General features: G+C 42.9%; 2 protein-coding genes and 2 pseudogenes across 2 annotated transcripts; 2 read left to right on the top strand and 2 right to left on the bottom strand.

Annotated features, from left to right (window-relative positions):
* Positions 1-20360: 20360 nt before the first annotated feature.
* LOC149985535 (uncharacterized) lies at positions 20361-21882 on the bottom strand (annotated as a pseudogene).
* An 18411-nt stretch (positions 21883-40293) lies between these two features.
* Positions 40294-55213, top strand: LOC149985533 (uncharacterized). Its single transcript, XM_090184404.1, has 3 exons — positions 40294-40459; positions 54214-55082; positions 55187-55213. The coding sequence occupies exons 1-3, from the start codon at positions 40321-40323 to the stop codon at positions 55211-55213; spliced, it is 1035 nt and encodes a 344-aa protein (XP_090040530.1). The 5' UTR covers positions 40294-40320.
* LOC149985534 (uncharacterized) lies at positions 42797-44761 on the bottom strand. Its single transcript, XM_090182046.1, has one exon. It carries the CDS (start codon positions 44651-44653, stop codon positions 43139-43141), a length of 1515 nt encoding a protein of 504 aa, XP_090038172.1. The 5' UTR covers positions 44654-44761; the 3' UTR covers positions 42797-43138.
* A 2793-nt stretch (positions 55214-58006) lies between the features above and the next one.
* On the top strand, positions 58007-59537 carry LOC149985532 (uncharacterized; annotated as a pseudogene).
* The last annotated feature ends 12552 nt before the right edge of the window (positions 59538-72089 follow it).

The following is a 72089-nucleotide window of genomic DNA, read 5'->3' as shown; positions in this document are numbered from 1 at the left end:
ATAAACGATAAACTATCAAAATAAAGAAAGTCGCTCACTCCGTATATAAACTCCCAGTAATTTATTGGGTATTTGCCCACGTTTCTGCATCACTGTGCCTTCTGCAGGGAAAGTTTCTAAAACCATCCTATGGAAGAGATACATAGATGATGTATTTGTGCTCTGGGAAGGAAGTCAGCAGGAACTAAATGAATTCCAAACTCTACTAAACGAGAGCTCTGAATACCTTAAAATCCCCATGCAGACTGATGAGAGAAAAATACACTACCTGGACTTATGGATCATCAAGTATAATGATGCAGTACACACAGACTTATATACAAAGCCCACAGACCGCAATGCCTTGCTATGTGTGAATAGTATGCACCCCCTTCCCCTCAAGAATGGTCAACCAGTTATGTAGGATTATACAAATCTGTGGCCACCAGAAAGATTTTGACAACAATGCTAAAAAAAATGACAGATCAATTGAAAATGAGAGGCTACAAGGGCAAAACTCTTGATGCTGCAATGATGAAAATATCTCAAAAACCAACAGAGGAATTACTTAAAACTCAACCAAAGAAGAAAAACAACGCAACCATCTTTTGCACTAAATACACCAAGGGTTCAGAGAAAATGAAAGCAATCCTGAAAAAGGACTGGCATATTCTGCAATCAGACAAAAAAAATAATTGCACACCTCTTCAAGGAATCCCCGCTGGTGGTCTATAAGCGTGGTCACAATATTGGAGATAGCTTGGTGAGATCTGACATGCCCCCTGAGCTCACTCAGACACTCTTGACACCTATCCCAAATGGGTACTACAAATGTGGATCATGCGCACAGTGCAATAGCATTATAAAAACATCCTTCTTCAGACACCCACATGCAGGTCGAAACATCCCTGTTAGGGGTAATCATCTCATGCAAGACCCCGGGAGTAATCTATCTCATCATCTGTTCGTGTGGAAAAGCCGACAAAGGGAGCCTTACAGGATATCCTCTCTAAAAACATTGACCCCTAGTGGTCTGAATATTGACTTTGATCTCAGGCCCTTCTTATGAACAATTCCTTCTTTTATGAACAAGTCTTATAAATGTATATAATCTTTCTACAGCTTATTAGTGTACACCTAATATGTTCCCCCTGTTGATGATGCTCATTATGGATTAAGGTTGAACCAAAAGATTACATGTAACAAATATGAAATGAAATACGAAACAATTAAATATGTGAAATTGAATTAAACAATAATGTATGTGGATGCTAATATGATGTACTATATTCAATGATGTTTCTATACGATAACAATAGCCTAATATATTTAATATGCCATAAACAATTGTTTTTTTTTAAATCATTAATTAAATCTAATTAACTTAATCATTATGGCACTAATTGCACTATTTGTCTACATAACCTGGTTCAAGTTTTCATGACCCATTACCCTGAAGAAGGCACAGTGATGCTAAAACATTGGTAAATACCCAATACATTACTGGGAGTTTATATATGGAGTGTGCAACTTTCTTTATTTTGATAAAAACAAGTATTTAAGTAAAAATACTTTAAAGTACTGTATCTGTACTTTATTATTTATGTTTTTGACATATTTTACTTTTACTTAACATTTCTAAAGAATATGATGTACTTTTTACTCCATATATTTTCCCTGACACCCAAAAGTACTCATTACATTTTGAATGCTTAGCAGGACCGAAAATGGTCCAATTCCCACACTTATCAAGAGAACATCCCTGGTCATCCCTACTGCCTCTGATCTGGCGGACTCACAAATCACTAAACACAAATTCTTTGTTTTTAAATGATGTCTGGGTGTGACTCTGGCTATCTGATTTGCTTAATTTAAGGAATTTTAAATTCATACTTTAACTTTTGATACTTAAGTATATTTTAGCAACTACATTTACTTTTGATACTGAAGTATGTTTAAAACCAAATACTTTTAGACTTTTACTCAGGTAGTATTTTATTGGCTGACTTACACTTTTATTTGAGTCATTTTCTACAAAGGTAACTACTTTTACTCAAGTATGACAATTGAGTACTTTTTCCATCACTGGTTATTTACATTTTAGTCATTTAGCATACGGTCACACTGGTCACCCGTGGGAATCGCACCCACAACTCTGGCGACTAAACCACACTGCTTCATCAAATAGCAAAACCAAATTACTTGGTTTGAAGTTGAGAATACATTAAAAGTACATGGTCCAAGTAATCAATGTCGTTCGAGAATCTACTTAGACAACATCAATTGTGAATATCTAAACAGATCCGCCACAACCTACAATAGGCATGCTGTCTTGAACATGCACGCTTTATATGATGAACATTACATACGAATAAATGTATAGTTACAGTAGCCTCAAAATGTGGCCATGGATCTGTTACTTATTTTAAGGTTGAATAAATACTGTTACATTAGTGGTTAAGATGGCTATTTACTGTATTACAAAATTAATATTGAATTGTGTTTAGTTGACAACGCTTCCAAATTTCAACATTTAAAGGATATATTTACTGCTTGGATAGTTCAATCTAAGACACTGGCTTAATTCCATTATTTCACTTTCATTTTTGGTTGAGTTGGAGACGTGAAGCCAACATATAATTTATGAACTTGTTTTGTCGACAAATTAACAGGCTATTTATTGTATTTCAAAAGTGAAATTGAAATGTGTTTGGTCGACAACATCAATTTAGGCATCAGGCATGTCACTTCCCCCATTGGCTGACAGTGCTAATACCGAATGGGACCAACATATTGCGGGATTAGCGTTGACTCAAAACGAATGCACAACAAGAAAACACACACAACTACTACTATTATAGTATAGAAGTTAAAATACCTGTAGCTATGTTCCTACTTGGACATAATCAAACACATTGACACCACAGTGATTCTCATTCTAAGAGGATGCTATAATAAATAGATAATTGCGATTTTCAGATTTATTTGAGTACTGGGAATTTATTTGTTGTGCATATATGCTGATAAATTGAATATGAAACTAAAATCGTGAATTTTGGTGTCTGTGTGGCGTCAGCTGCGAACTTTCCACACAGGTGTTCAATGAGCGATCAAGTTCTACTAAACTCACTAGGCCTACTCTCATTTTAATTAATTCAAAACCACTACTGTAAAGAAAATAAAAGCCAATAAACTGAATAATTACTGTCAAAGTATTGTTTTTATTCAATTGTTGAATTAGGCCTATTGTATTTAATTGGACATTTCATGCCTATTCAAGTGGTTTTAACAAACTTTTATGGACGGCTGCTATGTCATAATGTACATGATGTCATAATGAAGCTTTCTTTTGTTAAAATACGACATTTCATAGACAGGTCACTGATGCTCTTCCATATCTGAGGTAGGACCTATAATTTAATGAAATAATCTCAAATACACTACTTTTATCTTATGACAACATCATTTGATCAATAACTGTAAGAAAAACGGTTATGTTTTGTGATTTGTGACAAAAAAATAATAATTTTAAACTAGGTATTGTGGTCTTGTGTTTCTGTTTTCAAGAATATATTGTTGAAACTGTATAGTCAAATCCTACGTGTGCAAATTATCTGGAAATCCAAATTGAAGGTAGGTCTTAGTCTGTGAATCTTTCATTTTTATGAATTTGTGAACATTTTGGCAGGAATTGGAATGTCCTTTGAAAGTGGAAAAACACTAGTTCATAAAAACAACTTTGATCAAATTCTATTGTAATATATGTAATTTATTCTATATTCGTATTCTCAAACATGTTGTTTGCTCTTCCACTGTGACTCTCACAGCAATGAAAGACAGAGGGAAGTCCAGGACTAGGACACAAGAGACCAGTCAGAACAGTTCTGAGAACAGCCTGACAGACATCCTCAGTGTCCAGTGTGCCAGTGATATTGTCCTACAGCCAATGCCGCCAGGGAGAAAGAATAGCCGATCCCACTTCCACAACATGGATGTGATTAAAGAGAGGGCTGACATGGGAAGGCTTCCAATGGCCACTTCACCCATCAGGCTCCCAATGCTCACTGTGACCTCTCTCAATGCCCAAAGTAACAAAAACACCCTCAAGGTGCCTCGCACGCCTCGTCTGCAGCTGGAGAGACAGATGGGTAGCAAGCGTCTGGGTCCGGTTAAAAATAAAACCAGAGGGAGCACATTTACCTCCAGCCACAAGAAGGAGCCAGATGTTAAATCCAGCAGACCACAGACATCAGGAAGCATCCCTAGGAGCCCCAAAATATGCTCCACTGCAGCCAAGGCAGTAGCTCCTTTATCTGAGACTCCATGCAGCCAGTCTGAGGTCAGGATCCAGGCCAATCCTCTCCAGAGGTCTAACATCCACGACCAAAGGCCCCGCTCTCCTCCTGCTCAGGCCAGACGGTCTCTGTCCGACGGCAGCCTCTTGCAGCCGCTATGTTTTCCTGTGGATGTCCTCCAGCCGGAGGTCCAGGCCAGCAGAAGCCTGGCTCGACCCAAGACCGGGATAGCTAAGATAACAAGACATACTGATGGCAGCACTCTGAGGTTCCCTAACCAGACCTTAGATCTTATAAACTCCACGGATGGGAGGGAGAGCACCAATTCCTTCCATGTGCTGCCAACCATTGCAGTGTCAGCCTCCCCTGCCCAGATGGCCATCCCATTGCCTACCCCAATGGTCAGCTATGTACCTGACCTTCTGGTGCCTACTCCATCTGCTTCACCTTTTCCTTCCAGCCGAGTGCCTGCCCCACCTGCCTCCCCAGTGCCAGCCCGGCCTGCCAACGCCAGATCACGGCGTGTGTCGAAGAGGATCCAGCTCTTACAGATCCGGTCTGCTATGCTGGACCAGCAGCTACCAGAACAACTGGGTGACAAACAAATCATATTACCCTCTGAGCCCCTGTCCTTCAGTAGCACTGAGAGGTTGTTCCTCTGTGGTCCACCTTTAGTCTACCACCCAGCCAACGTAGGCAGAGATGATGGCTGTCACGCCCTTTCCAGACCTACGCACAGCCACACAGGTCGCACCGACCACTCCCCATTATTGACCAGTAGGAGAGCCGTGCAGGCGGGTGAGAAGTGCCCCGTTGAAATCCTCTTGACCCCCTTGGTCCCACTGGCAGAACAGCCTCCTATCAAGCAGGGGCACATGCCCGCCTCCTGTGCCAAGACCGAGCGGGAATGGGAGAATAGCAAACGAGGGCGCAGGAAGAGAGTGAAGCCCATTCACTGGGACGTTAACTTTAAGTCTGGGCCTTTCTTCCCAGTGTGTGTCTCTCCATCACTGCCCTCGATCTTGGAGGTGGATGAAGAGTCTCTTTCTGAAGAGATGGAGTAAAGACAGTTTTAAGGGGTCGCACACACACACACACTCACTCACACACGTACACATATCCTCATTTTATTTTTTTGACCTTTATTTAAATTGTGAAGTTAGTTAAGAACAAATTCTTATTTACAATGACAACCTACCCCGGCCAAACCCTGACGACACTGGGCCAATTGTGAACCGCCCTATGGGACCAGTGCCTTATACCGCTGCGCCAATCAGGAGCCCTATTGAGACCTCATGGTCTTCCATGGACCAGAGAGGATCAACCAGCATCATCCCAGCATCTGCCCTGCCTGTCATCCTAGTACCTCCACTTCCCTTTCAACCCCAAACCACAAAGGGCAGGTGACAGAAATGAACCAGCGCCCACCGATCCAGCCTGTTCTGCATGAGCAGCAGCAGCTACTGTCGGAAGTACTGTTGGAACAGACTTTTCCTATGAGACCCAACAGGAGCCACAAGCTGTCAAAGTACTTTCATCTCTGGGGTGTGGAGCTTCTCGAACAGTGTTCTCTTCCTGAAGATGGACTGCTTCAACCCCTTAGGAGTATCCAGAGTATCTAGTACGCTGGTGTGATGATAGAATATGTCCCTCAGTATCAACTAGAGATTAATATTAATCAACTTGTTATTCTAGTTGGGCAAATGTTAATTTATTCCAAAGAATTCTGTTTCTATAAAGTTTTATTGCAGTTGAAAATGATGTGTGGTGTGTGTTGTTGGTTTCTTGTGAGCTATGAAGTATACCCTTTTAGTAGAATGTTTATTTCTTCATTGGACTTGTTGATTTGTTGACCAAGGAGAAGAGGTAAGTGCTGAGCGGACTAATATAAATGAAGTTCCGATTCAAATTTTTATTAATCCGAAGGTGGCACATCTGACTCACAATTTAATGTCATAATTCTTCACGTTTTCAATGTATAGCAACACTGACAAATTCTAAGGTGGAACTATTTGTACTACAGCATTTGAAATGAGGATATATCCAAACACAGTGGTTATGAATTGCGAGAATGCTGAACAACATTTTCTGACCAATAGGCTTGTTTGTCGTAATATTTGGCCAAAGGTTTCTTTGCTTGAGTCAAGAGGCCCTGTCTCAACTTGCACATGTAAGGGAAGCAGACAGCTGCAGATTTAATATAACTGCTGGGTTACACGATAACCAGGTCTCTCTTGACAAAATAACCCACTTTTGCAAGAAAGACCTGATAGTGCCACATAACACAATGCTTATATAATTCTTCCTTTTAAAATTAGCCCTTTAACTGGAATAGATGTAGTGTTGCCTTACATTTTCTGAAATGTGAATGACATTTGCTTAGCCTTCAAACTGTGCTTTGTTTAAAATACCGTTGGTTGGACTGCGACGCAGTGACTATATCGTTTTTCTTTTGATCTGAAGCCTGACACTGTACGACACGTCGTGTCTCATCCTCCGTCATTTGAATAAAACTTCCTCGGCATGATTTTATTCTCACATTACCCATGGTTTTTTTCAACCCTCACAAACAAATGTTGATCCCCATGAAATGACACGTGATATTCCACAGGGGGGCACTAAAGGTCTGTAAGAAAGGAGGTTGAACACTTTGTACCTTGACACCATCTGAATTTACACACAGCCTCAACTATTTAAATGACAGAAAATGTCATATCTGCTCTCACACCGTACATTAATAGATGATGATCCCTGGGGTTTTTCACAGTCCATCATAATAAGTACTTTTTGGCAACTTATGTGTTGTTGTCTAAGGATCATTCCGAAAAGCATTCTCTCCACCAAAGCCCAAAGTTTACTAGCATTATAAAGATATCCATCAAGTTTAAGAGGTGTTACCACATTTTTGTAGATATGTATCTGCGGGCCAGTGCAAAGACTCACATTGCATTGTAAGATTAGTCATGCATCGTACCCAGTTCCTCTCTAGAAACATGCATGAGAAGCTATGACTAAGCAGAGCAGTATGGCTGTATCAATTGTTCTAGAACTGGTTCAAGAAAGAAGGTTAGGTTAGTTAGGCTACATGTGATCGTGCGTCACCATAACTGAAACATGGCCTTTCTTTCACTGTTTCACGTCATGGTGCAAGTATTTCCATGAACTGGGAAACATTTGCATACATTTCAATTTCTCTGGCCGGCAGTGAAGGGGTTAGTCAGCTGTGTGCTCTCAGTATACGCTCACTAGCAGAATCTGTCTGCCACAGCTGCTGCGACCAGCTTCAAACCAAACCATGTACGCACACATACACACACAGATCTAGGAGGAGTTGACCTCCACAGAATGTGAACATTAGCCACTAATATCTGACATCAGTATAGTTTATAAAAGTGTTTATGTTTGTCTGTCTTTCAGTTTCTGTTTAGACTACATCAAAGATAGAGAAGCTGTGCAGCCACACCATGTTCAATCATGTTACCTAATTAGCTAGCTAGCTAGCTGACAATCTGGTTGACCTGTAGCATATAGACATTTGTTGGCACAGAAAGAAAGGGGATTTAAAAATGATTGATTGAAATTCCCCCCGCCACATTCTGACTGGGTTAATAACTTAATATTAAGTTAATATGGACCCATTGTCTTAGACTTGAAATCTTGGACTGGGATTCAAACACAGGGACTTGTGACTCGACTCAAACATTGACGACTTTGACTCAATTCAGAGTTAGCTATGGCTAACTGTGTTGTGAATAAACTCGGACTTATGCTTTAGTGACTCGACTACAACACTGCTGCCATGACATGGCTACTACTACTGCTACAACTAACAATTCTAGCAAGGGGTACCCCAGCTTGGATACACTTTTCTTCTGCTCCCTCTAAAGCATTAAGCAGACATTTTTATTATATCTCCCAACTCATAACTCCCTGTTGGGGTGAGTCTATCTACAAATAAACTCAGCAAGAAGATAACAGCTAACACAGGAAGCTGAAATCCTGGGGTCCGCCTTATGTTCCCTCAGTTCTACCCCATTTTGAACAGATGCTTTCATCCATGACCAGGCCATGTTTTGGCAGTTTTGCTGCACGACATTCTCCAATCCGACAAAAAAAATAGGCCTATAGTGTAGAGTGTCGGCCTATAATGTCATTTTATAACTAGGCCTAACGTAAGATAGCCTACCATTTTTAAAACATGCAGTTGCGTTGGATTTATTAACCTAGTCCTGATTCCTGACAAAAGCTTATAGGGACTTGTCCTTTAAGGTATGAACATCAGTTATCCATCAGCTACCCAAGTTTATTACAAGTTTTCTTGAGGCTTTTTGCAAAGAGATCAATAGTGATGTAACGGCCTACGTCTTCACAGCAGTACAAAGCTGAAATCACTTATCAGTACATTTTATTCCACCTTGTGAAACCAGGGGTCTAGTGGAGGGTAAATGTGAATAGGATTTAAAAAAGGCCTGTTATGAGAGAGAAAGAGAGATGGTGAGAGTAGCTGAGTGCCTATAGTAAGAGATGGCTGTTAATATCACTAGGCTGTTTGGTCTGTGTGCAGGTAGTGAACCTGATTGCTGAGAGGTTAGGTTGCAAGTAAGAATCTTAACCTGCCATAAACTGCTTTTGTGTCAGCAAGTCTACAGACCATTCAAGTAACTGCACTGAACACCTCACTGATACTGACGGTGTGAGCTACAAACCCAAATTGTCTACGGAAATGTAGGTGACTGTCACGGTTTTCTTCCTCTTCTTCTGAGGAGGAGTAGGAAGGATCGGACCAATACGCAGCGTGGTAAGTGTTCGTCATATTTTTTATAAAAACTGAACCCTACACAGATTGAAACCGAAATAGTTCTGTGTGGAAAAAACTGAAAACAATCACCCACAACCAAAATGGGGAAAACAGGCTACCTAAGTATGATTCTCAATCAGAGACAACGATCGACAGCTGCCTCTGATTGAGAACCATACCAGGCCAAACACAGAAATACAACATAGAAAAAAGAACATAGACTACCCACCCCAACTCACGCCCTGACCAAACTAACACAAAGACATAATAAAGGAACTAAGGTCTGAATTTGACAGTGACAGTAATAATATTGCACACATATTCAGAAATCTGCAAGTTTTTATACTACTTCTATATTGCACCGTTACCAACATGATCTTTTTTTTTAAATCCATTAATTTCCCTGTAATCTGCTAAGATTGTGATAGTTTTCAGGCTTTGAAGGGAGTTTTCACTGGATTTACTAGAAATGTGAAATTGACCTGGCAAGCCTGTCTCTGCCTGAGCATGATCACAACAAAAGTAGCTGTGCAGCACGGTTTTTAAGGAAGAGGAGGATGGTTGCAGACGTTCGCATTTATGCAAGAAGGTAAATTATTAACTAAACTGTTAACCAATATGTTAACTAAAATTGTATGTGGTGTATTGGCAAGCAATGCATGTTCCCATTGTCTTTATTTGTAATTAATGTTAGCTCATGTATGTCTTTCGGTGGAATTCAACATGCATTGACAATGTCCGAAAGCCGCATTGTATCAGATATACTTCATCATGAGATTGAAATTGGTAGGCTCATCCAAACAATTCATTAATATGCAATTGTTACTTTGCATGTTTTTACCTTATATTTATTTACTGCTTGCTAATGATTAGCGTGCTAGCTAGCGGTTAGCGTGCTAGCTAACGGTTAGCGTGCTAGTTTAGCATAATTGGTCAAAATGTCTTTGATTCAGAATACATGTTTGTGGTTAACCCAATGTTACATGATTTGGAAAATAATATTGCCAATGTAACTTGAATTGGTTTACAAGCTAGCCAGAATGCCAGTTCCTTTTCATCTGTTTTGTCAAGTCATAAGCATGCATGTGTGCTGAAATATTTAAATAAATCCCCTCATTTAATTATTTTATTTAAGTTTGGGCAGTTTTTTTTTATCACCCTTTCTTACCCAAAGAGAAATAGGTTGCTAGTTATTTTGGCTTTGCAGTAAAAGAGTAAAACACCACAACAGGAATTATGATTGTGTAAAGTGTCAAATTTGGTAGGACTGCCAATTCACATGCCTTCCTTTAGCCATATCACTCTTACTGTTACTGGTTTAGACCATCCATAAAAGCAGATGTGCTTTAGTTGCATCCAGGAACTTGCATAATGTGCTTATACTTGCTTTTTTTTTACCTTGAAAGTCGTCTTAAAAAAGGAAATTGTAATAGATGTTTGTAGGACCTCATTCAGTCAATGATAACAGTCATTGGTGTCCCCCAGCCCATCCCCTTTGTTGTGTGCCAAGCAATCTTGTCATTCTTTTAGAAACTTGTCTTTCTTTATGAAGGCACTGCAGAGGCTAAGAAGACGTATGGAAACTCTAAAAGAAACATAATTGTAGGCCAGATTTGAAAAGGAAATAATAAATCCTGAAGCTCAGGTTTGTCAGTTGTTTAGAATGAGGATACTGGGGATTGTGTAATCATATTCAATTGCCTAAGTGGCACATGACTAATTTAATATTATTGTATCCTTAGATGTCAGACACCGAGGCTGCCAGTACCGTATACGTAAGTTAGTGTCATTCAACACCAGCACATACTGTAAGTTCTTGTGAATCTGCTTTGTAAATCAAAGACAGGCAAGTCTGCACTTTCATCCCAAATTCTTTGTATTATAACAAAATGTAAAGTAGAGGAGCACAGAGCCATAACTAATCAAAATGTCCAAATACTTTGTGTTATCTCTCCAGTTATCTAAGATGCTTTTTTCTGCAATACAGTTGACCAAAGCTATGCTTGGATACAAGACTGATGACTCAATAACTATTATGGACAAATGTGAAGATGTTATGTCCCAGGGTCATCAGAGGAAGGCAATTTCTATGAAGAAAATCTGACCGGTATGCCTATCTATACCATACATACACATGGACCTATTCTTATCTGATACAGTGCCTTGGGAAAGTATTCGGCCCCCTTGAACTTTGCGACCTTTTGCCACATTTCAGGCTTCAAACATAAAAATATAAAACTGTATTTTTTTTGTGAAGAATCAACAACAAGTGGGACACAATCATTAAGTGGAACGACATTTATTGGATATTTCAAACTTTTTTAACAAATCAAAAACTGAAAAATTGGGCGTGCAAAATTATTCAGCCCCCTTAATACTTTGTAGCGCCACCTTTTCCTGCGATTACAGCTGTAAGTTGCTTGGGGTATGTCTCTATCAGTTTTGCACATCGAGAAACTGCATTTTTTTCCCATTCCTCCTTGCAAAACAGCTCGAGCTCAGTGAGATTGGATGGAGAGCATTTGTGAACAGCAGTTTTCAGTTCTTTCAACAGATTCTCGATTGGATTCAGGTCTGGACTTTGACTTGGCCATTCTAACACCTGGATATGTTTATTTTTGAACCATTGCATTGTAGATTTTGCTTTATGTTTTGGATCATTGTCTTGTTGGAAGACAAATCTCCGTCCCAGTCTCAGGTCTTTTGCAGACTCCATCAGGTTCTTCCAGAATGGTCCTGTATTTGGCTCCATCCATCTTCCCATCAATTTTAACCATCTTCCCTGTCCCTGCTGAAGAAAAGCAGGCCCAAACCATGATGCTGCCACCACCATGTTTGACAGTGGGGATGGTGTGTTCAGGGTGAATAGCTGTGTTGCTTTTACGCCAAACATAACGTCTTGCATTGTTGCCAAAAAGTTCAATTTTGGTTTCATCTGACCAGAGCACCTTCTTCCACATGTTTGGTGTGTCTCCCAGGTGGCTTGTGGCAAACTTTAAACAATACTTTTTATGGATATCTTTAAGAAATGGCTTTCTTCTTGCCACTCATAGATCACTGCACCTGTACATAGCCCTCCTGTAATCAGTCCATCCAACTACGTCATCGCCATACTGTTATCTATTTTATTTATTTTGCTCCTTTGCACCCCAGTATCTCTACTTGTACATTCATCTTCTGCACATCTATCACTCCAGTGTTTAATTGCTATATTGTAACTATTTCGCCACTATGGCCTATTTATTGCCTTACCGCCGTTATCCTTCCTCATTTGCACACATTATATAGACGTTTTCTATTGTATTATTGACTGTATGTTTGTTTATTCCATGTGTAACTCTGTGTTGTTGTTGTTTGTGTTGCACTGCTTGGCTTTATCTTGGCCAGGTCGCAGTTGTAATTGAGAACTTGTTCTCAGCTAGCCCACCTTGTTAAATAAAGGTGAAATAAAATAAATAAAAATACACACAAGTGTAAAGGAATGAATATGTACATGTAAGTATATGGATGAGGGAGATACAGAACATGGTATAGAGTACAGTATATACATATGAGATGAGTAATGTAGGGTATGTAAACAGTTTAGAAAGTAGCATTGTTAAAAGTGACATTTATTAAAAAATGTAATTATTAAAGTGCCTAGAGATTTTGAGTCAGTATGTAAGCAGCAGCCACTCAATGTTAGTGATTGCTGTTTAACAGTCTGATGGCCTTGAGATAGAAGCTGTTTTTTCAGTCTCTCGGTCCCAGCTTTGATGCACCTGTACTGACCTCACCTTCTGGATGATAGCCTGGGTGAACAGGCAGTGGCTCGCTCGGGTGGTTGTTGTCCTTGAGGATCTTTTTGGCCTTCCTGTGACATCGGATGGTGTAGTTGTCCTGGAGGGCAGGTAGTTTGCCCCCGGTGATGCGTTGTGCAGACCTCACTACCCTCTGAAGAGCCTTACGGTTGTGGGCGGAGAAGTTGCCGTACCAGGCGGTGATACAGCCCGACAGGATGCTCTCGATTGTGCATCTGTAAAGGTTTGTGAGTGTTTTTGGTGACGAGACAAATTTCTTCAGCCTCCTGAGGTTGAAGAGGCGCTGTTGCGCCTTCTTCACCATACTGTGTGTGGGTGGACCATTTCAGTTTGTGTACGCCGAGGAACTTAAAACTTTCCACCTTCTCCACTACTGTCCCGTTGAAGTGGATAGGGGGGTGCTCCCTCTGTTGTTTCCTGAATTCCACGATCATCTCCTTTGTTTAGTTGACGTTGAGTGTGAGGTTATTTTCCTGACACCACACTCCGAGGGCCCTCACCTCCTCCCTGTAGGCTGTGTTGTCATTGTTGGTAATCAAGCCTACCACTGTAGTGTCGTCTGCAAACTTGATGATTGAGTTGGAGGCGTGCATGGCCACGCAGTCATGGGTGAACAGGGAGCACAGGAGAGGGCTGAGAATGCACCCTTGTGGGACCGCAGAGTTGAGGATCAGCGGGATGGAGATGTTGTTTTCTTCCCTCACCACCTGGAGGTGGCCCGTCAGAAAGTCCAGGATCCAGTTGCACAGGGCGGGGTCAAGACCCAGGGTCTCGAGCTAAATGACAGGTTTGGAGGGTACTATGGTGTTAAATGCTGAGCTGTAATCGATGAACATGATTCTTACATAGGTATTCCTCTTGCCCAGATGGGTTAGGGCAGTGTGATTGCGATTGCGTCGTCTGTGGACCTATTGGGGCGGTAAGCAAATTGGAGTGGGTCTAGGGTGGAGGTGATATGATCCTTGACTCGTCTCTCAAAGCATTTCATGATGACGGAAGTGAGTACTACGGGGCGATAGTCGTTTATCTCAGTTACATTAGCTTTCTTGGGAACAGGAACAATGTTGGCACTCTTGAAGCATGTGGGTACAGCAGACTGGGATAGGGATTGATTGAATATGTCCGTAAACACACCAGCCAGCTGGTCTGCGCATGCTCTGAGGACACGGCTAGGGATGCCGTCTGGGCCGTCAGCCTTGCGAGTTTTAAGACATTTAAATGTTTTACTCACGTTGGCTGCGGTGAAAAAGAGCCCGCAGGTTTTGGTAGTGGGCCGTGTCAGTGGCACTGTATTGTCCTCAAAGCGAGCAAAGAAGTTGTTTAGTTTGTCTGGGAGCAAGACTTCAGTGTCCACGACGGGGCTGGTTTTCGTTTTATAATCCGTGATTAGCTACACTGTTTGTATTCGGTCATGTTTCCGGTTGCCTTGCCATGATTAAAAGCAGTGGTTAGCGTTTTCAGTTTTGTGTGAATACTGCCATCAATCCATGGTTTCTGGTTGGGGAAGGTTTTAATAGTCACCGTGGGTAACTTGCACTTGCTAATAAACTCGCTCACCGAATCAGCGTATACATCAATGTGGTTGTCTAAGGCTATCTGGAACATATCCCAGTCCACGTGATCGTAGCAATCTTGAAGTGTGGAATCAGATTGGTCGGACCAGCATTGAACAGACCTGAGCACGGACGTTTCCTGTTTTAGTTTCTGTCTATAGGCTGGGAGCAAGAAAATCGAGTCGTGGTCAGATTTGCGACTCTTTAATCATAAGACATACACCCCCGCCCTTCTTCTTACCAGAGAGATGTTTGTTTCTGTCGGCGCGATGTGTGAAGAAACCGGGTGGCTGTACCGAGTCTGATAACGTAACGAAACAGAGAATGTTACAATCTCTGATGTCTCTCTGGAAGGCAACCCTTGCTCGAATTTCGTCTACCTTGTGGTCAAGAGACTGGACATTGGCGAGTACTATATTCGGAAGCGGTGAGCGAAGGGCCCGTCTACGGAGCCTGACCAGAAGACCGCTCCGTCTTCCCCTTCTGGGACGCCATTGTTTTTGGTCGCCTTCTGGAATCCGATCCATTGTCCTGGGTGGTGGTCCAAACAGAGGATCCACTTTGGGAAAGCCATATTCCTGGTCGTAATGTTGGTAAGTTGACGTTGCTCTTATATCCAATAGTTCTTCCCGGCTGTATGTAATTAGACTTCAGATTTCCTGGGGAACAGTGTAAGAAATAGACATTAAAAAACAAAATACTGCCTCCCGGGTGGCGCAGTGGTTAAGGGCCCTGTACTGCAGCGCCAGCTGTGCCACCAGAGACTCTGGGTTCGCGCCCAGGCTCTGTCGTAACCGGCCGCGACGGGGAGGTCCGTGGGGAGACGCACAGTTGGCCTAGCGTCGTTCGGGTTAGGGAGGGTTTGGCCGGTAGGGAAATCCTTGTCTCAACGCGCAAAAGCGACTCCTGTGGCGGGCCGGGCGCAGTGCACGCTAACCAAGGTTGCCAGGTGCACCGTGTTTCCTCCGACACATTGGTGCGGCTGGCTTCCGGGTTGGATGCGCGCTGTGTTAAGAAGCAGTGTGGCTTGGTTGGGTTGTGTATCGGAGGACGCATGACTTTCAACCTTCGTCTCTCCCGAGCCCGTACGGGAGTTGTAGCGATGAGACAAGATACTACGAAATTGGGGAGGAAAAGGGGTAAAATTCCCCCCCACCCCCCCCCAAAAAAAACCAAAAATACTGCATAGTTTCCTAAGAACGCGAAGCGAGGCGACCATCTCTGTCAGTTAGTGTATTTCCAACCATGCCAGCACAGAACGGTTCCGTTTGGATTGTACAGTGGTGTGAAAAAGGTTAGGATCCACCCTGATGGAGTCTGCCTTCATTTCAGCATGGTATTGCGCGTTCCCCTCTCACTACATGGCTGTATCTGTAGGGTTTGTGTGGCTGTAGCCATCCCTCTCATACCATATTCAATAGGCTTGAATGGCACAGCTGTTATAAACCTGCATTTTGAGTTGCTCCAACAGTTATCGCTTATGGATTGGTTCATAGGTTGGATTGGGTGAAACTAAAATGAATCCCACTGATGTTTTCCAGGAGAGATGGTGGCGATTCGGGCCAATGACCAAGGGAAAGCTGGGACAAAAGAGAGGTTCACACGGTAAACATTTTTACTACTGTCTTCAGTCAGTGCATTTTCAAAAATGCTGACTAATTTGTTGTGCATTTATTTAACTTGCTGCAATTAGATTTTGTTTTTATTGTCTTTTACAAACTATTATGTCTGAAGAAATGGATGCTGCGGCCACTGATTGCGCATCAGAGAATGACTCTGAGAAAGAGGAGTTATCTGACCGGTATGCCTATACCTTACACATGGACCTATTCTTAATTACAATGTCCTTTTCAACATGTCTTCCAGGAGAGATGTCAGCGATTCGGGCCAAACAACCAATGACCAAGGGAAGACTGGGACAAAAGAGAGGCTCACACGGTAAGCATGTTTCCTACTGCCTTCAGGCAGTGCATTTTCACTCTGTAGTGTCAACTTATGGCCGTACTGTGCTGGTCCAGATCAATCCTGTCTTTATCAGTTAGTGTATTTCCAACCATGCCAGCACAGAATGGTTCAGTTTGGATTGGACACAAGTCAAGACGTTAGATCTGGAACTAGTGTGTCAGGATAGATGATAACACAGAAGGATTACCACGCTTTACATTGTTTTTCTTGAGGGAGGGAACTTGATTTAATAGGTATTGCTTTTATTAGAAGGTTTACGTTGCAAACAGATTGTTGGGCTTAGATTCCATACAGATTGAGTCTGCTTTGATGTCAGCATTGCACATTCTCCTCTCACATCCTTATCTATGTAGTTATTTAGTTGGGATTATTAGTTTAATTTCAACACACTCTCTGCAGATACAGCTGTAACCTTGTAGAGTTAATACAGAGAGATGTTCAAGTACTGTATTGTAGTCAACCTTTATTTAATGTAGTCATTCATAATGCCATCTCTTTACAAAGGTGACAAAGGAACAAAAAGGTATTGGTCGACAATAGAGGTGGATGCAGTTGAAGATTCCTTGATGAACTTTATCCGAATGGGGAAAAATGCCTGGAAAACAAGACTGTGAGAAATGCATTGCTGCTTCTCCCCAAGCGCTAGTAAACAGGGACTGGAGAGCAGTACAGTTCTATAGACACAACAGAATAGTTGCAGATCAGATAAAATAAGTGTATGAGATGCTTCTGGCTATCTCATAGGCAGATGACAAATGTCCTCTATCTCACTGTTCAGGGAAGTTTGTCCTGGTGGATGGTTCACTTTTGGAGTGACTAAGGTCTCAAGAATACAAAGCCTGCTGACTTGAAATGTTACAGAAAAATTAAGAAAAGTCTAAACTATTAATCTGTTACTTGGATATATTGAATCCATTACTAAAATGTTTTTTCCAGTTTAAATACTTTAATGAAGAACTACACTACAGCCGTTGAGTTGCCATCCGTGTTGCTTCCTTTAGGTACAACTTAGGCAGTTGGATAGCTTTTATAGATTTCATAGGAGGCATTCTCTCGATGGCTGATGGCAATGCATTGCAATGCATTGGGTGGCTGCTGCCAACATACAGACTCAATCTCTAGCCACTTTAATAATGAATAATTTGATGTAATAAATGTATCACTAGTCACTTAAACAATGCCACTTTATATAATGTTTACATACCCTACATTACTCATCTCATATGTATATACTGTACTCTATACCGTCTACTGCATCTTGCCTATGCCGTTCGGCCATCGCTCATCCTTATATTTATATGTACGTATTCTTAAATATTCCTTTACACATTTGTGTATAAGGTAGTTGTCGTGAAATTGTTAGATTACTTGTTAGATATTTCTGCACAGTTGGAACTAGAATCGTACAAGCATTTCGCTACACTCGCATAAACATCTGCTAACCATGTGTATGAGACTGATTTGATTTGCAATGTATGGTCTCAAGTAGTTGTTAAAATTTCAAGTTAACTTTTTTCAAGGAGTCAGCAACTTTACGTGATTTCCTCATAATTGATTTTTTTTCTAACTCATGAGTGTAATTTCTGTGCTTCTATGATGTCTGGAAAGCATGGTCCTCAAAAGGTATGTATTTGTGAGGAATCCTAAATTGGTTACAAATACAAGACTGTGTGTGTGTGTGTGGGGGGGGGCGGGGGTTAGGTTTGAAGCTTCTGTAACCTGCTCTGTTGTTGGCCTTTGGAAACACCTCTGGTTGTCAGTCCTCTCTGTGATAGAATAGTCACCTTAACGCAGCATCTGTGGCAGACGTATTCTGCTAGTGAGCGTAAACTAAGAGCACACAGCTGATTAACCCCTTTAGTGCCGGCCAGGGAAATTGAAATGTATGCAAATGTTTCCTAGTTTATGGAAAATACTGAAAGAAAGAAGGCTGTGTTTCAGTTATGGTGACGCACAATCACATGTAGCCTAACTTACCTAACCTTCCTGAGAGTATGATGGAAAGTGTTCATATGTTACCCAACATCCTTCTATGCTTTGTCTCTATCTCTCGCTCTTCTTTCTTGAACAATTGATTAAGACATACTTCTCTGCTGAGTCATAGCTTTCTCATGCATGTTTCTGGAGAGAGACTGGGTACGATGCATGACTGATCTTACAGTGCAATGTGAGTCTTTGCGCTGGCCCCCATATAAATATCTACAAAAATGTGGTAACACCTCTTAAACTTGAGTGATATCTTTATAATGCTAGTAGGCTTTGGTGGAGAGAATGCGTTTCGGAATGAACCTTAGACAACAATACATACGTTGCCAAAAAGTATTTATTATGATGGACTGTGAAAAACCAAAGGGATCATCATCTATTAATGTACTGTGTGAGAGCAGATATGACATTTTCTGTCATTTAAATAGTTGAGGCTGTGTGTAAGTTTAGATGGTGTTCAAGGTCCAAAGTCTTCAACCTCCTTTCGTTACAGACCTTTAGTGCCCCCCTGTGGAATAACACGTGTCGTTACATGGGGATCAACATTTGTTTTTGAGGGTTGAAAAAAAAAAACATGGATAATGTTAGAATAAAATCATGCTGAGGAAGCTTTATTCAAATGACGGAGGATGAGACACAAAGTGTCGTACAGTGTCAGGCCTCAGATCAAAAGAAAAACGATACAGTCACTGCCTTGCAGTCCAATCAACAGTATTTTAAACTAAGCACAGTTTGAAGGCTAAGTAAATGTTATCTATTCCAGATAAAGGGGTCATTTTTATTCGTATTAAAGGAATAATTTATATAAGCGTCGTCTTATGTGGCACTATCCAGGTATTTTTCTTTTGGCAAAAGAGACCTGGTTATCGCAGCAGTTATATTTCATCTGCGGCTGTCTGCTTCCCTTACATGTGCAAGTTGAGACAGGGCCTCTTGACTCAAGCGAAGAGAACTTTGGCCAAATATTACGACAAACAAGCCTATTGGTCAGAAAATGATGTTCAGCATTCTCGCATTTCATAAACACTGTGTTTGGATAGATCCTCATTTCCAATGCTGTAGTACAAATAGTTCCACCTTAGAATTTGTCAGTGTTGCTATACATTGAAAACGTGAAGAATTATGACACTAAGGTGTGAGTCAGATGTGCCACCTTCGGATTAATACAAATTTGAATCACTTCACTTATATTAGTCTGGTCAGCACTTACCTCTTCTCTTTGGTCAACAAATCAACAAATCCAATGAAGAAATAAACATTCTACTAAAAGGGTATACTTCATAGCTCACAAGAAACCAACAACACACACCACAGATCATTTTCAACAGCAATAAAACTTTATAGACACAGAATTCTTTGGAACATGGTGATGATAAATTAACATTTGCCTTATTAGAATAACAAGTGGATTAATATTAATCTCTAGTTGATACTGAGGGACATATTCCACCATCACACCAGCGTACTAGATACTGGATACTCCTAAGGAGTTGAAGCAGTCCATCTTCAGGAAGAGAACACTGTTCGAGAAGCTCCACACCCCAGGGATGAAAGTACTTTGACATCTTGTGGCTCCTGTTGGGTCTCATAGGAAAAGTCTGTTCCAACAGTACTTCCGACAGTAGCTGCTGCTGCTCATGCAGAACAGCCTGGATCGGTGGGCGCTGGATAATTTCTGTCACCTGCCCTTTGTGGTTTGGGGTTGAAAGGGCAGTGGAGGTACTAGGATGGCAGGCAGGGCAGATGCTAGCTGATCCTCTCTGGTCCATGGGAGGCCATGAGGTCTCAATAGGGCTCCTGATTGGCGCAGCGGTATAAGGCACTGGTCCCATAGGGCGGCTCACAATTGGCCCAGTGTCGTCCGGGTCAGGGTTTAGCCGGGGTAGGTCATCATTGTAAATAAGAATTTGTTCTTAACTAACTTCACAATTTAAAAAAAGGTAAAAAATAAATAAAATGAAGGTGTGCGTGTGTGTGCGACCCCTTACAACTGGCTTTGCTGCATCTCTTCAGACAGACTCTTCATCCACCTCCAAGATCGAGGGCAGTGATGGAGAGACACACACTGGGAAGAAAGGCCCAGACTTAAAGTTAACGTCCCAGTGAATGGGCCCCACTCTCTTCCTGCGCCCTCGTTGGCTATTCTCCCATTCCCGCTCGGCCTTGGCACGGGAGGCGGGCATGTGCCCCCGCTTGATAGGAGGCTGTTCTGCCAGTGGGACCAAGGGGGTCAAGAGGGTATCAAAGGGGCACTTCTCACCCACCTGCACGACTCTCCTACTGGTCAATAAAGGGGAGTGGTCGGTGCGACCTGTGTGGCTGGGCGAAGTTCTGGTCAGGGGGTGACAGCCATCATCTCCGCAGACTAAGGGTGGACCACAGAGGAACAATCTCTCAGTGCTACTGAAGGACAGGGGCTCAGAGGGTAATATGATTTGTTTGTCACCCAGTTGTTCTGGTCGCTGCTGTTCCAGCATAGCAGACCGGATCTGTAATAGCTGGATCTTCTTCGACACACGCCGTGATCTGGCGTTGGCAGGCCGGGCTGGCACTGGGGAGGCAGGTGGGGCAGGCACTCGGCTGGAAGGAACCGGAGATGCAGATGGAGTAGGCACCAGAAGGTCAGGCACATGGCTGACCATTGGGGTAGGCAATGGGATGGCCATCAGGGGAGGTGAGGCTGACACTGCAATGGTTGGCAGCACAGGGAAAGAATTGGTGCTCTCCCTCCTACCCATGGAGTTTATAATCTCTAAGGTCTGGTTAGGGAACCTCAGAGTGCTGCCATCTGTATGTCTTGTTATCCTAGCTATCCCGGTCTTGGGTCGAGCCAGGCTTCTGCTGGCCTGGACCTCCGGCTGGAGGATATCCACAGGAGAACATGGCGGCTGCAAGAGGCTGCCGTCGGACAGAGACCGTCTGGCCTGAGCAGGAGGAGAGCGGGGCCTTTGGTCCTGGATGTTAGACCTCTTGAGAGGATTGGCCTGGATCCTCACCTCAGACTGGCTGCATGGAGTCCCAGATAAAGGAGCTACTGCCTTGGCTGCAGTGTAGCATAAATTGGGCCTCCTAGGGATGCTTCCTGGTGTCCGTGGTCTGCTGGATTTAACCTCTGGCTCCTTCTTGTGGCTGGAGGTAAATGTGCTCCCTCCGGTTTTGGTTTTAACCGGACCCAGACGCTTGCTACCCATCTGTCCCTCCATCTGCAGACGAGGCATGCGAGGCACCTTGAGGATGTTTTTGTTACTTTGGGCATTGAGAGAGGTCACAGTGAGCATTGGGAGCCTGATGGGTGGAGTGGCCAATGGAAGCCTTCCCATGTCAGCCCTCTCTTTAGTCACATCCATGTTGTGGAAGTGGGATCGGCTATTCTTTCTCCCTGGTGGCATTGGCTGTAGGACAATATCACTGGCACACCGGACACTGAGGATGTCTGTCAGGCTGTTCTCAGAACTGTTCTGACTGGTCTCTTGTGTCCTAGTCATGGACTTCCCTCTGTCTTTCATGGCTGTGAGGGTCACAGTGGAAGAGCAAACAACATGTTTGAGAATAAGAATATAGAATAAATTACATATATTACAATAGAATTTGATCAGTTGTTTTTATGAACTAGTGTTTTTCCACTTTCAAAGGACATTCCTGACAAAATGTTCACAAATTCATAAAAATGAAAGATTCACAGACTAAGGCCTACCTTCAATTTGGACTTCCAGATCATTTGCACACGTAGGATTTGACTATACAGTTTCAACAATATATTCTTGAAAACAGAAACACAAGACCACAATACCTAGTTTAATAAAATACTTTTTTTGTCACACATCGCAAAACATAAGTTTTTCTTACAGTTATTGATCAAATAAAGTTATCATAAGATAAAAGTAGTGTATTTGAGATTATTAGGTCCTACCTCAGTTCAGGAAGAGCATCAATGACCTGTCTATGGAATGTCTTTTTTTAACAAAAGAATGCTTCATTATGACATCATGTACATTATGACATAGTAGCCGTCCACATCATAAAAGTTTGTCAAAACCACTTGAATAGGCATGAAATGTCAAATTAAGTACAATATGCCTAATTCAACAATTGAATAGAAATAGAAATCGTTTGACAGTAATTATTCAGTTTATTGGCTTTTATTTTCATTACAGTAGAGTGGTTTTGAATGTATTAAAATGAGAGTAGGCCTAGTGAGTTTAGTTGAACTCGATCGCTCATTGAACATCTGTGTGGAATGTTCGCAGCTGACGCCACACAGACGCCTTTGAAAAACATTCACGATTTTAGTTTCATATTCAACTTATGAGCATATATGCACGACAAATAAATTCCCAGTACTCAAATAAATCTGACTATCGCAATTATTTATTTATTAGAGCATCCTCTTAGAACGAGAATCACTGTGCTGTCAATGTTTTTGATTATGTCCAAGTAGGAACATATCTACAGGTATTTTGACTTCTATACTATAATAGTAGTAGTTGTGTGTGTTTTCCTGTCGTGCATTCGTTTTGAGTCAACGCTAAACCCACAATATTTTGGCTCCATTTGGTATTGGCACCGTCAATAGGGGAAGTGACATGTCTGATGCCTAAATTGATGTTGTCGACCAAACACATTTCAATTTCACTTTTGAAATACAACAAATAGCCTGTTAATGAAAGTTAAAGAATGGAATTAAGCCAGTGTCTTAGATTGAAGTATCCAAGCAGTAAATATATCATTTAAATGTTGATATTTGGTTGCTTTGTCAACTAAACACAATTCAATTTGACTTTTGTAATATAGTAAATAGCCTAAAGTTAAGGCCCTATTACAAACTAATGTAACAGTATTTATTCAACCTTAAAATAAGTAACAGATCCATGGCCACATTTTGAGGTTACTATAACTATACATGTATTCATTCATATGTCAAGTTAATCATATAAAATGTGCATGTTCAAGATAGCATACCTACTGTAGGTTGAGGAGATCTGTGGAGATATTCACAATTGCTGTAGTCAATGTAGAATCTCGAACGGCACTGATCACTTGCACCATGTCATCTCAACTTCAAACCAGGTCATTTGGTTCTGCTGTTTGATGAAGCAGTGTGGTTTAGTCACCAGGGTTGTGGGTGCGATTCCCACGGTTGACCAGTGTGACCGTATGCTCAATGACTAAAATGTAAATAACCAGTGGTGGAAAAAGTACTCAATTGACATACTTTTTTTTTTACAATACATTTATTGGCATTTCTTCTTTTTTTAAACAATTTTAACATTCATCAGAATATGATACAGATAATGCCCCGTTATTCCTTCCACCTAAACAAAACAACATGCTGCATGGGAGCACATTGTGCAAAACCCTTCCCTCCCCAACACAGGAACACCCCCCTCCCTCCCCTCTACCGGTATTAACTTCACTGATTAACAACAAAAAAAGAAACAGAATGACCTTCACATTCCATGCTAGAAAATAAATGATTCAACACAAAAACAAATAATAATAATAGATTCATGAAGAAAGTAGTAATGAGGCAGCTAAGGTGACGTCTCTAGAAACTACTGAAAGTCCCCCCAGACATCAGTAAATTCAAAGGGTTTATTACGTCAATTGTATTTTATTCTTTCAGATGGAATATAGAAAGATAGTTCTTTTAGCCACATCTGCTTGCTTGGCGGAGTGTCACTCTTCCATATAATAGCTGTGCATTTATTGGCTGCAATGACTGCCAATTGAATGAATCTGGTTTTGCTACAAATATTAACTGGTAGAACAGAATCATCTCCAAGAAGAATAAGGGAAGGATCTAGTGGTACCGTCATGTTAGTGACCTGTGATAAGATCTGAATAATGTCTTTCCAATAATTGCTTAGTTCAGTGCAGGACAACAACATATACATAACTGTGCACACTCCCGTTTTACACCTTGGGCAAAATGTTAAATATTTAGAAGTGATCTTGTACAGTCTCTCTGGTGTAAAGTAGACCCTATGTAAAAAATGGAATTGCATCAACTTGTGCCTTGTGTTAAATGAAAGACGCTGAGCATCTAAAAAGAGCTTTCCCCATTTCTCATCCTCAAATATGAGACCAAGGTCATCATGCCACTTCATGCAAGCTTTCAGAGGTTCATCATTCCCCGACAGAGCTTGAAGCCTCGAGTACATGTAGGAAATGAAACCTTTTACCCCTTTCCTCTCCAGCCACAGTTTATCAGTTTTAGGTTTACACATGGGCTGAATCCTACCTCCCTGCTGAGTGGTAAATATAATGCCTAACCTGTAGGTACTTGAAGAAAATAGTTTGAGGTAACTTAAAATGAGATGCCAGTTGTTGAAAGGATAGTTGTTCACCTTCTCCATAGAGATTACCAAATGTTTTAATTCCTTTGTTGAACCAAGAAAATGTAATACCATCTCTCAGGGCTTTGGGTAAGATGTGGTTATTATAGAAAGGTGTTTGTTCATATATAGATCTAAGCTCTTCTGTTTGTTTACAGACTTCAATCCATATATTTAAAGTGTTTTTAATGAAAGGGTTGTTTATGAGACCTAGCAAAGCTTTAGGTGGGCTAATATAAGGTATAGATGCCAATGTAGCAGGGGTCAGACACTCCTCCTCTGTCTGTCTCCCAGAGGGTGAACTTGTTGTTGTATCTTGCCATATCCACACAGTTTAACTGAGATGCCCAGTAATACAACTGGAAGTCAGGTAGAGTGAGTCCTCCTTCTGAGTATGGTTTGCATAAAGTTGTGTTTCACTCTGGAGGGTTTCCCTTTCCACAGAAATGAAGAAATCTTCCTATTAAGTTGTTAGAAAAATACTTTGGGAAAAGGAAAGGGCAAAGTTTGAAAAAGGTACAAGAATTTTGGTAATATATTCATCTTTACACAATTGACCCGCACAATAAGAGAAATTGGTAAATCCCGCCATCTATCCAATTCTTCCCCAACCTTTTTGAGAAGTGGAGTATAGTTCAGTTAATATGTCTTAATAGTTTCAGAAGGAATTTGCAATCCAAGATATGTTATTTTCTGTGGTTTCCAAGAAAAAGTGTGGTCTAAGATTGGGTTCTGCATAGCTGCCCTGTTAAAAGGCATAATTATATTCTGCAATTTTTTTTTTATATCCTGAAAAGGTTCCATATTCTTTCAGGATGTCAACTAATGTTTGGAGTGAAATTTCTTGTTTAGTGAGGTAAAGCAAAATGTCATCGGCATATAGCGAGACCAGATGTTCACGCCCACCTATACAAACACCATGGATGGATGAGATCTAAAAGCTTCTGCCAGTGGCTCTATAGCCAAAGAAAATAGGAGCAGACTAGTGGGACAACCCTGTCTTATGCCACATGATAGGGAGAACTGTGAGGAAATGTTTCCATTAGTCAGGATCTGAGCTACCGGACATTTGTACAGTAATCTAACCAGACCTACATACTTAGGTCCAATATTCATCCTCTGTAAAACTTCTAACAGGTAGTTCCATTCTATGCGGTCAAAAGCTTGTTCCGCATCTAATGAAGCCGCCACTACAGATTCTTGGTCATTCTCTACACATAATGCATAATATTAAATAATCTTCTGATATTATCAGGAGATGAGCGGTTTCTTACAAAGCCTGTTTGGTCCATATCAACCAAGTCCGGTAGAACCTTATCCAGTCTAAGAGCAATGAGTTTCACAAGAATCTTATATGAAGTGTTCAATAGAGATAGATATTGGTCTATACGACCCACAAAGCATAGGATCTTTCCCAGGTTTTAACAAAACTGTGATCAGTGTCTGGGAGCTTTTCTGTCTCTATGGCATAATTAAACTTACTGTAAAGAAGCTCAATTAGTTTGGGTAAAAACGACTGATAGAATTCAATAGGGAATCCGTCTAACCCTGGTGATTTTCCCCCAGCAGTGTTGAAAATGGATTCCCTAATTTCCTTTGATGTAATCTCTTTCTCCAAGTGCTCTCTATCCTCATCATTAAAGTTTGTAAATTGAGTTTGTTCAAAAACTCATGACTTGTACAATGTTTCATAAAACTCCCTGAAGACTGGATAAATTTCCTCAGGACTGTGAACAACTGTGTTACTGGGTAGCTTAATAGAGCTAATAACTCTACTAGCATCCTCTCGTCTTATCTGGCCAGGAAGCAACTTTCCTGCTTTATCTCCATGTTCGTAGTGGTTTTGTTTTGTTCTCCTGAGAGCATTTTCCACTTCATGGGTCGTCAGGGTGTTATATTCCAATCGCTTTGAGTCTAATTTTTGTAGAGTTGAGTCGTCAAATGTTACACTATGTTCATTTTCCAGATCTGTAATTTCATTCTCCAACGAATCTACTTGAGCCTTATACATTTTACGAGCATCTGAACTAAAGGATATGATTTGCCCCCTCAGATATGCAAGGAGAGCTTCTCATAAAATTAGGGAGGAGGCAGAGTTGTTAAAAATTATGTCTATATGAGTGTTCAGAAATGTTACAAATGTGGGATTATTTAGTAAATATGTGCCAAACCTCCATCTTCTTGAGGGTGGCTGTGCTCTACTGACGGGTACTGAAGCCAGCAGGGCAGAATGATCTGATATACATCTTGGTAAGTACTTACACCCAGTAGTTAAACTTCCCCTGGCTGCAGGAATAAGAAATAAGTCTCTTCTAGAGTAATTGTTATGGACAGGGGAGTAAAATGAATATTCTTTAACCTTTTGGTTGTGAAATGTCCATAAGTCTACGAGTCCAAAGTGTTTCATTTCTACTTTTAACATTTTAGCTTTGTGTCTCCTGAAGAGCTATATCAACCTTATGCTGCTTTAGATCATTCAGAATGCGTTTGCGCTTGACTGGGCATTTAGTACCCCTAATGTTAAGTGTCATAAAAGTATAGTTATTAGGTGCAGACATCTTTAAAGAAAATAAGAAATAGGGAAAAGGAAAAACAAAATTGTATTGAGTGTATACAACTTGTAACAAATAAAATTATGAAAGTTTAAAGTAGTAAACATCTCGTGAGCTAATACCCTGACCCTACCACAAACCTACCCAACCCCCTCCCCAACTAGGGAGTGACAGAACCCATATCCTTAGATGCTAGTCTTTAAACTAGATGTACCTGCTATGCATAGCATCGCTCTAATTAGGTTAATTCTAAATTATATGTATATGGAAGTAGAAGTACATTGACTGTTCCTTGTAGCATAAAAATATTGTTAGTCAAGTAACAAAATACAATTTGATTACAACAATAATGACCGGACTATTTTGCCCCACTTGAGCATTTCTCAACAACAACAACAAAAACCTTGTATGCGTTCATAGTCACCAACAGAGCCTACAAGCACACCCAAATGTCAACCAATCGGCATTCCCCAATGCGCCCTGAGACCTGTGCTGCGAGGCAACAAAAGCGATGACCACAAACGTACCCCAGCAGGTCAGGAAAAAGACATCAAGCTGTGATGTATAAATTAAAACCTTTAACTGACGATCTCTCAAATATAAAATAGGGACAAGTAGTTAAACAATAACCATCCTCCTGAGTTATAACTATTTAAACAAACCCTACTGGACCTCTCTGCATTAAACAAAAGTATACAGAGAAAATGTAACTACCTGGCATAGTGTGGACATATAGTAGCTATAGCTACACCCATGTAAACTTAGCGAGCTGGCTAAGTAGCACAGCCAACATTAGCTATGATCTAACTTTACCTCGCTAGTCATTATCACGCTAGCCATCTAGCCAGCCAGCCAGCCAGCCAGCCAGTTGATCATACGAGTAATTTTGTTGTTTCATCATGTGCTAACAGTTCACTATCCACTGTTTCCAAGTTCAAAAGACAGTTCCTCGGGATGTAGTAGACGTGAACAAGTCAGGAAGTTCTTTCCTTATGTATGTTTCAGCCATCTTCACAGAGTCAAATGTGCGCTCACCATTCTTGGTTTCGATCCACAAAGTCGCTGGGTAGCTCAGGTCGTATGCCAAGCCAGCCTGACGTAGAAGTCTCTTCAGTAGGGAGAAAGCCATCCTCCTCTTGTGTAGTGTGGGAGAAAGATCCGGAAAGATCATGATTCTGGCATCTCCATACTTGAGCTCTCCCTTTGCTCGGGCAGCAGACAGGATGCGAACAGTGTTCTGGTGTAGAAATGTAATGACAAATGCCCTGGGTGCAACCTGGCCAGGCAGCTGCCTCCGTAGGGTGCGATGGACCCTCTCGATCTCCAGTGGGTGCACGGGAGGGGGTAGATCCATAATTTTGGGAATCCATTCCTGTAGAAAGCAGATTGCGTCTCTTCCCACCACGGCCTCTGGGGAAACCTTGAAGTCTCAAATTTGAGCGCCTTTGGAAATCTTCATAATAATCAAATTTCTCCTCGAGTTTAGAGTCTTCTAACTTCTTGTATTTTTGGTCCACTTCCTCGCGGACGTCCAGGATGGCAGCCTGGTGGTCAGCATGGGCTTTTTCTAACTTTGTCACTCGTCCCTTTGTGACTATCTGTTCTTCGTGGAGTTTATCGACCAGTACATAAATTTTGCTGAGGTGTTCAGAAAGTGTCTCTTGGATTTTTGTTATACCCTCGTCCATCTCCATTCTGAACCATGCTGGTGCTTCTTCCGAGCTAGCATCTGCCGAATCCGAAGAAGGGCTGTCAGAGAGGGGCATTTTTACATGCCTCGTCTGAGGCTTTGACATATTGGGCATCTTTTGCTTTGGCGATACAATAGATGTTTTAACTTCCAACTCACTATTGACGAACAGGTAAACCATCTCAAATGCCTTAAACAGGTTCGAAAGTTTGAGGACGCTACGCAGACACGTCTTGTTAGAGCTTAGCCATTTCCAGAAGTCCCAATTATCATACTTGAGTAAAAGTAAAGTTACCTTGATTCAAATAAAAGTGAAAGTCAGCCAATAAGATACTACCTGAGTAAAAGTCTAAAAGTATTTGGTTTTAAATATACTTAAGTATCAAAAGTAAAAGTATGAATTTAAAAGTCGTTAAATTAAGCAAATCAGATAGCCATGGTCACACTCAGACATCATTTAAAAACAAAGAATTTGTGTTTAGTGATTAGTGAGTCCGCCAGATCAGAGGCAGTAGGGATGACCAGGGATGTTCTCTTGATAAGTGTGGGAATTGGACAATTTTCTGTCCTGCTAAGCATTCACAATGTAATGAGTACTTTTGGGGGTCAGGGAAAATGTATTGAGTAAAAAGTACATCATATTCGTTAGTAATGTTGTTAAGTAAATGTAAAATATGTCAAAAACATAAATTTATTTAACTAGGCAAGTCAGTTAAGAACAAACTCCTATTTTCAATGATGGCCTAGGAGCAGTGGGTTAACTGCCTGTTCAGGGGCAGAATGACAGATTTGTACCTTGTCAGCTCAGGGATTTGAACTTGCAACCTTTCGGTGACAAGTCCACCACTCTAACCACTAGGCTACCCTGCTGCCCCATAACTAATAATGTGCAGATACAGTACTTTAAAATATTTTTACTTAAATACTTTATATCAAAATAAAGAAAGTTGCACACTCCATATGTACACTCCTATATGTGTGTTATTTTCAGTGGTGTAAAGGACTTAAGCAGATTAAAAAATATGAGCTGGCGCACACCCAGAAAAATGTGTTTGTGTGGGGAAATAAATTATTAACTGTCAAAATAAAGTCGCTCACTCCGTATATAAACTCCCAGTAATTTATTGGGTATTTGCCAACGTTTCTGCATCACTGTGCCTTCTGCAGGGAAAGTTTCTTAAGTCATCCTATGGAAGAGATACATAGATGATGTCTTTGTGCTCTGGGAAGGAAGTCAGCAGGAACTAAATGAATTCCAAACTCTACTAAACAGGAGCTCTGAATACCTCAAAATCACCATGCAGACTGATGAGAGAAAAATAAACTACCTGGACTTATAGATCATCAAAGAGAATGACATTACACACAGACTTATACACAAAGCCCACAGACTGTAATATCTTGCTATGTGTGAATAGTATGCATCCCCTTCCCCTCAAGAATGGTCAACCATACAGTCAGTTATGCAGGATTAAACAAATCTGTGGCCACCAGACAGATTTTGACAACAATGCTAAAAAAATGCTAGTGGCTCCTTTATCTGGGACTCCATGCAGCCAGTCTAAGGTCAGGATCCAGGCCAATCCTCTCAAGAGGTCTAACATCCAGGAACAAAGGCCCTGCTCTCCTCCTGGTCAGGCCAGACGGTCTCTGTCCGACGGCAGCCTCTTGCAGCCGCCATGTTCTCCTGTGGATGTCCTCCAGCCGGAGGTCCAGGCCAGCAGAAGCCTGGCTCGACCCAAGACCGGGATAGCTAGGATAACAAGAAATACTGATGGCAGCACTCTGAGGTTCCCTAACCAGACTTTAGAGCTTATAAACTCCATGGGTAGGATGGAGAGCACCAATTCTTTCCCTGTGCTGCCAACAATTGCAGTGTCAGCCTCACCTGCCCTGATGGTCAGCTATGTACCTAACCTTCTGGTGCCTACTCCATCTGCTTCTCCGGTTCCTTCCAGCCTGAGTGCAGAGTGCCTGCCCCACCTGCCTCCCCAGTGCCAGCCCGGCCTGCCAACGCCAGATCACGGAGTGTGTCGAAGAGGATCCAGCTCTTACAGATCCGGTCTGCTATGCTGGACCAGCAGCTACCAGAACAACTGGGTGACAAACAAATCATATTACCCTCTGAGCCCCTGTCATTCAGTAGCACTGAGAGGTTGTTCCTCTGTGGTCCACCTTTAGTCTGCCACCCAGCTAACGTAGGCGGAGATGATGGCTGTCACCTCCTGCCCAGACCTACGCCCAGCCACACAGGTCGCACCGACCACTCCCCCTTATTGACCAGTAGGAGAGCTGTGCAGGCGGGTGAGAAGTGCCCCTTTGAAATCCCCTTGACCCCCTTGGTCCCACTGGCAGAACAGCCTCCTATCAAGCGGGGGCACATGCCCGCCTCCCGTGCCAAGGCCAAGCGTGAATGGGAGAATAGCCAACGAGGGCGCAGGAAGAGAGTGAAGCCCATTCACTGGGACGTTAACTTTAAGTCTGGGCCTTTCTTCCCAGTGTGTGTCTCTCCATCACTGCCCTCGATCTTGGAGGTGGATGAAGAGTCTCTTTCTGAAGAGATGGAACAAAGACAGTTGTAAGGGGTCGCGCACACACACACACACACACACAAACATATCTTTATTTTTTTTAACCTTTATTTAAATTGTGTAGTTAGTTAAGAATAAATTCTTATTTACAATGACGACCTACCCCGGCCAAACCCTAACCCGGACGACACTGGGCCAATTGTGAGCCACCCTATGGGACCAGTGCCTTATACCGCTGCGCCAATCAGGAGCCCTATTGAGACCTCATTGCCTCCCATGGCCAGAGAGGATCAGCCAGCATCATCCCAGCGTCTGCCCTGCCTGCCATCCTAGTACCTCCATTGCCCTATCAACCCCGAACCACAAAGGGCAGGTGACAGAAATGAACCAGCGCCCACCGATCCAGGCTGTTGTGCATGAGCAGCAGCAGCTACTGTCGGAAGTACTTTTGGAACAGACTTTTCCTATGAGACCCAACAGGAGCCACAAGATGTCAAAGTACTTTCATCCCTGGGGTGTGGAGCTTCTCGAACAGTGTTCTCTTCCTGAAGATGGACTGCTTCAACCCCTTAGGAGTATCCAGTATCTAGTACGCTGGTGTGATGATATAATATGTCCCTCAGTATCAACTAGAGATTAATATTAATCCACTTGTTATTCTAGTTAGGCAAATGTTAATTTATCATCACCATGTTCCAAAGAATTCTGTTTCTATAAAGTTTTATTGCAGTTGAAAATTATCTGTGGGGTGTTGTTCGTTTCTTGTGAGCTATGAAGTATTCCCTTTTAGTAGAATGTTTATTTCTTCATTGGATTGGTTGATTTGTTGACCAAAGAGTAGAGGTAAGTGCTGAGCAGACTAATATAAATTAATTTCCGATTCAAATTTTTATTAATCCGAAGGTGGCACATCTGACTCACAATTTAATGTCATAATTCTTCACGTTTTCAATGTATAGCAACACTGACAAATTCTAAGGTGGAACTATTTGTACTACAGCATTTGAAATGAGGATATATCCAAACACAGTGTTTATGAAATGCGAGAATGCTGAACAACATTTTCTGACCAATAGGCTTGTTTGTCGTAATATTTGGCCAAAGGTTTCTTCGCTTGAGTCAAGAGGCCCTGTCTCAACTTGCACATGTAAGGGAAGCAGACAGCTGCAGATTTAATATAACTGCTGGGTTACACAGTAACCAGGTCTCTCTTGCCAAAATAACCCACTTATGCAAGAAAGACCTGGATAGTGCCACATAACACAATGCTTATATAAATCTTCCATTTATACAAATAAAAATGACCCCTTTATCTGGAATATATGTAGTGTTGCCTTACATTTGTGAAATGTGACTGACATTTCACAGCTTTCAAACTGTGCTTAGTTTAAAATACCGTTGGTTGGACTGCGAGGCAGTGACTGTATCGTTTTTCTTTTGATCTGAAGCCTGACACTGTACGACACTTTGTGTCTCATCCTACATCATTTGAATAAAGCTTCCTCAGCATGATTTTATTCTAACATTACCCATGTTGTTTTTGCAACCATCACAAACAAATGTTGATCCCCATGTAACGACAGGTGATATTCCACAAGGGGGCACTAAAGGTCTGTAACGAAAGGAGGTTGAACAATTTGCACCTTGAACACCATCTAAACTTACACACAGCCTCAACTATTTAAATGACAGAAAATGTCATATCTGCTCTCACACAGTACATTGGGTTTTTCACAGTCCATCATAATAAATACTTTTTGGCAACTTATGTATTGTTGTCTAAGGTTAATTCCGAAACGCATTCTCTCCACCAAAGCCCAAAGCTTACTTGCATTATAAAGATATCCATCAAGTTTAAGAGGTGTCACCACATTTTTGTAGAGATGTATATGGGGGGCAGTGCAAAGACTCATATTGCAGTGTAAGATCAGTCATGCATCGTACCCAGTTTCTCTCTAGAAACATGATGAGAAGCTATGACTTAGCAGAGCAGTATGGCTGTATCAATTGTTCTAGAACTGGTTCAAGAAAGAAGGTTAGGTTAGTTAGGCTACATGTGATCGTGCGTCACCATAACTGAAACATGGCCTTCTTTCTTTCACGGTTTCACGTCATGGTTCAAGTATTTGCATAAACTGGGAAACATTTGCATACATTTCAATTTCTCTGGCCGGCAGTGAAGGGGTTAATCAGCTGTGTGCTCTCAGTATACGCTCACTAGCAGAACAACAGCTAACACAGGAAGCTGAAATCCTGGGGTCCGCCTTATGTTCCCTCAGTTCTACCCCATTTTGAACAGATGCTTTCATCCATGACCAGGCCATGTTTTGGCAGTTTTGCTGCACGACATTCTCCAATCCGACAAAAAAATAGGCCTTTAGTGTACAGTGTCGGCCTATAATGTAATTTTATAACTAGGCCTAACATAAGATAGCCTACCATTTCTAAAACAACAAACAATGCAGTTGCGTTGGATTTATTAACCTAGTCCTGATTCCTGACAAAAGCTTATAGGGACTTGTCCTTTAAGATATGAACATCAGTTATCCATCAGCTACCCAAGTTTATTAGAAGTTTTCTTGAGGCTTTTTGCAAAGAGATAAATGCTGATGTAACGGCCTACGTCTTCACAGCAGTACAAAGCTGAAATCACTTATTATCAGTACATTTTATTCCACCTTGTGAAACCAGGGGTCTAGTGGAGGGTAAATGTGAATAACATTTTAAAAAAGGCCTGTTATGAGAGAGAAAGAGAGATGGTGAGAGTAGCTGAGTGCCTATAGTAAGAGATGGCTGTTAATATCACTAGGCTGATTGGTCTGTGTACAGGTAGTGAACCTGATTGCTGAGAGGTTAGGTTGCTAGTTAGAATCTTAATCTGCCATAAACTACTTTTGTGTCAGCAAGTCTACAGACCATTCAAGTAACTGCACTGAACACCTCACTGATACTGACGGTGTATCTACAAACCCAAATTGTCTAAGGAAATGTAGGTGACTGTCACGGTTTTCTTCCTCCTCTTCTGAGAAGGAGTAGGAAGGATCGGACCAATACGCAGCGTGGTAAGTGTTCGTCATATTTTTAATCAAAACTGAACACTACACAAACTGAAAACGAAATGATGATATGATATATATGATATATATTTTTTTTTCATCCATTCATTTCCCTGTAATCTGCTGAGATTGTGATAGTTTTCAGGCTTTGAAGGGAGTTTTCACTGGATTTACTAGAAATGTGAAATTGACCTGGCAAGCCTGTCTCTGCCTGAGCATGATCACAACAAAAGTAGCTGTGCAGCACGTTTTTTAAGGAAGAGGAGGATGGTTGCAGACGTTCGCATTCATGCAAGAAGGTAAGCTATTAACTAAACTGTTAACCAATATGTTAACTAAAATGGTATGTGGTGTATTGGCAAGCAATGCATGTTCCCATTGTCTTTATTTGTAATTAATGTTAGCTCATGTCTCATGTCTATGTCTTTCGGTGGAATCCAACATGCATTGACAATGTCCGAAAGCCGCATTGTATCAGATATACTTCATCATGAGATTGAAATTGGTAGGCTCATCCAAACAATTCATTAATGTACAATTGTTACTTTGCATGTTTTTACCTTATACTTATTTACTGCTTGCTAATGATTAGCGTGCTAACTAGCGGTTAGCGTGCTAGCTAACGGTTAGCGTGCTAGCTAACGGTTAGCGTGCTAGTTTAGCTTAATTGGTCAAAATGTCTTTGATTCAGAATATATGATTGTGGTTAACCCAATGTTACATGCATTGAACAATAATATTGCCAATGTAACTTGAATTGGTTTACAAGCTAGCTAGAAAAGCCAGTTCCTTTACATCTGTTTTGTCAAGTCATAAGCATGCATGTGTGCTGAAATATTTAAATAAATCCCCTCATTTAATTATTTTATTGAAGTTTTGGCAGTTTTTTTTATGACCCTTTCTTACCCAAAGAGAAATAAGTTGCTAGTTACTTTGGCTTTGCACTCAAAAGAGTGAAACACCACAACAGGAATTATGATTGTGGAAAGTGTAAAATTAGGTAGGACTGCCAATTCACATGCCTTCCTTTAGCCATGTCACTCATACTGTTTCTTGTTTAGTTCATCCATAAAAGCAGATGCGCTTTAGTTGCATCCAGGAACTTGTATAATGTGCTTATGTTATGCTTATACTTGCTTTTTTACCTTGAAAGTCGTCTTAAAAAAGGAAATTGTAATATATGTTTGTAGGACCTCTATCAGTCAATGATAACAGTTATTGGTGTCCCCCAACTCATCCCCTTTGTTGTGTGCCGAGCAATCTTGTCATTCTTTTAAGTGTCAACCATTCTTTTAGAAACTTGTCTTCCTTTACTCAGGCACTGCAGAGTCTAAGAAGACGCATGGAAACTCTATAAGAAACATAATTCAATTTGTAGGCCAGATTTGAAAAGGAAATAATAAATCCTGAAGCTCAGGTTTGTCAGTTGTTTAGAATGAGGATACTGGGGATTGTTGAATCATATTCCATTGCCTAAGTGGCACATGACTAATTTAATATTATTGTATCCTTAGATGTCAGACACCGAGGCTGCCAGTACCGTATACATAAGTTAGTGTCATTCAACACCAGCACATACTGTAAGTTCTTGTGAATCTGCTTTGTAAATCAAAGACAGGCAAGTCTGCACTTTCATCCCAAATGATTTGTATTATAACAAAATGTAAAGTAGAGGAGCACAGATCCATAACTAATCAAAATGTCCAAATACTTTGTGTTATCTCTCTCGTTATCTAAGATGCTTTTTTCTGCAATACAGTTGGATACAAGACTGATGACTCAATAACTAGTATTGACAACAGTGAAGATGTTATGTCCCAGGGCCATCAGGTTCATCAGAGGAAGGCAATTTCTCTGAAAAAAATCTGACCGGTATGCCTATACCTTACATACACATGGACCTATTCTTATCTGATATGTCAGTGCATTTTCACTCTGTAGTCAAATAAAATGTTATTGGTCACATGCACATGGTTAGCAGATGTTTATACGAGTGTAGCGAAATGCTTGTGTTTCTATTTCTGATTTTGCAGTAATATCTTACAAGTAATCTAACAATTTCACAACAACTACCTTATCTCTTCAACTGATCGCTGCTCACACCTGCCCGCCAGCCCAGCATCACTACTCTGGATGGTTCTGACTTAGCATATGTGGACAACTACAAATACCTAGCTGTCTGGTTAGACTGTAAACTCTCCTTCCAGACTCACATTAAGCATCTCCAATCCAAAATGAAATCTAGAATCAGCTTCCTATTTCGCAGCAAAGCATCCATCACTCATGCTGCCAAACGTACTCATGCTGCCAAATGATCCTTGACTTCGGCGATGTCATTTACAAAATAGCCTCCAACACTCTACTCAGCAAATTGGATGCAGTCTATCACAGTGCCATCTGTTTTGTCACCAAAGCCCCATATACTACCCACCATTGCGACCTGTATGCTCTCGAAGGCTGGCCCTCGCTTCATATTCGTCGCCAAACCCACTGGCTCCAGGTCATCTATAAGTCTTTGCTAGATAAAGCCCCGCCTTATCTCAGCTCACTGGTCACCATAGCAGCACCCACCCGTAGCACGCACTCCAGCAGGTATATTTCACTGGTCACCCCCTTAGCCAATTCCTCCTTCGGCCACCTTTCCTTCCAGTTCTCTGCTGCCAATGACTGGAACGAACTGCAAAAATCACTGAAGCTGGGGACTCATATCTCCCTCACTAGCTTTAAGCACCAGCTGTCCGAGCAGCTCATAGATCACTGCACCTGTACATAGCCCTCCTGTAATCAGCCCATCCAACTACCTCATCCCCATACTGTTATCTATTTTATTTATTTTGCTCCTTTGCACCCCAGTATCTCTACTTGTACACTCATCTTCTGCACATCTATCACTCCAGTGTTTAATTGCTATATTGTAATTATTTCGCCACTATGGCCTATTTATTGCCGTACCTCCGTTATCCTACCTCATTTGCACACATTATATAGACGTTTTCTATTGTATTATTGACTGCATGTTTGTTTATTCCATGTGTAACTCTGTGTTGTTGTTTGTGTTGCACTGCTTTGCTTTATCTTGGCCAGGTCGCAGTTGTAATTGAGAACATTTTCACTCTGTAGTGTCAACTTATGGCCGTACTGTGCTGGTCCAGATCAATCCTGTCTTTATCAGTTAGTGTATTTCCAACCATGCCAGCACAGAACGGTTCGGTTTGGATTGGACACAAGTCAGCCTACCTGGTTAAATAAAGGTGAAATAAAAAAATAAAAAATACACACAAGTGTAAAGGAATGAATAAGAATATGTACATGTAAGTATATGGATGAGGGAGATACAGTAGATGGTATAGAGTACAGTATATACATATGCGATGAGTAATGTAGGGTATGTAAACAGTTTAGTAAGTGGCATTGTTAAAAGTGACTAGTGATACATTTATTACATCCAATTTTTTATTATTAAAGTGGCTAGAGATTTGAGTCAGTATGTAAGCAGCAGCCACTCAATGTTAGTGATGGCTGTTTAACAGTCTGATGGCCTTGAGATAGAAGCTTTTTTTTCAGTCGTTTAGCTCAGTTACATTAGCTTTCTTGGGAACAGGAACAATGGTGGCACTCTTGGAGCATGTGGGTACAGCAGACTTGGATAGGGATTGATTGAATATGTCCGTAAACACACCAGCCAGCTGGTCTGCGCATGCTCTGAGGACACGGCTAGGGATGCTGTCTGGACCGGCAGCCTTGCGAGGGTTAACTAGTTTGAATGTTTTACTCACGTTGGCTGCGGTGAAAAAGAGCCCGCAGGTTTTGGTTTGGTCAGTGTATTGTCCTCAAAGCGAGCAAAGAAGTTGTTTGAGTTTGTCTGGGAGCAAGACGTCAGTGTCCACGACGGTGCTGGTTTTCTTTTTATAATCCGTGATTGACTGTAGACCCTGCCACATACAGTGGGGAGAACAAGTATTTGATACACTGCCGATTTTATAAAATGCAAATTAATTACTTAAAAATCATACAATGTGATTTTCTGGATTTTTGTTTTAGATTCCGTCTCTCACAGTTGAAGTGTACCTATGATAAAAAATTATGGACCTCTACATGCTTTGTAAGTAGGAAAACCTGCAAAATCGGCAGTGTATCAAATACTTGTTCTCCCCACTGTAGGTCTCATGTCTGAGCCGTTGAATTGCGACTCTACTTTGTCTCTATACTGATGCTTAGCTTGTTTGATTGCCTTGCGGAGGGAGTAGCTACACTGTTTGTATTCGGTCATGTTTCCGGTTGCCTTGCCATGATTAAAAGCAGTGGTTCGCGTTTTCAGTTTTGTGCGAATGTTGCCATCAATCCACGGTTTCTGGTTGGGAAAGGTTTTAATAGTCACCGTGGGTACAACATCACCGATGCACTTGCTAATAAACTCGCTCACCGAATCAGCGTATACATCAATGTTGTTGTCTGAGGCTATCCGGAACATATCCCAGTCCACGTGATCGAAGCAATCTTGAAGTGTGGAATCAGATTGGTCGGACCAGCATTGAACAGACCTGAGCACGGGCGTTTCCTGTTTTAGTTTCTGTCTATAGGCTGGGAGCAACAAAATCGAGTCGTGGTCAGATTTGCGACTCGTTAATCATAAGACATACACCCCCGCCCTTCTTCTTTCCAGAGAGATGTTTGTTTCTGTCAGCACGATGCGTGAAGAAACCGGGTGGCAGTACCGAGTCTGATAACGTATCCCGAGTGAGCCATGTTTCCGTGAAACAGAGAATGTTACAATCTGATGTCTCTCTGGAATGCAACCCTTGCTTGAATTTCGTCTACCTTGTGGTCAAGAGACTGGACATTGTCGAGTAGTATACTCGAGAGTGGTGAGCGATGTGCCCGTCTACGGAGCCTGACCAAAAGACCGCTCCGCCTTCCTCTTCTGGGGCGCCATTGTTTTTGGTCGCCTTCAGGAATCCGATCCATTGTCCTGGGTGGTGGTCCAAACAGAGGATCCACTTTGGGAAAGCCATATTCCTGGTCGTAATGTTGGTATGTTGACGTTGCTCTTATATCCAATAGTTCTTCCCGGCTGTATGTAATAAGACTTAAGATTTCCTGGGGAACAGTGTTAGAAATAATACATAAAAAAAAAAAAATTCTGCATAGTTTCCTAAGAACGCGAATCGAGGCGACCATCTCTGTCAGTTAGTGTATTTCCAACCATGCCAGCACAGAACGGTTCCGTTTGGATTGTACAGTGGTGTGAAAAAGGTTAGGATCCACCCTGATGGAGTCTGCCTTCATTTCAGCATGGTATTGTGCGTTCCCCTCTCACTACATGGTTGTAGGGTTTGTGTGGCTGTAGCCGTCCCTCTCATACCATATTCAATAGGCTTGAATGGCACAGCTGTTATAAACCTGCATTTTGAGCTGCTCCAACAGTTATCGCTTATGGATTGGTTCATAGGTTGGATTGGGTGAAACTGACATGATTCCCACTGATGTTTTCCAGGAGAGATGTCGGCGATTCGGGCCAATGACCAAGGGAAAGCTGGGACAAAAGAGAGGTTCACACGGTAAACATTTTTACTACTGTCTTCAGTCAGTGCATTTTCACTCTGGCAAAAAATGCTGACTCTAATTTGTTGTGCATTGATTTAACTTGCTGCAATTTGATTTTGTTTTTTGTCTTTTACAAACTATTATGTCTGAAGAAATGGATGCTGCGGCCACTGCGCATCAGAGAATGACTCTAAGAGGAGTCATCTGAAGAATCCTATGAAGAAAATCTGACCGGTATGCCTATACCTTACATACACATGGACCTATTCTTAATTACAATGTCCTTTTCAACATGTTTTCCAGGAGAGATGTCAGCGATTCGGGCCAAACAACCAATAACCAAGGGAAGACTGGGACAAAAGAGAGGCTCACACGGTAAGCATGTTTCCTACTGCCTTCAGGCAGTGCATTTTCAATCTGTAGTGTCAACTTATGGGCCATACTGTGCTGGTCCAGATCAATCCTGTCTTTATCAGTTAGTGTATTTCCAACCATGCCAGCACAGAACGGTTCGGTTTGGATTGGACACAAGTCAAGACGTTAGATCTGGAACTAGTGTGTCAGGATAGATGATAACACAGAAGGATTACCACGCTTTACATTGTTTCTCTTGAGGGAGGGAACTTGATTTAATAGGTATTGCTTTTATTAGAAGGTTTACATTGCAAACAGATTGTTGGGCTTAGATTCCATACAGATTGAGTCTGCCTTGATGTCAGCATTGCACATTCTCCTCTCACATCCTTATCTATGTAGTTATTTAGTTGGGATTGTTAGTTTAATTTCAACACAGTCTCTGCAGATACAGCTGTAACCTTGTAGAGTTAATACAGAGAGATGTTCAAGTACTGTATTGTAGTCAACCTTTATTTAATGTAGTCATTCATAATGCCATCTCTATACAAAGGTGACAAAGGAACAAAAAGGTATTGGTCGACAATAGAGGTGGATGCAGTTGAAGATTCCTTGATGAACTTTATCCGAATGGGGAAAAATGCCTGGAAAACAAGACTGTGAGAAATGCATTGCTGCTTCTCCCCAAGCGCTTTTAAACAGGGACTGGAGAGCAGTACAGTTCTATAGACACAACAGAATAGTTGCAGATCAGAGAAAATAAGTGTATGAGATGCTTCTGGCTATCTCATAGGCAGATGACAAATGTCGTCTATCTCACTGTTCAGGGGAAGTTTTTCCTGGTGGATGGTTCACGAGGTGAGATCTTGCATGGAGCCCCAGATCGAGGGTGATTGACCATCATCTTGAACTTCTTCCATTTTCTTTTAATTGCGCCAACAGTTGTTGCCTTCTCACCAAGCTGATTGCATATTGTCCTGTAGCCTATCCCAGCCTTGTGCAGGTCTACAATTTTATCCCTGATGTCCTTACACAGCTCTCTAGTCTTGGCCATTGTGGAGAGGTTGGAGTCTGTTTGATTGAGTGTGTGGATAGGTGTCTTTTATACAGGTAACGAGTTCAAACAGGTGCAGTTAATACAGGTAATGAGTGGAGAACAGGAGGGCTTCTTAAAGAAAAACTAACAGGTCTGTGAGAGCCGGAATTCTTACTGGATATATTGAATCCATTACTAAAATGGTTGTTCCAGTTTAAATACTTTAATGAAGAACTACACTAAAGCCGTTGAGTTGCCTTCCGTGTTGCTTCATTCTGGCATTCTACATGGATATTTTCAGTCATAAAATAGAAATAATGTGTCAAATATAGAGATTTTAAAATGGTTAATTATTTTACGCTTTCATTAGGTACAACTTAGGCAGTTGGATAGCTTTTATAGATTTCATAGGAGACATTCTCTCGATGGCTGATGGCAATGCATTGAGTGGCTGCTGCCAACATACAGACTCAATCTCTAGCCACTTTAATAATGAATTATTCGATGTAATAAATGTATCACTAGTCATTTAAACTGTGCCACTTTATATAATGTTTACATACCCTACATTTCTGTCATTTAAATAGTTGAGGCTGTGTGTTAGTTTAGATGGTGTTCAAGGTACAAAGTGTTCAACCTCCTTTCTTACAGAACTTTAGTGCCCCCCTGTGGAATATCACGCGTCGTTACATGGGGATCAACATTTGTTTTTGAGGGTTGAAAAAAACAAACATGGATAATGTTAGAATAAAATCATGCTGAGGAAGTTTTATTCAAAAGACGAAGGATGAGACATGACGTGTCGTACAGTGTCAGGCTTCAGATCAAAAGAAAAACAATACAGTCTCTTCCTCGCAGTCCAACCAACGGTATTTTAAACGAAGCACAGTTGGAAGGCTAAGCAAATGTCATTCATATTTCACAAATGTAAGGCAACACTACATATATTCCAGATAAAGGGGTGGTTTTTATTCGTATAAAAGGAATAATTTATATAAGTGTTTCTTATGTGGCACTATCCAGGTCTTTCTTGCAAAAGTGGGTTATTTTGGCAAGAGAGACCTGGTTACCGCAGAACCCAGCAGTTATATTTCATCTGCAGCTGTCTGCTTCCCTTACATGTGCAAGTTGAGACAGGGCCTCTTCGCGTCAGATGTACCTCCTTCGGAATAATACAAATTTGAATCGGAACTTCACTTATTTTATTCCGATCAGCACTTACCTCTACTCTTTGGTCATCAAATCCAATGAAGAAATAAACATTCTACTAAAAGGGTATACTTCATAGCTCACAAGAAACCAACAACACACACCACAGATCATTTTCAACTGCAATAAAACTTTATAGAAACAGAATTCTTTGGAACATGGTGATGATAAATTAACATTTGCCTAACTAGAATAACAAGTGGATTAATATTAATCTCTAGTTCATACTGAGGGACATATTCTATCATCACATCAGCGTACTAGATACTCTGGATACTCCTAAGGGGTTGAAGCAGTCCATCTTCAGGAAGAGGCTCACAATTGGCCCAGTGTCGTCCGGTTTAGGGTTTGGCCGGGGTAGGTCGTCATTGTAAATAAGAATTTGTTCTTAACTAACTTCACAATTTAAATAAAGGTACAGAATAAATTAAATTAAGACGTGTGTGTGCGACCCCTTACAACTGGCTTTGCTCCATCTCTTCAGAAAGAGACTCTTCATCCACCTCCAAGATAGAGGGCAGTGATGGAGAGACACACACTGGGAAGAAAGGCCCAGACTTAAAGTTAACGTCCCAGTGAATGGGCTTCACTCTCTTCCTACGCCCTCGTTGTCTATTCTCCCGCTCGGCCTTGGCACGGGAGGCGGGCATGTGCCCCCGCTTGATAGGAGGCTGTTCTGCCAGTGGGACCAAGGGGGTCAAGAGGGTATCAAAGGGGCACTTCTCATCCGCCTGCACGGCTCTCCCACTGGTCAGTAAAGGGGAGTGGTCGGTGCGACCTGTGTGGCTGGGTGTATGTCTGGTCAGGGGGTGACAGCCATCTCCGCAGACTAAAGGTGGACCACAGAGGAACATCCTCTCAGTGCTACTGAAGGACAGGGGCTCAGAGGGTAATATGATTTGTTTGTCACCCAGTTGTTCTGGAAGCTGCTGGTCCAGCATAGCAGACTGGATCTGTAATAGCTGGATCTTCTTCGACACACGCCGTGATCTGGTGTTGGCAGGCCGGGCTGGCACTGGGGAGGCAGGTGGGGCAGGCACTCGGCTGGAAGGAACCGGAGATGCAGATGGAGTAGGCACCAGAAGGTCAGGTACATAGCTGACCATTGGGGTAGGCAATGGGATGGCCATCAGGGGAGGTGAGGCTGACACTGCAATGGTTGGCAGCACAGGGAAAGAATTGGTGCTCTCCCTCCTACCCATGTAGTTTATAATCTCTAAGGTCTGGTTAGGGAACCTCAGAGTGCTGCCATCAGTATGTCTTGTTATCCTAGCTATCCCGGTCTTGGGTCGAGCCAGGCTTCTGCTGGCCTGGACCTCCGGCTGGAGGACATCCACAGGAGAACATGGCGGTTGCAAGAGGCTTCCGTCGGGCAGAGACCGTCTGGCCTGAGCAGGAGGAGAGCGGGGCCTTTGGTCCTGGATGTTAGACCTCTTGAGAGGATTGGCCTGGATCCTGACCTCAGACTGGCTGCATGGAGTCCCAGATAAAGGAGCTACTGCCTTGGCTGCAGTGGAGCATAAATTGGGTCTCCTAGGGATGCTTCCTGGTATCTGTGGTCTGCTGGATTTAACCTCTGGCTCCTTCTTGTGGCTGGAGATCAATGTGCTCCCTCCGGTTTTGGTTTTAACCGGACCCAGAGGCTTGCTACCCATCTGTCCCTCCAGCTGCAGACGAGGCATGCGAGGCACCTTGAGGGTGTTTTTGTTCCTTTGGGCATTGAGAGAGGTCACAGTGAGCATTGGGAGCCTGATGGGTGGAGTGGCCAATGGAAGCCTTCCCATGTCAGCCCTCTCTTTAATCACATCCATGTTGTGGAAGTGGGATCGGCTATTCTTTCTCCCTGGTGGCATTGGCTGTAGGACAATATCACTGGCACACCGGACACTGAGGATGTCTGTCAGGCTGTTCTCAGAACTGTTCTGACTGGTCTCTTGTGTCCTAGTCCTGGACTTCCCTCTGTCTTTCATGGCTGTGAGAGTCACAGTGGAAGAGCAAACAATATGTTTGAGAATAAGAATATAGAATAAATTACATATATTACAATAGAATTTGATCAAAGTTGTTTTTATGAACTAGTGTTTTTCCACTTTCAAAGGACATTCCAATTCCTGCCAAAATGTTCACAAATTCATAAAAATGAAAGATTCACAGACTAAGGCCTACCTTCAATTTGGACTTCCAGATAATTTGCTCACGTAGGATTTGACTGTACAGTTTCAAGAATATATTAAGACCACAATACCTAGTTTAAATAAATACTTTTTTTTGTCACAAATCACAAAACATAACCGTTTTTCTTACAGTTATTGATCAAATAAAGTTCTCATAAGATAAAAGTAGTGTATTTGAGATTATTTCATTAAATTATAGGTCCTACCTCAGTTCAGGAATAGCATCAATGACCTGTCTATGGTATGTCTTCATTTAACAAAAGAATGCTTCATTATGACATCATGTACATTATGACATAGTAGCCGTCCACATAATAAAAGTTTGTCAAAACCACTTGAATGGGCATGAAATGTCGAATTAAATAAAATAGACCTAATTCAACATTTGAATAAGATAGTACTTTGACAGTAAATATTCAGTTTATTGGCTTTTATTTTCATTACAGTAGTGGATTTGAATGTATTAAAATGAGAGTAGACATAGTGAGTTTCCTAGAACTCAATCGCTCATTGAACATCTGTGTGGAACGTTCGCAGCTGACGCCACGGACGCCTTTGAAAAACATTCACGATTTTAGTTTCATATTCAACTTATCAGCAATAATGCACGGCAAATAAATTCCCAGTACTCAAATAAACCTGACAATCGCAATTGTTTATTTATTAGAGCATCCTCTTAGAATGAGAATCACTGTGGTGTCAATGTTTTTGATTATGTCCAAGTAGGAACATAGCTACTGGTATTTTGACTTCTATACTATAATAGTAGTAGTTGTGTGTGTTTTCTTGTTGTGCATTCGTTTTGAGTCAAAGCTAAACCCACAATTTTTTGGTCCCATTCAGTATTAGCACCATCAGCCAATAGGGGAAGTGACATGCCTGAAGCCTAAATTGATGTTGTCAACTAAACACAATTCAATATTACTTTTGTAATACAGGTAATAGCCTAAAGTTAAGGCTCTCTTACAAACTAATGTAACAGTATTTATTCAACCTTAACATAAGTAACAGATTCATGGCCACCGAGGTTACTATAACTATACATGTATTCATATGTAAAGTTAATCATATAAAATGTGCATGTTCAAGATAGCATGCATACTGTAGGTTGTGGAGATATTCACAATTGCTGTAGTCAATGTAGAATCTCGAACGGCACTGATCACTTGCACCATGTCATCTCAACTTCAAACCAGGTCATTTAGTTCTGCTGTTTGATGAAGCAGTGTGGTTTAGTCGCCAGGGTTGTGGGTGTGATTCCCACGGGTGACCAGTGTGACCGTATGCTCAATGACTAAAATGTAAATAACCAGTGGTGGAAAAAGTACTCAATTGTCATACTTTTTTTTTTACAATATATTTATTGCCATTTATTTTTTTGTTACAATTTAACAATCATCAGAATATGATACAGATAATGCCCCGTTATTCCCTTCCCTCCCCAACACAGGAACTCCCCCCTCCCTCCCCTCTACCGGTATTAACTTCACTGATTAACAACAAAAAAAGAAACAGAATGACCTTCACATTCCATGCTAGAAAATAAATGATTCAACACAAAAACAAATAATAATAATAGATTCATGAAGAAAGTAGTAATGAGGCAGCTAAGGTGACGTCTCTAGAAACTACTGAAAGTCCCCCCAGACATCAGTAAATTCAAAGCGTTTATTACGTCAATTGTATGTTATTCTATCAGATGGAATATAGGAAGATAGTTATTTTAGCCACATCTGCTTGCTTGGCGGAGTGTCACTCTTCCATATAATAGCTCTGCCAATTTAATGAATCTGGTTTTGCTACAAATATAATACATTTGTACAGTAATCTAATCAGACCTACATACTTAGGTCCAATATTCTTCCTCTGTAAAACTTCAAACAGATAGTTCCATTCTATGCGGTCAAAAGCTTTTTCCGGTCATTCTCTACATAATGCATAATATTAAATAATCTTCTGATATTATCAGGAGATGAGCGGTTTCTTACAAAGCCTGTTTGGTCCATATCAACCAAGTCAGGTAGAACCTTATCCAGTCTAAGAGCAATGAGTTTCGCAAGAATCTTATATGAAGTGTTCAATAGAGATATTGGTCTATACGACCCACAAAGCATAGGATCTTTCCCAGGTTTTAACAAAACTGTGATCTGTGTCTGGGAGCTTTTCTGTCTCTTCGGCATAATTAAACATACTGTAAAGAGGCTCAATTAGTTTGGATAAAAAGGATCGATAGAATTCAGTAGGGAATCCGTCTAACCCTGGTGATTGTCCCCCAGCAGTGTTGAAAATGGATTCCCTAATTTCCTCTGATGTAATCTCTTTCTCCAAGTGCTCTCTATCCTCATCATTAAAGTTTGTAAATTGAGTTTGTTCAAAAACTCATGACTTGTACAATGTTTCATAAAACTCCCTGAAGACTGGATACATTTCCTCAGGACTGTGAACAACTGTGTTAATGGGTAGCTTAATAGAGCTAATAACTCTACTAGCATCCTCTCGTCTTATCTGCCAAGGAAGCAACTTTCCTGCTTTATGTCCATGTTCGTAGTGGTTTTGTTTTGTTCTCCTGAGAGCATTTTCCACTTCATGGGTCGTCAGGGTGTTATATTCCAATCGCTTTGAGTCTAATTTTTGTAGAGTTGAGTCGTCAAATGTTACAGTATGTTCATTTTCCAGATCTGTAATTTCATTCTCCAACGAATCTACTTGAGCCTTATACATCTGACAAGCATCTGAACTAAAGGATATGATTTGCCCCCTCAGATATGCAAGGAGAGCTTCTCATAAAATTAGGGAAGAGGCAGAGTTGTTATTGGTGCTAAAAAATAAGTATATATGAGTGTTCAGAAATGTTACAAATGTGGGACTATTTAGTAAATATGTACCAAACCTCCATCTTCTTGAGGGTGGCTGTGCTCTACTGACGGGTACTGAAGCCAGCAGGGCAGAATGATCTGATATACATCATGGTAAGTACTTACACCCAGTAAATAAACTTCCCCTGGCTGCAGGAATAAGAAATAAGTCTCTTCTAGAGTAATTGTTATGGACAGGGGAGTAAAATGAGTATTCTTTAACCCTTTGGTTGTGAAATCTCCATAAGTCTACGAGTCCAAAGTGTTTAATTTCTGCTTTTAACATTTTAGCTTCCTGTGTGAGGTTGATACTATTAGAGGAAGATCTATCACTGGAAGGGTCCAGTACCAAGTTAAAATCCCCTGCCATTATTATCTCTGATGATGGGCATATTAACTTTAAAAAGATGTCTTTGTAAAATGTAGGATCATCATGGTTAGGACCAATCACAATCACAATGGTAATGGGCTCAATATTAATGAAACCTTGAATGATCACAAACCTTCCCCCTTTGTCTTTATTCTGAGATTGTATCTGAAAGGGGCAATGCTTATTAATGAGTATGGCCACCCCTCTTGCCCGAGATGTGAAAGATGAATAGTACACTTGGCCCACCCATTCTCTTCAGTTTGTCATGCTCAGAGTCAGTCAGGTGTGTCTCCTGAAGAAGAGCTATATCAACCTTATGTTGCTTTAGATAATACAGAATGCGTTTGCGCTTGACTGGGCATTTAGTACCCCTAATGTTAAGTGTCATAAAAGTATAGTTATTAGGTGCAGACATCTTTAAAGAAAATAAGAAATAGGGAAAAGGAAAGAAACAAAATTGCATTGAGTGTATACAACTTGAAAATTTAAAGTAGTAAACATCTCGTGAGCTAATACCCTGACCCTACCACAATCCCACCCAACCCCCTCAAGCTGTGATGTATAAATGAAAACCTTTAACAGACGATAACAATCATCTCTCATAAAATAGGGACAAGTAGTTAAACAATCACCATCCTCCTGAGTTCACTATCCCCCCCCAAAAAAATATATATATATACACACACACACACACGTATGCACATACACAAGTGTAAAGCTATCAGCTAGTTGGCAAATAGGCGGCCAGCGAGTAACTTATCCCGGTCCCGGTATCAGTAACGCTAGCATATATCTCTAACAATAAACAAGCCAGCAAACGTAATAGTAGCTAATATTCCCTGAAGTAATATAAACATAGTTAGGCTTGAAACCCAGTCAAATGCCACTTAACTATTTAACCAAACCCGGCTGGACCTCTCTGCATAAATTAAAGTGTACAGAAAAATTATAACTACCTGGCATAGTGTGGACGTATAGTAGCTAAAGCTACAACCTTGTAAACTTAGCGAGCTGGCTAAGTAGCACAGCCAACATTAGCTAACATCCAACTTTACCTCGCTAGTCATTATCGCACTAGCCATCTAGCCAGCCATCCAGCCAGTCGATCATATGAGTAATTTCGTTGTTTCATCATGTGCTAACAGTTCACTATCCACTGTTTCCAAGTTCAAAAGACAGTTCCTCGGGATGTAGTAGACGTGAACAAGTCAGGAAGTTCTTTCCTCATGTATGTTTCAGCCATCTTCACAGAGTCAAATGTGCGCTCACCATTCTTGGTTTCGATCCACAAAGTCGCTGGGTAGCTCAGGTCGTATGCCAAGCCAGCCTGACGTAGAAGTCTCTTCAGTGGGGAGAAAGCCATCCTTCTCTTGTGTAGTGTGGGAGAAAGATCCGGAAAGATCATGATTCTGGCATCTCCATACTTGAGCTCTCCCTTTGCTCGGGCAGCAGACAGGATGCGAACAGTGTTCTGGTGTAGAAATGTAATGACAAATGCCCTGGGTGCAACCTGGCCAGGCAGCCGCCTCCGTAGGGTGCGATGGGCCCTCTCGATCTCCAGTGGGTGCGCGGGAGGGGGTAGATCCATAATTTTGGGAATCCATTCCTGTAGAAAGCAGATCACGTCTCTTCCCTCCACGGCCTCTGGGAAACCTTGAAGTCTCAAATTCTCAGTTCTTGTATTTTTGGTCCACTTCCTCATGGACGTCCAGGATGGCAGCCTGGTGGTCAGCATGGGCTTTTTCTAACTTTGTCACTCGTCCCTTTGTGGCTATCTGGTCTTCGTGGAGTTTATCGACCAGTACATCAATTTTGCTGAGGTGTTCAGAAAGTGTCTCTTGGATTTTTGTTATACCCTTGTCCATCTATCTCCATTCTGAACCATGCTGGTGCTTCTTCCGAGCTAGCATCTGCCGAATTCGAAGAAGGGCTGTCAGAGAGGGGCATTTTTCCATGCCTTGTCTGAGGCTTTGACATATTGGGCATATTTTAATTTGACGATACAATAGATGTTTTAACTTCCAACTCACTATTGACGAAAAGGTAAACCATGTCAAATGCCTTAAAAAGGTTTGAAAGTTTGAGGACGCTACGCAGACACGTCTTGTTAGAGCTTAGCCATTTCCGGAAGTCTCAATTGTCATACTTGAGTAAAAGTAAAGTTACCTTTAGTAGAAAATTATTCAAATAAAAGTGAAAGTCAGCCAATAAGATACTACCTGAGTAAAAGTCTAAAAGTATTTGGTTTTAAATATAGTGGAAGTGATTAGCGAGTACACCAGATTAGAGGCAGTAGGGATGACCAGGGATGTTCTCTTGATAAGTGTGGGAATTGGACCATTTTCTGTCCTGCTAAGCATTCAACATGTAATGAGTACTTTTGGGTGTCAGGGAAATGTATGGAGTAAAAAGTACATTATATTCTTTAGGAATGTTGTTAAGTAAGTGTAAAATATGTCAAAAACATAAATAATAAAGTACAGATACAGTATTTTAAAGTATTTTTACTTAAATACTTTATATCAAAATAAAGAAAGTTGCACACTCCATATAAAACCTCCCATATGTGTGTTATTTACAGTGGTGTAAAGGACTTAAGCAGATTAAAAAACATGAGCTGGTGCACACCCAGAAAAATGTGTTTTTGTGGGGAAATAAACGATAAACTATCAAAATAAAGAAAGTCGCTCACTCCGTATCTAAACTCCCAGTAATTTATTGGGTATTTGCCCACGTTTCTGCATCACTGTGCCTTCTGCAGGGAAAGTTTCTAAAACCATCCTATGGAAGAGATACATAGATGATGTATTTGTGCTCTGGGAAGGAAGTCAGCAGGAACTAAATTAATTCCAAACTCTACTAAACGAGAGCTCTGAATACCTTAAAATCCCCATGTAGACTGATGAGAGAAAAATACACTACCTGGACTTATAGATCATCAAATATAATGATGCAGTACACACAGACTTATATACAAAGCCCACAGACCGCAATGCCTTGCTATGTGTGAATAGTATGCATCCCCTTCCCCTCAAGAATGGTCAACCAGTTATGCAGGATTAAACAAATCTGTGGCCACCAGAAAGATTTTGACAACAATGCTAAAAAAAATGACAGATCAATTCAAAATGAGAGGCTACAAGGACAAAACTCTTGATGCTGCAATGATGAAAATATCTCAAAAACCAAGAGAGGAATTACTTAAAACTCAACCAAAGAAGAAAAACAACGCAACCATCTTTTGCACTAAATACACCAAGGGTTCGGAGAAAATGAAAGCAATCCTGAAAAAGGACTGGCATATTCTGCAATCAGACAAAAAAAAAAGCCCGCTGGTGGTCTATAAGCGTGGTCACAATATTGGAGATAGCTTGGTGAGATCTGACATGCCCCCTGAGCTCACTCAGACACTCTTGACACCTATCCCAAATGGGAACTACAAATGTGGATCATGCGCACAGTGCAATAGCATTATAAAAACATCCTCCTTCAGACACCCACATACAGGTCGAAACATCCCTGTTAGGGGTAATCATCTCATGCAAGACCCCGGGAGTAATCTATCTCATCATCTGTTCATGTGGAAAAGCCGACAAAGGGAGCCTTACAGGATATCCTCTCTAAAAACATTGACCCCTAGTGGTCTGAATATTGACTTTGATCTCAGGCCCTTCTTATGAACAATTCCTTCTTTTATGAACAAGTCTTATAAATGGAAATAATCTTTCTACAGCTTATTAGTGTACACCTAATATGTTCCCCCTGTTGATGATGCTCATTATAGATTAAGGTTGAACCAAAAGTTTACATGTAACAAATATGAAATGAAATACGAAACAATTAAATATGTGAAATTGAATTAAACAATAATGTATGTGGATGCTAATATGATGTACTATATTCAATGATGTTTCTATACGATAACAATAGCCTAATATATTTAATATGCCATCAACGATTGTTTTTTAAAAACATTTTCACTAATTAATTCTAATTAACTTAATCATTATGGCACAAATTGCAATGTTTGTCTACATAACCTGGTTCAAGTTTTCATGACATTACCCTGAAGAAGGCATAGTGATGCTAAAACATTGGTAAATACCCAATACATTACTGGGAGTTTATAGATGGAGGGTGCAACTTATTTTATTTTGATATAAAGTATTTAAGTAAAAATACTTTAAAGTACTGTATCTGTACTTTATTATTTATGTTTTTGACATATTTTACTTTTACTTAACATTTCTAAAGAATATGATGTACTTTTTACTCCACACATTTTCCCTGACACCTAAAAGTACTCATTACATTTTGAATGCTTAGCAGGACCGAAAATGGTCCAATTCCCACACTTATCAAGAGAACATCCCTGGTCATCCCTACTGCCTCTGATCTGGCGGACTCACAAATCACTAAACACAAATTCTTTGTTTTTAAATGATGTCTGGGTGTGACTCTGGCTATCTGATTTGCTTAATTTAAGGAATTTTAAATTCATACTTTTACTTTTGATACTTAAGTATATTTTAGCAACTACATTTACTTTTGATACTTAAGTATATTTTAGCAACTACATTTACTTTTGATACTGAAGTATGTTTAAAACCAAATACTTTTAGACTTTTACTCAGGTAGTATTTTATTGGCTGGCTTACACTTTTATTTGAGTCATTTTCTACAAAGGTAACTTTACTTTTACTCAAGTATGACAATTGAGTACTTTTTCCATCACTGGTTATTTACATTTTAGTCATTTAGCATACGGTCACACTGGTCACCCGTGGGAATCGCACCCACAACCCTGGCGACTAAACCACACTGTGCTTCATCAAATAGCAAAACCAAATTACTTGGTTTGAAGTTGAGAATTCCTTTAAATCTACATAGTCCAAGTCATCAATGTCGTTCGAGAATCTACTTAGACAACATCAATTGTGAATATCTAAACAGATCCGCCACAACCTACAGTAGGCATGCTGTCTTGAACATGCACGCTTTCTATGATGAACATTACATACGAATAAATGTATAGTTACAGTAGCCTCAAAATGTGGCCATGGATCTGTTACTTATTTTAAGGTTGAATAAAGACTGTTTCATTAGTGGTTAAGATGGCTATTTACTGTATTACAAAAGTAATATTGAATTGTGTTTAGTTGACAACGCTTCCAAATTTCAACATTTAAAGGATATATTTACTGCTTGGATAGTTCAATCTAAGACACTGGCTTAATTCCATTCTTTCACTTTCATTTTTGGTTGAGTTGGAGACGTGAAGCCAACATATAATTTATGAACTTGTTTTGTCGACAAATTAACAGGCTATTTATTGTATTTCAAAAGTGAAATTGAAATGTGTTTGGTCGACAACATCAATTTAGGCATCAGGCATGTCACTTCCCCCATTGGCTGACAGTGCTAATACCGAATGGGACCAACATATTGCGGGATTAGCGTTGACTCAAAACGAATGCACGACAAGAAAACACACACAACTACTACTATTATAGTGTAGAAGTTAAAATACCTGTAGCTATGTTCCTACTTGGACATAATCAAACACATTGACACCACAGTGATTCTCATTCTAAGAGGATGCTATAATAAATAGATAATTGCGATTTTCAGATTTATTTGAGTACTGGGAATTTATTTGTTGTGCATATATGCTGATAAATTGAATATGAAACTAAAATCGTGAATTTTTTTTCAAAGGTGTCTGTGTGGCGTCAGCTGCGAACATTCCACACAGGTGTTCAATGATGTCACGTTCTGACCTCTATTTCTGTTGTTTTGTATTTATTTAGTATGGTCAGGGCGTGAGTTGGGTGGGCAGTCTATGTTTGTTTTTCTGTGTTTTGGGGCATTTCTATGTTTTCGGCCTAGTATGGTTCTCAATCAGAGGCAGGTGTCATTAGTTGTCTCTGATTGAGAACCATACTTAGGTAGCCTGGGTTTCACTGTGTGTTTGTGGGTGATTGTTCCTGTCACTGTGTTTGTTGTCACAGGATAGGACTGTTTTGCGTTTTCACATTTCTTGTTTTTGTTAGTTTGTTCATGTGTAGTGATTTATTAAAACATGAATAACCACCACGCTGCGCTTTGGTCCGCTTCTCTTCCTCCTACAGACGAACGCCCTTACAGAATCACCCACCTACCAAGGACCAAGCGGCGTGGTAAACAGAGGCAGCAGCAGCAGCAGCAAAAGCAGCAGCAGGAGGAGCAACAGCAGCAGCAGCAAAATCAGCAGTGGGAGAGGCTGCACTACTTGGAGAGATGGACTTGGGAGGAGATTCTAGACGGGAAAGGACCCTGGGCAGAGCCAGGAGAATATTGCCGCCCCAAGGCCGAGCTGGAGGCAGCAAAAGCAGAGAGGCGGCATTATGAGGAACTAGCACGGCAGAGCGGATGGAAGCCCGAGAGTCACCCCCAAAAATTTCTTGGGGGGGGGCACAGGGGGAGTGTGGCAGAGTCAGGAGTCAGACCTGAGCCAACTCCCCCCGTTTATCGTGAGGAGCCAAGGAGGAGCTCAGAACCAGAGCTGGTGTTGGAGGTGAGCGAAGCAGAGACTGTGAAGGAGTTAATGGGGAAATTGGAGGAGAGTGATATGAGGGACTTGCTGGTTTGGTGCATGAGGCACGACATTCGCCCGACGGAGCGTGTCAGGGATTTAATGGCACCGGGGTCAGCTCTCCATACTCATCCTGAGGTGCGTGCGAGGGGTCTGGTGAAGACTGTGCCAGCCTCACGCACCAGGCCTCCTGTGCATCTCCCTAGCCTTGCACGTCCTGTGCCATCTCAGCACTACAGTGCTCCTAGCAGTGCTAACTGTGGCGGGCGTGGTGCTGGTCAGGCACCGTGTTATGCAGTTGTGCGCACGGTGTCCCCAGTACGCGTGCTTAGCCCGGTGCGGTACATTCCAGCTCCGCGTATCGGCCGGGCTAGAGTGGGCATCGAGCCAAGTGCCATGAAGCCGGCTCTACGCATCTGGTCTCCAGTGCGTCTCCTTGGGCCGGCTTACATGGCACCAGCCTTGCGCACGGTGTCCCCGGTTCGCCTGCATAGCCCAGTGCGGGCTATTCCACCTCGCCGCACTGGCAGGGCGACCGGGACCATCCAACCGTGTAAGGTTGGGCAGGCTCGGTGCTCAAGAGCTCCAGTGCGCCTGCACGGCCCGGTCTATCCGTCACCACCTCCACGCACCAGCCCTCCGGTGGCAGCTCCCCGTACCAGGCTGTCTCTCCGGCCCATCCTTGCAGGGGCTCTCTCCTCTCCAGCGCTGCCGGAGTCTCCCGCCTCTCCGGCGCTACCAGAGCCTTCCTCCTCTCCAGCGCTGCCGGAGCCTCCCACCTGTCCGGCGCCTCTGCCGGAGCCTCTCGCCTGTCCGGCGCCGCTGCCGGAGCCTCCCGCCTGTCCGGCGCCTCTGCCGGAGCCTCCCGCCTGTCCGGCGCCTCTGCCGGAGCCTCGCGCCTGTCCGGCGCCGCTGCCGGAGCCTCCCGCCTGTCCGGCGCCGCTGCCGGAGCCTCCCGCCTGTCCGGCGCCGCTGCCGGAGCCTCCCGCCTGTCCGGCGCCGCTGCCGGAGCCTCCCGCCTGTCCGGCGCCGCTGCCGGAGCCTCCCGCCTGTCCGGCGCCGCTGCCGGAGTCTCCCGCCTCTCCGGCGCTACCAGGGCCTTCCTTTTCTCCAGCGTTGCCGGAGCTTCCCGTCTGCCCAGCGCCAGCTGAGCTTCCCGTCTGCCCAGCGCCAGCTGAGCTTCCCGTCTGCCCAGCGCCGCCAACGCCGCCCGTCTGCCCAGCGCCGCCAACGCCGCCCGTCTGCCAGGAGCCGCCAGTGCCGCCCGTCTGCCAGGAGCCGCCAGTGCCGCCCGTCTGCCAGGAGCCGCCAGTGCCGCCCGTCTGCCAGGGGCCGCCAGTGCCGCCCGTCAGCCAGGGGCCGCCAGTGCCGCCAGTCAGCCAGGGGCCGCCAGTGCCGCCAGTCAGCCAGGGGCCGCCAGTGCCGCCAGTCAGCCAGGGGCCGCCAGTGCCGCCAGTCAGCCAGGGGCCGCCAGTGCCGCCAGTCAGCCAGGGGCCGCCAGTGCCGCCAGTCAGCCAGGGGCCGCCAGTAAGCCAGGGGCCGCCAGTCAGCCAGGGGCCGCCAGTAAGCCAGGTGCCGCCAGTAAGCCAGGGGCCGCCAGTGCCGTCAGTCAGCCAGGGGCCGCCCGAGCAGCTGCCCCTCTGTCCAGAGCAGCTGTCGCCCCTCTGTCCCAAGCTGCTGCCGCCCCTCTGTCCCGAGCAGCTGTCCCTCTGTCCCGAGCAGCTGTCCCTCTGTCCCGAGCAGCTGCCCCTCTGTCCCGAGCAGCTGTCCCTCTGTCCCGAGCAGCTGTCCCTCTGTCCCGAGCAGCTGCCCCTCTGTCCCGAGCAGCTGCCGCCCCTCTGTCCCGAGCTGCTATCGCCCCTCTGTCCCGAACTGCTATCGCCCCTCTGTCCCGAACTGCTATCGCCCCTCTGTCCCGAACTGCTATCGCCCCTCTGTCCCGAGCTGCTATCGCCCCTCTGTCCCGAGCAGCTGTCCCTCTGTCCCGAGCAGCTGCTTCACCTCTGTCCCGAGCTGCCCCTCTGTCCCGAGCAGCCCCTCTGTCCAGTGGGGTCATTGAGAGGGGTGGTCATGGTGAGTAAGCCAGGGAGGCGGACAATAAGGCGGACTAAGACAATGGTGAAGTGGGGTCCGCGTCCCGCGCCAGAGCCGCCACCGCGGACAGACGCCCACCCAGACCCTCCCCTATAGGTCAAGGTTTTGCGGCCGGAGTCCGCACCTTTGGGGGGGGGTACTGTCACGTTCTGACCTCTATTTCTGTTGTTTTGTATTTATTTAGTATGGTCAGGGCGTGAGTTGGGTGGGCAGTCTATGTTTGTTTTTCTGTGTTTTGGGGCATTTCTATGTTTTCGGCCTAGTATGGTTCTCAATCAGAGGCAGGTGTCATTAGTTGTCTCTGATTGAGAACCATACTTAGGTAGCCTGGGTTTCACTGTGTGTTTGTGGGTGATTGTTCCTGTCACTGTGTTTGTTGTCACAGGATAGGACTGTTTTGCGTTTTCACATTTCTTGTTTTTGTTAGTTTGTTCATGTGTAGTGATTTATTAAAACATGAATAACCACCACGCTGCGCTTTGGTCCGCTTCTCTTCCTCCTACAGACGAACGCCCTTACAAATGAGCGATCAAGTTCTACTAAACTCACTAGGCCTGCTCTCATTTTAATACATTCAAAACCACTACTGTAATGAAAATAAAAGCCAATAAACGGAATAATTACTGTCAAACGATTTCTATTTCTATTCAATTGTTGAATTAGGCCTACTGTACTTAATTTGACATTTCATGCCCATTCAAGTGGTTTTGACAAACTTTTATTATGTGGACGGCTACTATGTCATAATGTACATAATGTCATAATGAAGCATTCTTTTGTTAAAATAAGACATTCCATAGACAGGTCATTGATGCTATTCCTGAACTAAGGTAGGACCTATAATTTAATGAAATAATCTCAAATACACTACTTTTATCTTATGACAACATCATTTGATCAATAACTGTAAGAAAAACTGTTATGTTTTGTGATTTGTGACCCCCAAAAAATAATTTTAAACTAGGTATTGTGGTCTTGTGTTTCTGTTTTCAAGAATATATTGTTGAAACTGTATAGTCAAATCCTACGTGTGCAAATTATCTGGAAGTCCAAATTGAAGGTAGGCCTTAGTCTGTGAATCTTTCATTTTTATGAATTTGTGAACATTTTGGCAGGAATTGGAATGTCCTTTGAAAGTGGAAAAACACTAGTTTATAATTACAACTTTGATCAAATTCTATTGTAATATATGTAATTTATTCTATATTCTTATTCTCAAACATGTTGTTTGCTCTTCCACTGTGACTCTCACAGCCATGAAAGACAGAGGGAAGTCCAGGACTAGGACACAAGAGACCAGTCAGAACAGTTCTGAGAACAGCCTGACAGACATCCTCAGTGTCCAGTGTGCCAGTGATATTGTCCTACAGCCAATCCCGCCAGGGAGAAAGAATAGCCAATCCCACTTCCACAACATGGATGTGACTAAAGAGAGGGCTGACATGGGAAGGCTTCCAATGGCCACTCCACCCATCAGGCTCCCAATGCTCACTGTGACCTCTCTCACTGTCCAAAGGAACAAAAATACCCTCAAGGTGCCTCGCACGCCTCGTCTGCAGCTGGAGGGACAGATGGGTAGCAAGCGTCTGGGTCCGGTTAAATCCATAACCGGAGGGAGCACATTTACCTCCAGCCACAAGAAGGAGCCAGAGGTTAAATCCAGCAGACCACAGACATCAGGAAGCATCCCTAGGAGCCCCAAAATATGCTCCACTGCAGCCAAGGCAGTAGCTCCTTTATCTGGGACTCCATGCAGCCAGTCTGAGGTCAGGATCCAGGCCAATCCTCTCCAGAGGTCTAACATCCAGGACATCAAGGCCCCGCTCTCCTCTTGCTCAGGCCAGACGGTCTCTGTCCGACGGAAGCCTCTTGCAGCCGCCATGTTCTCCTGTGGATGTCCTCCAGCCGGAGGTCCAGGCCAGCAGAAGCCTGGCTCGACCCAAGACCGGGATAGCTAAGATAACAAGACATACTGATGGCAGCACTCTGAGGTTCCCTAACCAGACCTTAGATCTTATAAACTCCACGGATGGGAGGGAGAGCACCAATTCCTTCCATGTGCTGCCAACCATTGCAGTGTCAGCCTCCCCTGCCAAGATGGCCATCCCATTGCCTACCCCAATGGTCAGCTATGTACCTGACCTTCTGGTGCCTACTCCATCTGCTTCTCCGGTTCCTTCCAGCCGAGTGCCTGCCCCACCTGCCTCCCCAGTGCCAGCCCGGCCTGCCAACGCCAGATCACGGCGTGTGTCGAAGAGGATCCAGCTCTTACAGATCCAGTCTGCTATGCTGGACCAGCAGCTACCAGAACAACTGGGTGACAAACAAATCATATTACCCTCTGAGCCCCTGTCCTTCAGTAGCACTGAGAGGATGTTCCTCTGTGGTCCACCTTTAGTCTGCCACCCAGCCGACGTAGGCGGAGATGATGGCTGTCACCCCCTGCCCAGACCTACGCCCAGCCACACAGGTCGCACCGACCACTCCCCTTTATTGACCAGTAGGAGAGCCGTGTAGGCGGGTGAGAAGTGCCCCGTTGAAATCCTCTTTACCCCCTTGGTCCCACTGGCAGAACAGCCTCCTATCAAGCGGGGGCACATGCCCGCCTCCTGTGCCAAGACCGAGCGGGAATGGGAGAATAGCAAACGAGGGCGCAGGAAGAGAGTGAAGCCCATTCACTGGGACGTTAACTTTAAGTCTGGGCCTTTCTTCCCAGTGTGTGTCTCTCCATCACTGCCCTCGATCTTGGAGGTGGATGAAGAGTCTCTTTCTGAAGAGATGGAGTAAAGACAGTTTTAAGGGGTCGCACACACACACACACTCACTCACACACGTACACATATCCTCATTTTATTTTTTTTACCTTTATTTAATTTGTGAAGTTAGTTAAGAATAAATTCTTATTTACAATGACGACCTACCCCGGCCAAACCCTGACGACACTGGGCCAATTGTGAACCGCCCTATGGGACCAGTGCCTTATACCGCTGCGCCAATCAGGAGCCCTATTGAGACCTCATGGCCTTCCATGGACCAGAGAGGATCAACCAGCATCATCCCAGCATCTGCCCTGCCTGTCATCCTAGTACCTCCACTTCCCTTTCAACCCCAAACCACAAAGGGCAGGTGACAGAAATTATCCAGCGCCCACCGATCCAGGCTGTTCTGCATGAGCAGCAGCAGCTACTGTCGGAAGTACTGTTGGAACAGACTTTTCCTATGAGACCCAACAGGAGCCACAAGCTGTCAAAGTACTTTCATCCCTGGGGTGTGGAGCTTCTCGAACAGTGTTCTCTTCCTGAAGATGGACTGCTTCAACCTCTTAGGAGTATCCAGAGTATCTAGTACGCTGGTGTGATGATAGAATATGTCCCTCAGTATCAACTAGAGATTAATATTAATCCACTTGTTATTCTAGTTGGGCAAATGTTAATTTATCATCAGCATGTTCCAAAGAATTCTGTTTCTATAAAGTTTTATTGCAGTTGAAAATTATGTGTGGTGTGTGTTGTTGGTTTCTTGTGAGCTATGAAGTATACCCTTTTAGTAGAATGTTTATTTCTTCATTGGACTTGTTGATTTGTTGACCAAGGAGAAGAGGTAAGTGCTGAGCGGACTAATATAAATGAAGTTCCAATTCAAATTTGTATTAATCCGAAGGTGGCACATCTGACTCACAATTTAATGTCATAATTCTTCACGTTTTCAATGTATAGCAACACTGACAAATTCTAAGGTGGAACTATTTGTACTACAGCATTGGAAATGAGGATATATCCAAACACAGTGGTTATGAATTGCGAGAATGCTGAACAACATTTTCTGACCAATAGGCTTGTTTGTCGTAATATTTGGCCAAAGGTTTCTTTGCTTGAGTCAAGAGGCCCTGTCTCAACTTGCACATACATGTAAGGGAAGCAGACAGCTGCAGATTTAATATAACTGCTGGGTTACACGATAACCAGGTCTCTCTTGCCAAAAGAACCCACTTTTGCAAGAAAGACCTGATAGTGCCACATAACACAACGCTTATATAATTCTTCCTTTTAAAATTAGCCCTTTAACTGGAATAGATGTAGTGTTGCCTTACATTTTCTGAAATGTGAATGACATTTACTTAGCCTTCAAACTGTGCTTCGTTTAAAATACCGTTGGTTGGACTGCGACGCAGTGACTATATCGTTTTTCTTTTGATCTGAAGCTTGACACTGTACGACACTTCGTGTCTCATCCTCCGTCATTTGAATAAAACTTCCTCGGCATGATTTTATTCTCACATTACCCATGGTTTTTTTTCAACCCTCGCAAACAAATGTTGATCCCCATGAAATGACAGGTGATATTCCACAAGGGGGCACTAAAGGTCTGTTACGAAAGGAGGTTGAACACTTTGTACCTTGACACCATCTGAATTTACACACAGCCTCAACTATTTAAATGACAGAAAATGTCATATCTGCTCTCGCACAGTACATTAATAGATCCCTTGGGTTTTTCACCGTCCATCATAATAAGTACTTTTTGGCAACTTATGTGTTGTCTAAGGATCATTCCGAAACGCATTATCTCCACCAAAGCCCAAAGTTTACTAGCATTATAAAGATATCCATCAAGTTTAAGAGGTGTTACCACATTTTTGTAGATATGTATCTGCGGGCCAGTGCAAAGACTCACATTGCATTGTAAGATTAGTCATGCATCGTACCCAGTTCCTCTCTAGAAACATGCATGAGAAGCTATGACTAAGCAGAGCAGTATGGCTGTATCAATTGTTCTAGAACTGGTTCAAGAAAGAAGGTTAGGTTAGTTAGGCTACATGTGATCGTGCGTCACCATAACTGAAACATGGCCTTTCTTTCACTGTTTCACGTCATGGTGCAAGTATTTCCATGAACTGGGAAACATTTGCATACATTTCAATTTCTCTGGCCGGCAGTGAAGGGGTTAGTCAGCTGTGTGCTCTCAGTATACGCTCACTAGCAGAATCTGTCTGCCACAGCTGCTGCGACCAGCTTCAAACCAAACCATGTACGCACACATACACACAGATCTAGGAGGAGTTGACCTCCACAGAATGTGAACATTAGCCACTAATATCTGATATCAGTATAGTTTATAAAAGTGTTTATGTTTGTCTGTCTTTCAGTTTCTGTTTAGACTACATCAAAGATAGAGAAGCTGTGCAGCCACACCATGTTCAATCATGTTACCTAATTAGCTAGCTAGCTAGCTGACAATCTGGTTGACCTGTAGCATATAGACATTTGTTGGCACAGAAAGAAAGGGGATTTAAAAATGATTGATTGAAATTCCCCCCGCCACATTCTGACTGGGTTAATAACTTAATATTAAGTTAATATGGACCCATTGTCTTAGACTTGAAATCTTGGACCGGGATTCAAACACAGGGACTTGTGACTCGACTCAAACATTGACGACTTTGACTCAATTCAGAGTTAGCTATGGCTAACTGTGTTGTGAATTGACTCGGACTTATGCTTTAGTGACTCGACTACAACACTGCTGCCATAACATGGCTACTACTACTGCTACAACTAACAATTCTAGCAAGGGGTACCCCAGCTTGGATACACTTTTCTTCTGCTCCCTCTAAAGCATTAAGCAGACATTTTTATTATATCTCCCAACTCATAACTCCCTGTTGGGGTGAGTCTATCTACAAATACGCAGCAAGAAGATAACAGCTAACACAGGAAGCTGAAATCCTGGGGTCCGTCTTATGTTCCCTCAGTTCTACCCCATTTTGAACAGATGCTTTCATCCATGACCAGGCCATGTTTTGGCAGTTTTGCTGCACGACATTCTCCAATCCGACAAAAAAAATAGGCCTATAGTGTACAGTGTTGGCCTATAATGTCATTTTATAACTAGGCCTACCATAAGATAGCCTACCATTTTTAAAACATGCAGTTGCGTTGGATTTATTAACCTAGTCCTGATTCCTGACAAAAGCTTATAGGGACTTGTCCTTTAAGGTATGAACATCAGTTATCCATCAGCTACCCAAGTTTATTACAAGTTTTCTTGAGGCTTTTTGCAAAGAGATCAATAGTGATGTAACGGCCTACGTCTTCACAGCAGTACAAAGTTGAAATCACTTATCAGTACATTTTATTCCACCTTGTGAAACCAGGGGTCTAGTGGAGGGTAAATGTGAATAGGATTTAAAAAAGGCCTGTTATGAGAGAGAAAGAGAGATGGTGAGAGTAGCTGAGTGCCTATAGTAAGAGATGGCTGTTAATATCACTAGGCTGTTTGGTCTGTGTGCAGGTAGTGAACCTGATTGCTGAGAGGTTAGGTTGCAAGTAAGAATCTTAACCTGCCATAAACTGCTTTTGTGTCAGCAAGTCTACAGACCATTCAAGTAACTGCACTGAACACCTCACTGATACTGACGGTGTGAGCTACAAACCCAAATTGTCTACGGAAATGTAGGTGACTGTCACGGTTTTCTTCCTCTTCTGAGGAGTAGGAAGGATCGGACCAATACGCAGCGTGGTAAGTGTTCGTCATATTTTTTATCAAAACTGAACCCTACACAGATTGTAAACGAAATAGTTCTGTGTGGAAAAAACAGAAAACAATCACCCACAACCAAAATGGGGAAAACGGGCTACCTAAGTATGATTCTCAATCAGAGACAACGATCGATCAACAGCTGCCTCTGATTGAGAACCATACCAGGCCAAACACAGAAATACAACATAGAAAAAAAGAACATAGACTACCCACCCCAACTCATGCCCTGACCAAACTAACACAAAGACATAATAAAGGAACTAAGGTCTGAATTTGACAGTGACAGTAATAATATTGCACACATATTCAGAAATCTTCAAGTTTTTATACTACTTCTATATTGCACCGTTACCAACATGATATATATTTTTTAAATCCATTAATTTCCCTGTAATCTGCTGAGATTGTGATAGTTTTCAGGCTTTGAAGGGAGTTTTGACTGGATTTACTAGAAATGTGAAATTGACCTGGCAAGCATGTCTCTAGGCCTGAGCATGATCACAACAAAAGTAGCTGTGCAGCACGTTTTTTAAGGAAGAGGAGGATGGTTGCAGACTTTCGCATTTATGCAAGAAGGTAAGCTATTAACTAAACTGTTAGCCAATATGTTAACTAAAATTGTATGTGGTGTATTGGCAAGCAATGCATGTTCCCATTGTCTTTATTTGTAATTAATGTTAGCTCATGTATGTCTTTCGGTGGAATCCAACATGCATTGACAATGTCCGAAAGCTGCATTGTATCAGATATACTTCATCATGAGATTGAAATTGGTAGGCTCATCCAAACAATTCATTAATATGCAATTGTTACTTTGCATGTTTTTACCTTATATTTATTTACTGCTTGCTAATGATTAGCGTGCTAGCTAGCGGTTAGCGTGCTAGCTAACGGTTAGCGTGCTAGTTTAGCATAATTGGTCAAAATGTCTTTGATTCAGAATACATGTTTGTGGTTAACCCAATGTTACATGCATTGAACAATAATATTGCCATTGTAACTTGAATTGGTTTACAAGCTAGCTAGAAAAGCCAGTACCTTTTCATCTGTTTTGTCAAGTCATAAGCATGCATGTGTGCTGAAATATTTAAATAAATCCCCTCATTAAATTATTTTATTTAAGTTTGGGCAGTTTTTTTTATCACCCTTTCTTACCCAAAGAGAAATAGGTTGCTAGTTACTTTGGCTTTGCACGTAAAATAGTGAAACACCACAACAGGAATAAGGATTGTGTAAAGTGTCAAATTTGGTAGGACTGCCAATTCACATGCCTTCCTTTAGCCATATCACTCATACTGTTACTGGTTTAGACCATCCATAAAAGCAGATGTGCTTTAGTTGTATCCAGGAACTTGAATAATGTGTTACGGTGCGTGAATGAGGACCCAAAAGCGAATTAACTTAAACAGAGCTTCTTTAATTACCAAACATAGGTAGGCTCAGACGGACCGGCAGATTCCGACAGGACAAGACAAGGTTACAGCAAACATGACGACAGTCTGGTTCAGGCATGAAACACAACAAACAAGAATCCGACAAGGACAGGAGCAGAAACAGAGAGAGATATAGGGGCCTAATCAGAGGGAAAAAGGGAACAGGTGGGAAAAGGGGTGACGAGGTGGTTAGGAGGAGACAAGGCACAGCTGGGGGAAAGAGGGGGAGAAAAGGTAACCTAACAACGACCAGCAGAGGGAGACAGGGTGAAGGGAAAGGACAGAGACAAGACACAACATGACAGTACATGACAGTACCCCCCCACTCACCGAGCGCCTCCTGGCGCACTCGAGGAGGAAACCTGGCGGCAACGGAGGAAATCCTCGATCAGCGCACGGTCCAGCACGTCCCGAGAGGGAACCCAACTCCTCTCCTCAGGACCGTACCCCTCCCAATCTACGAGGTACTGGTGACCACGGCCCCGAGGACGCATGTCCAAAATTCTACGGACCCTGTAGATGGGTGCGCCCTCGACAAGGATGGGGGGGGGGGGGGGGAGACGAGCGGGGGCGCGAAGGACGGGCTTGATGCAGGAGACATGGAAGACCGGGTGGACGCGACGAAGGTATCGCGGAAGAAGAAGTCGAACTGCGACAGGATTAATGACCCGAGAAATACGGAACGGACCAATGAACCGCGGGGTCAACTTGCGAGAAGCCGTCTTAAGGGGAAGGTTCTGAGTGGAGAGCCAAACTCTCTGACCGCGACAATATCTAGGACTCTTAGTTCTACGCTTATTAGCAGCCCTCACAGTCTGCGTCCTATAACGGCAAAGTGCAGACCTGACCCTCTTCCAGGTGCGCTCGCAACGTTGGACAAAAGCCTGAGCGGAGGGGACGCTGGACTCGGCGAACTGAGATGAGAACAGCGGAGGCTGGTACCCGAGGCTACTCTGAAAAGGAGATAGCCCGGTCGCAGACGAAGGAAGCGAGTTGTGGGCGTATTCTGCCCAGGGGAGCTGTTCTGACCAAGACGCAGGGTTGCGAAAAGAAAGACTGCGTAAGATGCGACCAATAGTCTGATTGGCCCGTTCTGCTTGACCGTTAGACTGGGGGTGAAAGCCGGAAGAGAGACTGACGGAAGCCCCAATCAAACGGCAAAACTCCCTCCAAAATTGAGACGTGAATTGCGGACCTCTGTCCGAAACGACGTCTGACGGAAGGCCATGAATTCTGAAAACATTCTCGATGATGATTTGTGCCGTCTCTTTAGCAGAAGGAAGCTTAGCAAGGGGAATGAAATGAGCCGCCTTAGAGAACCTATCGACAACCGTAAGAATAACAGTCTTCCCCGCTGACGAAGGCAGTCCGGTGACAAAATCTAAGGCGATGTGAGACCACGGTCGAGAGGGAATAGGAAGCGGCCTGAGACGGCCGGCAGGAGGAGAGTTACCGGACTTAGTCTGCGTGCAGACCGAACAAGCAGCCACGAAACGACGCGTGTCATGCTCCCGGGTGGGCCACCAAAAACGCTGGCGAATGGAAGCAAGCGTACCCCGAACGCCAGGGTGGCCGGCTAACTTGGCAGAGTGAGCCCACTGAAGAACGGCCAGACGAGTAGGAACGGGAACGAAAAGAAGGTTCCTAGGACAAGCGCGCGGCGACGGAGTGTGAGTGAGCGCTTGCTTTACCTGCCTCTCAATTCCCCAGACAGTCAACCCGACAACACGCCCCTCAGGGAGAATCCCCTCGGGGTCAGTGGAGGCTACTGAAGAACTGAAGAGACGAGACAAAGCATCAGGCTTGGTGTTCTTAGAGCCCGGACGATAAGAAATCACGAACTCGAAACGAGCGAAAAACAGCGCCGCGCCTGACGCGCATTAAGTCGTTTGGCAGAACGGATGTACTCAAGGTTCCTATGGTCAGTCCAAACGACAAAAGGAACGGTCGCCCCCTCCAACCACTGTCGCCATTCGCCTAGGGCTAACCGGATGGCGAGCAGTTCGCGGTTACCCACATCATAGTTACGTTCCGACGGCGACAGGCGATGAGAAAAATACGCGCATGGGTGGACCTTGTCGTCAGAGAGGGAGCGCTGAGAAAGAATGGCTCCCACGCCCACCTCTGACGCGTCAACCTCGACAACGAACTGTCTAGAGACGTCAGGTGTAACAAGGATAGGAGCGGATGTAAAACGATTCTTGAGGAGATCAAAAGCTCCCTGGGCGGAAACGGACCACTTAAAGCACGTCTTGACAGAAGTAAGGGCTGTGAGAGGAGCTGCCACCTGACCGAAATTACGGATGAAACGACGATAGAAGTTCGCGAAGCCGAGAAAGCGCTGCAGCTCGACGCGTGACTTAGGGACGGGCCAATCAATGACAGCTTGGACCTTAGCGGGATCCATCTTAATGCCTTCAGCGGAAATAACAGAACCGAGAAATGTGACGGAGGAGGCATGAAAAGTGCACTTCTCAGCCTTCACAAAAAGACAATTCTCTAAAAGGCGCTGGAGGACACGTCGAACGTGCTGAACATGAATCTGGAGTGACGGTGAAAAAATCAGGATATCGTCAAGGTAAACGAAAACAAAGATGTCTCTCTCAGCATGTCTCTCAGGACATCATTGACTAATGCCTGAAAGACAGCTGGAGCGTTAGCGAGGCCGAAAGGAAGAACCCGGTATTCAAAGTGCCCTAACGGAGTGTTAAACGCCATCTTCCACTCGTCCCCCTCCCTGATGCGCACGAGATGGTAAGCGTTACGAAGGTCCAACTTAGTGAAAAACCTGGCTCCCTGCAGGATCTCGAAGGCTGAAGACATAAGAGGAAGCGGATAACGATTCTTCACTGTTATGTCATTCAGCCCTCGATAATCTATGCAGGGGCGCAGAGACCCGTCCTTCTTCTTGACAAAAAAAAACCCCGCTCCGGCGGGAGAGGAGGAGGGGACTATGGTACCGGCGTCAAGAGCTACAGACAAATAATCTTCGAGAGCCTTACGTTCGGGAGCCGACAGAGAGTATAGTCTACCCCGGGGGGGGGGTGGTTCCCGGAAGGAGATCAATACTACAATCATACGACCGGTGTGGAGGAAGAGAGGTGGCCCTGGACCGACTGAACACCGTGCGCAGATCGTGATATTCCTCCGGCACCCCTGTCAAATCACCAGGCTCCTCCTGTGAAGAAGAGACAGAGGAAACAGGAGGGATAGCAGACATTAAACATTTCACATGACAAGAGACGTTCCAGGAGAGGATAGAATTACTAGACCAATTAATGGAAGGATTATGACAAACTAGCCAGGGATGGCCCAAAACAACAGGTGTAAAAGGTGAACGAAAAATTAAAAAAGAAATGGTTTCACTATGATTACCAGAAACAGTGAGGGTTAAAGGTAGCGTCTCACGCTGAATCCTGGGGAGAGGACTACCATCCAGGGCGAACAAGGCCGTGGTCTCCTTTAACTGTCTGAGAGGAATGTCATGTTCCCGAGCCCAGGTCTCGTCCATAAAACAGCCCTCCGCCCCAGAGTCTATTAAGGCACTGCAGGAAGCTGACGAACCGGTCCAGCGTAGATGGACCGACAAGGTAGTGCAGGATCTTGAAGGAGAGACAGGAGTAGTAGCGCTCACCAGTAGCCCTCCGCTTACTGATGAGCTCTGGCCTTTTACTGGACATGAAGTGACAAAATGACCATCGGAACCGCAATAGAGACAGAGGCGGTTGGTGATTCTCCGTTCCCTCTCCTTAGTCGAGATGCGGATACCTCCCAGCTGCATGGGCTCAGCACCCGAGCCGGCAGAGGAAGATGGTAGTGATGCGGAGAGGGGGGCAACGGAGAACGCGAGCTCCTTTCCACGAGCTCGGTGACGAAGATCAACCCGTCGCTCAATGCGAATAGCGAGTTCAATCAAGGAATCCACGCTGGAAGGAACCTCCCGGGAGAGAATCTCATCCTTTACCTCTGCGCGGAGACCCTCCAGAAAACGAGCGAGCAAAGCCGGCTCGTTCCAGCCACTGGAGGCAGCAAGAGTGCGAAACTCAATAGAGTAGTCTGTTATGGATCGATTACCTTGACATAGGGAAGACAGGGCCCTGGAAGCCTCCTCCCCAAAAACAGATCGATCAAAAACCCGTATCATCTCCTCCTTAAAGTCCTGATACTGGTTAGTACACTCAGCCCTTGCCTCCCAGATTGCCGTGCCCCACTCACGAGCCCGTCCAATAAGGAGAGATATGACGTAGGCGACACGAGCAGTGCTCCTGGAGAAAGTGTAGGGCTGGAGAGAAAACACAATATCACACTGGGTGAGGAACGAGCGGCATTCAGTGGGCTCCCCAGAGTAACACGGCGGGTTATTGATTCTGGGCTCCGGAGATTCGAAAGCCCTGGAAGTGGCCGGTGGATCGAGGCGGAGATGGTGAACCTGTTCTGTGAGGTTGGAGACTTGGGTGGCCAGGGTCTCAACGGCATGTCGAGCAGCAGACAATTCCTGCTCGTGTCTGCCTAGCATCGCTCCCTGGATCCCGACGGCTGAGTGGAGAGGATCCGAAGTCGCTGGGTCCATTCTTGGTCGGATTCTTCTGTTACGGTGCGTGAATGAGGACCCAAAAGCGAATTAACTTAAACAGAGCTTCTTTAATTACCAAACATAGGTAGGCTCAGACGGACCGGCAGATTCCGACAGGACAAGACAAGGTTACAGCAAACATGACGACAGTCTGGTTCAGGCATGAAACACAACAAACAAGAATCCGACAAGGACAGGAGCAGAAACAGAGAGAGATATAGGGGCCTAATCAGAGGGAAAAAGGGAACAGGTGGGAAAAGGGGTGACGAGGTGGTTAGGAGGAGACAAGGCACAGCTGGGGGAAAGAGGGGGAGAAAAGGTAACCTAACAACGACCAGCAGAGGGAGACAGGGTGAAGGGAAAGGACAGAGACAAGACACAACATGACAGTACATGACATAATGTGCTTATGTTATGCTTATACTTGCTTTTTTTTACCTTGAAAGTCGTCTTAAAAAAGGAAATTGTAATAGATGTTTGTAGGACCTCATTCAGTCAATGATAACAGTCATTGGTGTCCCCCAGCCCATCCCCTTTGTTGTGTGCCGAGCAATCTTGTCATTCTTTGAGAAACTTGTCTTTCTTTACGAAGGCACTGCAGAGTCTAAGAAGACATATGGAAACTCTAAAAGAAACATAATTCAACGTGTAGGCCAGATTTGAAAAGCAAATAATAAATCCTGAAGCTCAGGTTTGTCAGTTGTTTAGAATGAGGATACTGGGGATTGTGTAATCATATTCAATTGCCTAAGTGGCACATGACTAATTTAATATTATTGTATCCTTAGATGTCAGACACCGAGGCTGCCAGTACCGTATACGTAAGTTAGTGTCATTCAACACCAGCACATACTGTAAGTTCTTGTGAATCTGCTTTGTAAATCAAAGACAGGCAAGTCTGCACTTTCATCCCAAATTCTTTGTATAATAACAAAATGTAAAGTAGAGGAGCACAGAGCCATAACTAATCAAAATGTCCAAATACTTTGTGTTATCTCTCCAGTTATCTAAGATGCTTTTTTCTGCAATACAGTTGACCAAAGCTATGCTTGGATACAAGACTTATGACTCAATAACTATTATTGACAAATGTGAAGATGTTATGTCCCAGGGTCATCAGAGGAAGGCAATTTCTATGAAGAAAATCTGACCAGTATGCCTATACCTTACATACACATGGACCTATTCTTATCTGATACAGTGCCTTGAGAAAGTATTCGGCCCCCTTGAACTTTGCGACCTTTTGCCACATTTCAGGCTTCAAACATAAAAATATAAAACTGTATTTTTTTGTGAAGAATCAACAACAAGTGGGACACAATCATGAAGTGGAACTTTTTTAACAAATCAAAAACTGAAAAATTGGGCGTGCGAAATTATTCAGCCCCTTTAAGTTAATACTTTGTAGCGCCACCTTTTGCTGCGATTACAGCTGTAAGTCGCTTGGGGTATGTCTCTATCAGTTTTGCACATCGAGAGACTGAATTTTTTTCCCATTCCTCCTTGCAAAACAGCTCGAGCTCAGTGAGGTTGGATGGAGAGCATTTGTGAACAGCAGTTTTCAGATCTTTCAACAGATTCTCGATTGGATTCAGGTCTGGACTTTGACTTGGCCATTCTAACACCTGGATATGTTTATTTTTGAACCATTCCATTGTAGATTTTGCTTTGTTTTGGATCATTGTCTTGTTGGAAGACAAATCTCCGTCCCAGTCTCAGGTCTTTTGCAGACTCCATCAGGTTTTCTTCCAGAATGGTCCTGTATTTGGCTCCATCCATCTTCCCATCAATTTTAACCATCTTCCCTGTCCCTGCTGAAGAAAAGCAGGCCCAAACCATGATGCTGCCACCACCATGTTTGACAGTGGGGATGGTGTGTTCAGCTGTGTTGCTTTTACGCCAAACATAACGTTTTGCATTGTTGCCAAAAAGTTCAATTTTGGTTTCATCTGACCAGAGCACCTTCTTCCACATGTTTGGTGTGTCTCCCAGGTGGCTTGTGGCAAACTTTAAACAATACTTTTTATGGATATCTTTAAGAAATGGCTTTCTTCTTGCCACTCATAGATCACTGCACCTGTACATAGCCCTCCTGTAATCAGTCCATCCAACTACCTCATCCCCATACTGTTATCTATTTTATTTATTTTGCTCCTTTGCACCCCAGTATCTCTACTTGTACACTCATCTTCTGCACATCTATCACTCCAGTGTTTAATTGCTATATTGTAACTATTTCGCCACTATGGCCTATTTATTGCCTTACCTCCGTTATCCTTCCTCATTTGCACACATTATATAGACGTTTTCTATTGTATTATTGACTGTATGTTTGTTTATTCCATGTGTAACTCTGTGTTGTTGTTGTTTGTGTTGCACTGCTTGGCTTTATCTTGGCCAGGTCGCAGTTGTAATTGAGAATTTGTTCTCAGATAGCCCACCTTGTTAAATAAAGGTGAAATAAAATAAATAAAAATACACACAAGTGTAAAGGAATGAATATGTACATGTAAGTATATGGATGAGGGAGATACAGAACATGGTATAGAGTACAGTATATACATATGAGATGAGTAATGTAGGGTATGTAAACAGTTTAGAAAGTAGCATTGTTAAAAGTGACATTTATTAAAAAATTTAATTATTAAAGTGCCTAGAGATTTTGAGTCAGTATGTAAGCAGCAGCCACTCAATGTTAGTGATTGCTGTTTAACAGTCTGATGGCCTTGAGATAGAAGCTGTTTTTTTCAGTCTCTCGGACCTAGCTTTGATGCACCTGTACTGACCTCACCT

Source organism: Oncorhynchus mykiss, chromosome 1, assembly GCF_057628025.1.
Source record: "Oncorhynchus mykiss isolate SJ-2025 chromosome 1, ASM5762802v1, whole genome shotgun sequence".
Classification (NCBI taxonomy): domain Eukaryota; kingdom Metazoa; phylum Chordata; class Actinopteri; order Salmoniformes; family Salmonidae; genus Oncorhynchus; species Oncorhynchus mykiss.
Note: the sequence above shows the minus strand (reverse complement) of the source record. Positions and strands in the feature narration are given on the sequence as shown.

Coding starts and splice junctions, on each gene's coding strand:
- LOC149985533 (XM_090184404.1), top strand. CDS start 40,321: ATGCCTATACCTTACATACACATGGACCTATTCTTAATTACAATGTCC. Junction 40,460..54,213: donor ACAAAAGAGAGGCTCACACG/GTAAGCATGTTT, acceptor TTCCTCCTACAG/ACGAACGCCCTTACAGAATC. Junction 55,083..55,186: donor CTCTACGCATCTGGTCTCCA/GTGCGTCTCCTT, acceptor CCGCACTGGCAG/GGCGACCGGGACCATCCAAC.
- LOC149985534 (XM_090182046.1), bottom strand. CDS start 44,653: ATGAAAGACAGAGGGAAGTCCAGGACTAGGACACAAGAGACCAGTCAG.